Source organism: Mytilus galloprovincialis, chromosome 5, assembly GCF_965363235.1.
Source record: "Mytilus galloprovincialis chromosome 5, xbMytGall1.hap1.1, whole genome shotgun sequence".
NCBI lineage: Eukaryota > Metazoa > Mollusca > Bivalvia > Mytilida > Mytilidae > Mytilus > Mytilus galloprovincialis.
In genome coordinates this window covers 70,704,533-70,776,621 of record NC_134842.1, presented here as the reverse complement: position 1 = coordinate 70,776,621, position 72,089 = coordinate 70,704,533, and the positions used below count along the sequence as shown (strand labels likewise).

The 72,089-nt window shown below is 31.8% G+C and overlaps 2 protein-coding genes and 1 long non-coding RNA gene across 3 annotated transcripts; 1 reads left to right on the top strand and 2 right to left on the bottom strand.

Moving 5' to 3' along the window:
* Positions 1–32,526: 32,526 nt before the first annotated feature.
* Positions 32,527–35,897, bottom strand: LOC143076328 (uncharacterized). Its single transcript, XR_012978616.1, has 2 exons — positions 35,837–35,897; positions 32,527–34,264 (listed from the first exon to the last, which is right to left on the bottom strand). It is a non-coding gene; the product is annotated as an uncharacterized LOC143076328 (long non-coding RNA).
* A 15,811-nt stretch (positions 35,898–51,708) lies between these two features.
* On the top strand, positions 51,709–53,216 carry LOC143076333 (S-adenosyl-L-methionine-dependent tRNA 4-demethylwyosine synthase TYW1-like). The gene is made up of 2 exons (XM_076252052.1): positions 51,709–51,867; positions 52,919–53,216. Exons 1-2 carry the CDS (start codon positions 51,742–51,744, stop codon positions 53,129–53,131), a joined length of 339 nt encoding a protein of 112 aa, XP_076108167.1. The 5' UTR covers positions 51,709–51,741; the 3' UTR covers positions 53,132–53,216.
* A 13,220-nt stretch (positions 53,217–66,436) lies between these two features.
* Positions 66,437–71,503, bottom strand: LOC143076332 (uncharacterized). Its single transcript, XM_076252051.1, has 2 exons — positions 71,449–71,503; positions 66,437–68,525 (listed from the first exon to the last, which is right to left on the bottom strand). The coding sequence occupies exon 2, from the start codon at positions 68,520–68,522 to the stop codon at positions 66,867–66,869; it is 1,656 nt and encodes a 551-aa protein (XP_076108166.1). The 5' UTR covers positions 68,523–68,525; positions 71,449–71,503; the 3' UTR covers positions 66,437–66,866.
* Between the last annotated feature and the right edge of the window lie 586 nt (positions 71,504–72,089).

Here is a 72,089-nt window from a genome sequence, read left to right as displayed (position 1 = left end):
TGAGACTCTAGATAAATGTGATTTAAAGTAACCAAAACGTGCAGAATTCAAATTTTACCTGTTTAAATCTATTATCAATGTTTTGACACCGTCCCCAAATTTAAAGTCTAATTTGTCAACCTCAGCGTCGAAAATATACCTTTTCGTAACATGTCTGCTAGAATTTGTTTGGACAATAAACATGAACTATAATTCCTGTCAGTTTGTATTTGTCAAATCAAATCCCAGTATGTATTGAAAATCCGCCTACCTCAAAACATCCAAGCAAACATAGCAAGCAAGTCAATCAAAGTTTTTTTTGCATGCTTTTATAGAAGAGCTGTACTATATAATGCAAAGAAGCGTTTAAGTCTTTCGCAAAAAAATACTATCAATTTCTTTTTGTCCTTTATATGTAAACTTCCGTACCATTTCCTTCCATTCTTGATCATTAAATTGAACTGTAAAATATTTCTTGGTACCTTCTTAATTCTTTTATAAGTCTTATTATATACATAATTATGACAATAACTGTTGTGAGCACAAGATTTACTGCACACTTTTAAAGTTCTGCTTCATCAAACATTAAAATGTGAACTTAAGTTTTGAGACTTCTTTAATCGACACGATTGGAATTTTTGTGTATGAGAACATGGTTTATCTATTAGTTGAAAATGCGGCTTTGAACTTCCTTTCAGTACCTGCGAGCATTCGTTGTTCAATAATGTGTGTCTTTGTGTTATCATTTTATGTGATAAATTGTTGTGTTGGTAAACCACTGTAAAAATGAAGGAGGAAATGAGGAGGGTTGGTTGGGTGGAAGTGGGGAGGGGTATGCGGAGCGCTAACAAACATGTCTATGCGGCATGGGCTTTGATCATTGTTGAAGCATCAATGTAAGGGGCATTTAATATCTTAATAAAACTATTCTTATTTTAGATACTATACATTGTTATCTGATATTGGACGAAAGATGTTGCCCTTTTATGTAATTATGTAATACAAGTTACGATCATTTAAAAACACATATTAAACAGCCAAATGGATGCACATGAGCTAAAATAGGAGTCATATATCCTATTGACAACAATTATCTGCCCAATTTTATTGATTTTGTAACATTTGTTACAAATATGACCAACTTCTTATCCAAAATCACCAGCACCGTATCAGGACCCACCAGCACAATGACAGGACCCACCAGCACAGTATCAGGACATGAATAAATTTAGAAAATGCTAAATTTTAATAAATTGCAATGTTTTTTCACAAAATAGTTTTGATTGCGGTATGGAAAGCGGACTCTGTGAGCGTTTTTTTTTTATTTTTTCAGTTGTAGATTTTCTGAAAATTAGCACTTTTGTGTTACGCTTACTGAAACAGTTTAGAGGGTCAACTTTTTAATGGTTTACATATGAACCCATAAGAAACAAAATTGAAAAATCTTAACTGTTTTCTTCCATTTTTTATGAGTGAAAACGTCAAAAATCATCATTTTCGTCTTTGTTTACATTTTTTCATTGATCACCAGCACCCGTCAGGACCGAATCACCAGCACAGAACGTTCTCTTGCAGGACAACCATACCCACCGTGCATCAACTATATACATAAAGTTTGATTTTATTTCAACACTAAGTGATAAGATAACACACATCTGTTAATTTTCAATGCAATCGACCAATTATAATTGAAGTGACAGATTTATTAGAAAACTATTATTTATATTAGATTATGATTTAAAAATGATAATAACATCACATCTCTTTTATAATCCTGGTACCTTTGATATCTCTTTAAGTCATATCTAATTGTGTAGTCTATGGTGAACTCATATTTAATTTTAGATTTACATTATTGATTCATGGATATAAAGGTTGTTTTGTTTCCATTTGAACAGAAATGGTTTACTCAGTAAATCATCAAAACTTGAAATATGGGGGTTCCTGGATATGCTGATTCTAGCAATGTCCTTAGATTGGATATTGGATCATAATAGGTAAATGTTTAACTTCAAATTTTTCAGTTCTTTGAACACATTTATTTTGTGTCACAAACCCATGCTGTATCAAATATTCAATCACAATCCAAATTCAGAGCTGTTTTAAGCTTTAATATTGTGTCCATACTTGCTCAACTGTTCAGGGTTTGACGTCTGCAGGAAAATCAGATGTGCTGTCTCTCTCACAGCCTCTTGTCTTAACTTAAAACAGAGTAGCTATTTATTCTTAAAATTGCAGTGTTAAACTCAGAAGCAATGCGGCTATGAACAGGATGAATTAGTGGCTTCATATCTTAATAGGCGAACATATCACCTTTTTAACTTTTTTGGATTCGAGCGTCACTGATGAGTCTTTTGTAGACGAAACGCGCGTCTGGCGTATATACAAAATTTAGTCCTGGTATCTATGATGAGTTTATTTTTACTGTTCTCATCTGTATGACCCTTAGGACAGATAGTACTGCCTTACAAGGTTAATATGCATTACAAAACTGTACCGTTTATCGTTTTTTATTCGGTAAATATCTACATAGAGACAATATTATTTCGGACGGTTATCAATAATTTTCGATGAACCCAATGTAACAACTTTTAAAGTGATGACGGAAAGTAATAAGAAAGCACTGTTCCCTTGAATTGTTTTAAGATATTTCGTATTATTTCATGGGAAATCACCAGTATGAAGATTTTTATAGTTTTTTTCCATACAAAATGTCTTTTTATGATAAAAAAGATATACTCAATTATATAGTCATAATTTTTCTTAAAGTATCTTCTTTATTCAAACAGATGCAACGGTAAATGTTCGTTTACTTTTCAACCGATTATTCTTTGTTTTTTATTTGCACAAAAATACCAATATCTCTCTTGTAGTGACATTTGAAATAAACAGTTTAGAAAAGTCGTTACTGAATTCAAAGCCATATGGACATTTAAGTTCCTCACTTTTTGTCAAAATAGTTTTGATAGATTTATCTTCAAACGAAAACAGCTTAAATTTTGATGCTGCATATTCCATTAAATATGCATTGTTTGAGCTGTCAGTTTTAACAGCAATCACTCGACTAGTATCATCTGAGGAGATTGATACAATGGTTCCGTCTAATTTAACACAATTTAATTTCGATTCTACAACATTAGCCTGAGCATAATAAAGTTGATTTTTTTGTCCAACTGATATGGAGTGTACTTCGCTGCCTCCAACATCAAGTGTTTTCTTTAAGTCACCTGTTCTGCTCATAATGTATATTTTGCCATGACCACCAACAGCAATTTGGTCGCCAATAAGAGCAATACCATAACATTTTTCTGGTACCATGACCAGTTGACCCGTCTTCCTTGTAACTATATCTACTGTCTGAATAGACTGTTCTCCTGGTAGTGTGATCCATGCAATATTAGTGGTTTCTTCCACAGCTATCCCCCATTGCGTTCCTTCCATTTGAATTGTAACCAACTTTTGACCTTTGTCTGACACAACATATAAATTGCTACTGGCAGTATTACACAGGAACAATCTATTATCTTTTGTCACACCTATGTCGGCAATACATGCGCCAGAAACGTTGAATTTAGTATCAAGCTTGAATTGTGTTGGAACCTTTCTCTGCTGTTGCAGGTTTTGTGCTTGTTCACCCTTAAACGGCTTGTACTTGATATCAAGGGAAGCCTCTTTGATTTCCACTGAACCAAATGATTTCATGAAAGACAACAAATCGGATTCTTTAAGCAGAAGAGAATAATTTTTTTGTGACGATAGCAGTTCTTTAAAATTACTTGCCTGACAGTTCAATTCTTTTCTGATATTATTAATGAACATAAATATTTGACTTTCTGATCCATGTGTTGTGACGGATTCAAATTGTTCAGAAATAAATTGTATCTTTTTTTGTCGACCGCATATTTTTTCAAGGTCATCATTCGATTCTTTTGACAGGTTTGTATGCATTTTGTCAATTTCAGACATGAGAGCTGCTTTCATTTCTTGAATACGCTTCTGTAATTGTTTCTCCAAGTTTTTAACTTCTTGCTGAACAATCTCCTTACTGTCATTAAGACTGAGCATTCCTTTTCTCTTTTTATCTTCAAGCTCGTTAACAGCGGTATTAAGAATACGAACATCTGTTTTAATTTCCTCAAACATAGTTGAACTTTTGACTCCTTTCGCAGCTACTTCAATTGGCATTAATTTGTCACAAGAGCGATGGTCACTAGCCATACAAGACCGACAGCATAATGTATCATGGTTAGAGCAAAACAATTCTAAAACCATATCCGGATGAACTTCGCAAGATTTATTGACAATAAATGGACTTCCGTCAATCACGTTTACATTTATAACATGATGGGACGCACATGATTTAATTGTTCCGTGGACATCTAAACATTCTGGACACAGTGCATCCTCACAGTCTGTGCAGTACTTTATAGCTGTGGTGGATTTACTTCGTCTTGAACAGGTTCCACAAAACATGTTTGGGGATTTTGACGCCATTTCCTTCAAATAAAATAAAACACTTTTATTTTTTTATCAGTTTGGTGAAATTAAATTGATCAATTGTCTGCGTTCAGACCTATATTTGAAACTGAATATATTAGATCATATATGCGGAATATATGTCTGCCTGCAAACCTATATTTGAACGGAATATTTGAAAACTTACACAAACAAGTTGCAATGTATGTAAATTGATCAGTTACCTATTATTTCTTACTCTTAGTCTGAAGATTTCTGACTAAGATTTCTTAGTCTGTCTACAATAGTTGCTGATAAAGACTGCCTATGTGTCATCCCACCTTAATATGTGAGTGTATGTTTTTCCATGCCATATTTTGTTTTTAATAGTATTTGTTTTGTTTTTGTTTTGTTTTGTTGACACGGATTCCCTCGTAATAGATTTGTAATTATTATTAAAAAAATTATTTCACATTTGTATTTGTATCTTAGCTAACATTGTGATAATTATCTTAAAATATCACTGAATTAAGTAATCTCTAATTGGAGAAAAAAATATTTATAGATAATTATACGATGTAAATTCAAGCGAATTTTATGGTTTATGAGGGTTAATATACTAGTAATACATAACTTATTGTATCATCTTTAAGTCAGTGGTATCAAGATTTCAGAAAACATAAGTTTCAATTTGATATTTTTGGACACATTTACTTTTAAGGGGTCAATCTATGAATGATGTCAATTATTTGACGTATGTATTGCTAGTGTATTTAATTCTGATCATTTCAGATATGTGAAGTTTTTTTTACACTTTTTATAGTTGCAGAATCGTAGCTCTTAGATCCTTATTTTAATTTTTATTTTTACTATGGTCCGCAAATAATAAGACAATAACAACAACAAGTGCTCCGATACTGCAGCTATATCTTTTGTAGAACTCAAGATATAAGGAAACATTGTTATAATTAAAAAAACATTATCATTATAAGGATTAACTCTTATATATGTAGATATAAACTCGTCATCTGTAAGTTAACGCTCTTGCTGCCGAGTTTTTTCGTGCTTTGTTCACAGGAGTTTGAAATCCTATCAATAAGGGGGTAAAAATATACCAAAGTTGACTATCACAGTAGAGCTTCTGGTAGGTTAGTGTTATAACATTGCTAATTTATACCCTACAACGTTTCTTTCGTTTTTAGTGGTGTGGAATGCCACTTTGAGTGATTCTTGCTACACCATGGCGACCAGATTATATTGGTTTACCAAAAATATGGTTACATAAACTAATTGAAACTACACATAAGAGCAGGAGATGATAAGACTCATGAAACTAAGTCATATACAAAATGAATATACTTTTAGAATCTAACAAAAAATCTGGACCAGATGTGATCAGGCATAAAATGCAAAATTGTGTTCTTTTTTCTTGGACAAAATTCAGAATTTGCCTTAATCCTATCAAACTGAAATAATGATATACTTTTCAAATATTGAAATTTCAGATATGAATACTAAACATATCTATATGACTAGTATAATAAGTGCTTTAAAGATGCCTCCAGCAAAACCCATAGCGCATAGCTGATTGCTTATGGTAGTTTTAATATTACATTTATTAGAGGAAGCGTTAAGTTATTGATATATAAGTACTTAAGCTAAATAGATAGTTATGTTGTATTAAACACAAACATATTAATTCAAGAAGATAAAGCAATCTTGAAAAGGTTTGATATTTAAACTTGAAAGCCTTTAAATATATCTTCATTTTTTTTTTATCTTTATTAAGTTATTGACAAAACAAAATACTGCAAATTAAAACGGAATTAAAAAAAAACACCTATTAGTGTCATCAGACAGCTTTACATTGAAGTCAGTGTTATATATAGGATGAACAAAATAATGTAAAACTTATAAACATATGTGTGTACTATATGGAATAGTTTAAACATTTCGTATTTTGTTTAATTCTCTTTAAAACCTTTCCAATTGTGTTAAGAATTGAATGCTTCTTTTTGTAATTTTATTTGGGTGCGTAAAAGCGTTGACCGAAATATATTTTGTATGAAGCGCAGCGCTTCATTCTTAAAATGTGCGCACGGTCAACGCTTTTACAACCCTATGAAGTTAGAAAAAGAAGCATTCAATACTTATAATTACATTTTTTTAGTAAGAATCATGAAAACACGATTTACATCAAGTTTTTATTTAATTTACCTGTGCACTTTATTATGGGACCGCGTGTCATCATGAATGATAAGTTTATTGCGTAGTGCAATTGCCTAAGGAAAATCACATGATTTGCAGTTAGCCAATCAGAATAACGTATTCTAATGAAACATGCATCTAATTTAATTATCTACGAATATTGAGCGTGATTTATAAAAAAAATATATATAGATAATTATGGATAAGTCCCTGTTGACCAGACATGCCAAACATGCACTGACAATTTGGAAGTAAATACTAGTTCTACTATTTGTCTACGGTGAGATGAACATCTCTATCTTTAATTGGTAAACAATCAGATATAAAGATCATCGGAATAAACCGTACGGCAGTACTTTGATTTTATCGTACTTTACAAGGAAGTATGATTATAATGGATTTATCTAATTTCTTTTATCGTTCTATTTACGTCTCATTTTAAAGTATTTTCCCATGTTTTTGACATTTATTTTTATCTTTACTAATTTCTATAGTTCAGCACCATACTGCAGTTATATACTTATATAATGTTAAAGGAATATCTACCTTTCCAATGCAATAATAAAACTTCCACTGGTTGACTTGGACTAGACTCGAGCGATCAAAGGTAGATAACTTGTGTTTGTTTACTACCTGCGTTAATCGCATTGATATTGTAAAAGATCAAGCGATGGAGATTATGTATTCTTTTTAGATTCATATTTATCGTTTATTGCGATTAGAAATTAAGCAATACCGTATTCGTTGTTACATTCAATGAGGTGGTTATTAACATATAAGTCTATTTTGCTATTCATTTTGGAAGGGGGATGATAGGTGCTATCATTTTTACAAGACAAGCATTTTAAAAGAAAAAAAAACCGAGAGGGCATTTTTGGTTAACAATTTTTACATGCCAAAAATATACACCCTCAGACGAAAAACACAGTGGAAACTTTCAGACGACTAGTTGTTTATTTGTTGTTGTTGCAAGTGGCTGAAGTGTGATTCAGACATTGTTTTTTTTAACATGCTGATAAAAATAAGGATTGATAAGCTAACACTAATTGAACTTCTGATATTAATAGCCTAACATACAAATCATTTAAAAATTAACACAGCATCAAACAAAGAGAGAAGATTTGCTCTTTTGTTCGCTTATACAATTTTGTCATTTTGTTTTTGTTAAGAGAAACAAGTTTGGACACAGATGAGTGTGGATAGTATGTTTGGATGTTTGACAGTGTCTTATGACAAAAGGAGTTCTATGTTTTTCCTTTATGGTGTTATTTTTTTGTCTATCTGATGAGTTAAGCCTTTTTTAACTGATTTTTATAGTTTGTTCTTATGTTGTAGGGGTCCCAGGTTAGGGGAGGCTTGGGATCCCACTAACATGTTTAACCCCGCCACATTATTTTTGTATGTGCCTGTCCCAAGTCAGGAGCCTGTAATTCAGTGGTTGCCGTTTGTTTATGTGTTACATATTTGTTTTTCGTTCATTTTTTTACATAAATGAGGCCATTAGTTTTCTCGCTTGAATTGTTTTACATTGTCTTATCGGGGCCTTTTATAGCTGACTATATATGCGGTATGGGCTTTGCTCATTATTGAAGGCCGTACGGTGACCTATAACTGTTAATGTTTGTGTCATTTTGGTCTTTTGTGGATAGTTGTCTCATTGGCAATCATACCACATCTTCTTTTTTATATTATTAACTGTGTTGCACGGTGACAACCAATTTGAGCATTAGAACTGTTATTTATTTAATATTTTTTTTTATGTTCATGACAGGCATGGAGGAGACAGTAATAACACTAGTTACCGAATGATTATGATAGAATATGTTCTACATCTTTGATTTTGGATACATTTTGTATCTAGGAGAGCAACACATAATAGATTAATTTTTTCACACGTTTTTTTTCTATATGGGAGATGATATCTAGATTTGAGAACATGATATAAGGAGCATGTAACTCGGTGATTGTCGTTTATTTATGTGTTACATATAAGTTTTTTTTTTTTTTTTTTTTTACTAAATAAGGCCATTAGTTTTCTCGTTTGAATTGTTTTATATTGTCATTTCGGTGCCTTTTATAGCTGATTATGCGGTATTGGCTTTACCTATTGTTTATGTCCGTACAGTGACCTATAGTTGTTAACTTCTGTGTCATTTGGTCTCTTGTGGAGAACTGTCTCACTGGAAAGCATACCACATCTTTTTCATATGTATTTGCTTACTATTGGTATGGTTCACTAGATTTAGTTAAAACAAACTTAAGTTAAGACTAAATAATTCTTCAATGTTTCCATTTGTAAAAGGGCATAACCCTAGAATGATAATCAAAGTGCTTGTAATCACTGAATGGTTATTAAAGACTGCTTTAATTTATCAGTTGGTAGTAAAGTGAATTTTGCATTGTATATTGTATAAAGCATTAATTTAAGATGATTAAACTACTATTCTTGACAGAGAAAGACAACTCTAATTTTCAAAGAAGATTTCATAAAGCATTGGTTTTAGGTAATTCAACAACCATTCTGGACAATTTATGGTCTCGACTCTACAAACATGCTTGTTTTTGGCCCTCAATTCCTCGACTGTTTGCCCCAATAACCCTTAAAATATACCCCAACCTTCTACTTATGGTATTAAACATTATGGTACAATTTCAGAGCAATTGAAATACTTATACACAACTTATTGTACTGACACTAAATTAATGCTTGTTTTGGGCACCTTTGGAACCTAAACCTTATGGACTATAACCCCCAAAATCAATCCCAAGCTTCCTTTTGTGGTTATAAACATTGTGTTATAATTTTATTTATTTCTTTTTGCTTATACATGTAGTTAAGTTATTATATGGAAACCATCTGTCTTCGGACGACGACGACAGGATACCTTTTTAGGACCGCAAAAATTTCTGTGGTTGTATAAAAATTTCAAGCATGAACAATGAAATATAGTTTAAGAAATCGTTAAGCCTAGATAGAGCTTATCATTTTTTTAACATAATTGAACAAACATAATATGTTTGGTTCAAATTAAAATAGAATGCTTTTATCTCCCTAATACTTACATTGTACATAAGAGGTGATACTACTTTGACAAATCCTTGTACATGAGAGTTGTCTTTCAAATCTTTATTTTACAAAGAAAGAATTGCATAACAATGAACTGAGCTCAAAGCAAAGTAATTTAATAATACACTTAGACAAAGAGCTAAATCCAGTGATATACTTTGTACTACAGGTCCTTCGTGAACATCCATCGACCAAAACCATATCTCAAGAACATTCCATACTACATGGTTGGATTCAGAATTCCTGAAAAAGACATGATTGTTTTATCGTATTTTAAGTATATATATGCACAGGTTAAAACTTTCTTGTGGTATAATCATTCAGTATCTAGCAACTATCAATTTGCTTTATGCACATATTGGTATAGGTTTAGTGTACATCTGTTGGAAATAAGAACACACACACCTCCATCTAGTTTTAGTCAACTGACAAAATATTCATAACTATAAAATGTTATCTAAGACCATAGGTGGATCCAGGGGGGCCGCCCCCCCCTTTTATGGGAAAAATTTGGTTGATTATATAGGGAATCACTCACTGAAGCATGACTGTCCCCCCCCCCCCCCCCCCATGAAAAGTTCTGGATCCACCAGAGCTCCAGATAAGGATTCACAAATTGGGGTTTTTACCCACCATTTTCTTATATAATTGGGTGATAAAGTTTTTTTATTGCATTATCAATTCCAGTTCACCCCTCATGTTAATATCAAATTGGGTTTTTCACCACCAAGCTCCTTAATGTATTGGGTTTTTTCATCAACACAATATTGAATATTTAGGCAATATCAACCCCAGATTTTTTTCCATCTTAAATGTGTTTCTTTCTTTGTTTAGCTGTTTTATTTGGTTTAGGGTTATTTGCTAGCTGTTTTATTTGGTTTATTCACTGAGGAACAATAGTAGGTTCAATTTGTGTCCCGTTTTAAACTTTCTGCCAGTTTTGTGTTTTCTCACAAAAATGGATATGTGTATTCACAGGCACACGTCATGTACCTTTATATAATAAATTCTGAGACCAGTGACAGTGCCTGTATATGTGTATTCATAAATTAACCGTAAAATGAAATAAAAATAGTATAAGAACTCTAATTATACATGAATGTTTAAGTTTTATTCAATTTACATAAATCTACTGGTTTAGTTGTCTTTTACTAGAACTTTAGGTTTCTGGTGCTTTATCATGTTTATCATGTCATAATTGATTTGGCCTTTCACTTTTTCCAACTGTTTTTTTTTTGACGAAAACCTGATGTTTGATTGCAATGTTCTTTTTAAGGTATGCATACACGCCCGTGCGTTCGAGGACGCTTCCTAATAAAACTGGTTGGGTCTTGTTATCATCAGAACTTTCCCTCAGCTTTTCAAAAGAAGCAGAAAACATGCTTCTATTCAATATTTTTATCGGACATACATGTACACTTTTGTTTGAATTCAATGTATGTTATGATAAATCCCGAGCAATTCGAAACAAATATGACTTCATGACACATGCTAATGGATAAACGCCGAGAAGATTGAAATGTTTTAAAAAACATGTGTACTTATTAAGCAATGGAAAACTCCAACAGGGACCCATTTCAGCTACTTGATGCAGGGATTTATTTTTAGGACGAAAGGAAATTTCCAATTATGAATATTATAAAAAAAGATTTACGCAACGACTGTAAACAGATAAGGGTAAATAACGTAAACTGTAGCCAATAAAAGGGTTGAGAACTAATGTTTTTGGCATATAATTGGGTTTCCCTTTGAATTAATTGGGTTATTGAACCCAACAATGGGCAATTGCATTGGGTTTTTTATTATTTGTATAGCGGGATCACGCAAATACGCAGCTTATCTGGAGCTCTGAATCCACCATTGAAGACTTGTCAGTGTCTATTTATCATTGCCACTAAATCAGTGATATATGTACACATACATATATATATATATGTAATTATATACATGTAAGGCTAAAATTATAAAGTACATATATAAGACTAAAACTGGCATTCAGCCTTTACTACATCTTCATACCCAAATATAAAAAAGAAGATGTGGTATGATTGCCAATGAGACAACTATCCACAAAAGACCAAAATGACACAAACATTAACAATTATAGGTCACCCTACGGCCTTCAACAATGAGCAAAACCCATACCGCATATATAGTCAGCTATAAAAGGCCCCGATAAGACAATGTAAAAAAAAATGAATGAAAAACAAATATGTAACACATAAACAAACGACAACCACTGAATTACAGGCTCCTGACTTGGGACAGGCACATACATAAATAATGTGGCGGGGTTAAACATGTTAGCGGGATCCCAACCCTCCCCAAAGTCATTTTCAAATTGGACTTCATGATAAAATAAGATTCTATATCTACTACCAATGAAAATGAAATATCCCTCTAATAGACTAGCATTTAAATCACTGTTTTCTAAACTGGTAGCTAGGTCACCATGGATCTTAAATATTTCAAATGCATGTACATTTAATAATATAAATTCTCCAAAATTCACTATATTTTCCCTTTTTTTGTCTTCTGTTTGATATACCATTTTTTGAGTCTATATATATATATAATATATTGTCCTTTATATTGAGGTCATTTTTCGCAAAATAAACCCACTTAATCTGAACTTTAAATGCAAAAGACCCCTAAATGGCTAACAGACATTGCTATAAAGAATTATAGTCCATGATTCATATACATGTGATTTAAGAATTCATGAAATTTAAACTGATGCACAATACTTTTTTATGAGACCTGTTTTAACTTAAGGACGACACCAAAAGTTCAATGAAGGATAAAAAACTTAATTCACATAGTTTTTTCACTGACCCCCCTACCCCCTTCTTAACTTAATTTGGGAAAAACTTATTGACCCATATGGATATATTTTGCCGCAGTCCAACCCCCAAACTATTTGAATTAAGTTTTTTATCTTACATTGATCTTTTGATGTCGTCCCTTACCGTAAAAACTTTAAACAAAATAATTTTTTACTTCAATTTTAATTTCGAAAAAAGTGGATCATACTATATCAACATGATTAAGGAGCCTCGAGGGTATAACATTTTCAGAAAAAAAATAAACATTTGTTTTTCATTACAAATTGTATTTGTTACCTTTTGTAGTTGTTACTTTATCATATGGTACAAAAATCATTCAAAACAATAAATTTGTGTTGGCCCCAGATGACTTTTACAGGGACTAAACTTGGGAATTTCAAGCTAGGAGCCCAGACCAGATATTTCATAATTAGTTTGTATATGTTCAACTAAAATTTAACTGAAAGTTTAGGGGCCCAGCTCAAAATGTAGGAGCCATGGGCGACTGGGCCCCCTTTAAGTTTTGTCCCTGTTTTAGAATGTATTCATCATTGAAAAAGTTCCAAATGATCTCCCTTTGGTGGGTAAATGTCATTTTTTTGCTTTAAAATTGAAATATCTTTTTCAACTCATCTGTGACCTATATTTTTTAATATCATTTCCATATGTAAGCTGTACTTAAACTAAATTATTGTAAAATTTGAGCGATTTCTGTAATTAATTTCTTTTTTTATTTCGATATTAACTTTATTTCTCCTATTACTTCAACAGAAAAAAAACACTTTTACATAAATGTATGCTTCTTTGGAAGACTGATTATGAGCGCAAATGAAGGGTGACCCCACTTTTTTTATCTAATTTTTCTATTAACTATAATATAAAGTTCATTTATAGAAAAATATAGAGAAATCCTATATAAATGATTTAGACCCGCCACCCCCTTAAAGTTTCTTGATGATCGCTTTCTAAAGTTTTTACTCCCTCAGCTCTCTACTAAAAAAACTCTATTTTCAGCCACATGACCCAAACAGGGAGTTGTACATTTGACTGTCTTTCCCAGATTGGATTAAATAGCAATAAGGTGTATTTTTCGTATTTTCCGGGATTGTTGAAAACTTGCATATTCATCACTATCTGATTTTGTGGTTTTAACAATCCAGACAGACAAATGGTTCGAGACCACAATTGTTGTCCCTTGATTTTCGTTGTTCACGAATAAAGTCCCTAGTGTTAATAGTGGGTTACTTGCCATTAATTTTAATACCCCTTCCAAATTAATGTATCCATGTTTAATGCCTCAAATTGTAAGTAAGGGGGTGAAATTACACTGTAAAAAAATTTGGGTCCCGAATTTAAAAGGAAAGTAGTGATTTGTTCCAGGTGAAAAAGGTTGAAATATAGGACTTCGGAAGCTGTCAAAAGATTTCAAGACGCCCTAAAGATAAAATTGTTCTTATTTTGAGTTAGAGATGATGAAGTTTTCTACAATTTTGATATAATTTGTCCAAAAAGTAGTACAACACACTGTAAAAGTTTCATTGAGAAAGCGCAGGTGGGATTTTTTTTATTTTCATTTATGTTCTAAAAGAAATGCGCTACCAATTAATTGTGTTCGTGAAGTCTGTCAATATAGAATCTGTACTTGGGCAACTTCCTTAAATGATTTGGTGGTGTCAATTTGTCAAATAGCATGAAACTAAAGGATTCAAACTTTTATTCTATAGAATTTCTACAAAAATTACCAATTTTGGCATTTTATGGTCAAAATAGGCATTGTAAGGCTTTTTCAATATTAATGCATACATGGCATCCTGACTTTCTATCGGACAGGTTTTCATGTGTCAATACTTGTGTTTCTATGCCTTTTCATCTAGTTCCTTTACTTGTTTATGAACTCAGGATCTACAGAAAGAAGATTATCTCAGACAATATGTGCAAAATGTGTTGTATAAATGACCCTTGTCTAACGCCCTTGTTTGGATGAAGTCAAAAGTGGGGTTCTTGGTACATAAAATTTGAAGTCCACAATAAAGACCTCACTAAATTTGAACCAAAAGCACTTTACAATGTCTATTGTACCTGTTCCATTTCACATATCTTTCTTTTCTTCTGTAGGATAGCAAGTGGTTTAAATATAAGCCTGTTGACACTAAAATTGCATTCAAGTTTTTCACTAAAAAGCCAAAAATCTTTGTATCAGACCATTCTCTCTGCAAGAAAAGTTAATTGCAAGAGCCTTTTTGTGCTCAGATTTGTTGTATCATGTCACATGAGTATAGAAATGAAAAAAAAAAGACAATCGGTCATTAATGTAAATGGACTAAAAGTATGACTTTTGCGCAAATTTAAAGGGAAATGACGGGGAAGGGGCAAATTAGTGTTCAAGGGGAGCAAATGCTGTCTAAATTAGTATGCGGTTTTAAATATAGAGGGAAAGTGGATCGAGTTATCTTTTTAGACATTAGTTAAATATAACTTATGTAGACTTATAGTTACCTTCTAATTCTATAAAAAAAACCAAAAAAAAACACACAACTCAGAACTATTACTAATTCACTTGGACTATACTGATATGCAGACCTAAAAACAAAAAGAAATATATTATAAAATAGTGATTGAAAGATTCATAACACTTTGAAAATATAATTCAGACACGTGTTACACGGGGAGCATGTATGTTTACAAATAATAATGTCACGTGATCGCGCACTGACCTCCCATGTTGCATCGCCCTTACAATTCACTAATACATAACCATTTTCATGCAAACATGTAACGTGAATGTGATTGGTTATCAAACATTACAGAAATAATGCATGAACCGCTGAAGAAGAAATTATTTCATCAAATAGATGATCATAGATGCGATTTTCACTTTCGACACGAATAGGTCGGGTTGACATTTCTGTCATCGGAGATAGTATTGAGATAAATGGGATAAAACGAACCGTCAAAAAGGTCTAGAGAAGCACATCAGTAGAACCTTAACATTAATAAGTAATACTTACCAAAAATTCTCTAATTGATAAATTGGCGCGAAAAATTCTTACTCCTATTGCTTCACGTAAAAAAAAATGTATAGAATTGAATTCGACTACAGTTCAGCATAAAAAAAACGTGAATATGCAAAAGTCTGGTAATATGTTAATGAAAAAGTGTGTATAAATTTTCGTAAACGAAGTTACCTGTATACTTCACCAAGAATTACATTTGAGCGCAAAGATCTGTATGTGTGATTCGGCTTATGTAACATCGTCAATCGGAACTACTCGGCTATTCACTTCGTGCAAGCAGAAAGGCCGAGAAGTTCCGACTGGTAACAAAGTACAACATGATTAATGGAATTTTTTGCGTTGCTATTAAATCATTGAGGCCACGTGATTAAGGCCATCTATTTTTATTGCGGGTTCCACATATTTAAATCGGAATTATAGAAAAAATGGAATGTTGTGAGCAGAATCAAAACAGAAATGATGAACACTGCAACATTTCCAGCAAAATATAAATAGGATGGAGGATCTGTGTATTCACATTATTTGTAAAACTCTCCTTATTCCTGTGAAGCGTGTGCTTTACATCGAGGCTTATTATGCTAAGCACCGACGCCACAGTACTTCAACCAATCAGACAATGTTTATTTGGGGCATTCGATCTATTTTTACTCAGATTTTGGAATATTTTAATCGAAATTATAGAAAAATTGAATATTGTTAGTACATATAAAATAGAAAAAGATGAATACTTTTAGCTAGAGATAATTTGGATGGGGGTTCTGTGTATTCACATTATTTGCACAACTCTCCTTACTGATGCCATATTTTGGAATTTCCGTGACCTAAATGGTTCGCGAAAATTAATATTTTTATATATAGTATAGTAATCATAGAACGTATATATACACCTGGAAAAAAGTATTGCAACAGTGACGGTTGCATTAAAAACAATGTAAAATGACATGACTGTAGAATGTGTATAATTTTGGTTTTATTAAATACTTTAAATCCGAATATGTTTTAAATTCAATTCAATGCCTAGTTTGACACATTTTCTGTATCAGATGTTTAGTTTGCTGTAAAAATTACTTTTATTAAATGTCGGTATAAAAGACAAGACAAGACTTGAATAACTTTTTCAGTACAGCTCTAATGATGCAGCTCTCTAGTCCTAATTTTGCCCCAAAAGCAAGTTAATAACACGAATTCAATTTTCAATCATACACGGATTAACAATATTTGGTAAAACCCAAATTATACACATTCTACAATCATGTCATTTTACATTGTTTTCAATGGAAGTGTTGCAATACTTTTTTCCAGGTGTATATATTCAAGTGAACACTCAACCTGACACAACCAATCAACCATTTGCACACTTTCAAGTTTATTCCAATTTTAGTAAAGAAGTTAGTTATTTATATAAACAATAAGCGACACATTATAAATACCAAACTAGGACACGCTCGATTATACCTTCAAAATGTTATACATAATACTTTGGATTCATCATTATTCGTTGGATACCAATTTTCGTGGGTACAGGTGAACCAGGATTCCAAATGCTCAACGAATTTTCAATAGTTCTTTTATACAGAGATTGCCAAAACCACGAAATCAAATATCCAAGAATATGTAAGTTTTCACAATTCCACAAAAATTGATACCCACAAAAATAAATGAATACACAATACCACAGAATCCGGAGGGGCGATTGATCATATTGATGTCTATTCTTCAAATATATCAATAAATAAACCAAATAATTTCTTAATTGACTGTACTGTGAATTCATCGTTACATAATTTTATTCCTGTCGTGGTAACAGTTAACCGCGAATTTAAATGTTAAACAAAGTGAATTTTTCGGTAAGTTTTTAATAAACTTTGCGAAAATCATGAACTCCAATATCTCTTCAAAAACTTTAAAATAGAACAAGGATAATTTGGTTACTTGATCGGAATTGGTAATAGAGATTTAACTGTAAGATCACTTGCTGAAGCAATAAATATATCAATATGACTTTTATTTTTTCTACATCTGTTACTTTTTCTTTTGACGTTAAACGAAGTGTAAAGTCTTCCTGGTACATGTATCTACACTAATTTTCGTTGCTTTATTTACACCAATGGGTCGATGCCACTGCTGGCGGACGTCTCGACCCCGAGGGTATCACAAGCCCAGTAGTTAGCGCTTCGGTGTTGACATGACTATCAATCATTTTTATAGATTTACTGTTTGAAAAAATATAAAATTATTCGAAATACTAAGGTTTTTCTTATCCAAGGCATAGATTACCTTTGCCGTAATTATCACAACTTTTTGGAATTTTTGGACCTCAATGCTGTTCAACTTTATACTTGTTTTGGAGTTCAAACGGGGGTTCTTTCTGAGCGCCACTTATGAATCTTATGTAGACGAAATGCGCGTCTGGTGTATAAAATTATAAGCCTGGTATCTTTGATAATGATTTAATTGGTATAAAGAGATAACAGTACATTTAAGCGAAGTAGATATTTTCTATAGGATTTTGTATCAATATCACTAACTCAAACATTCTTTTGAAATTTAAAATAGAATAAGAATGTTTAACCTGGTATTTGTAATAGAGATTGAACTGTAAAATCACTAGCTGTAGCATCATATAACAAGCTGACTTTTAGTTTTTTCTACATCTGTTACTTTTAACATGTATAAAGTCTTCCTTGCAAACTTATTAGCAAGAACTTTGTCAAGATGAACGCATGCAAAATAATCGCTGTTCTGATTTTGTATTCAATACAACAATCACAGAGTGCCAATATTGCATGGCCCGTGAAATGCAAGGGTAGGAACATTTTTTAGCAACTGCTTGTTCATTAGTTTTATAAATGCATGGCAACAGGTGGTTTTAATACTTATCAACGCCAGTATTAAACTTTTGAATTGAAATAGAAAAACCACATGATAATTCAACAAATAAGGTTTTACACGTTTTATTATGCATAATGCATTGGCATTTTTCTCTCATTTATGATAAACATATCTTTACCTACCAGATTCCGACAGATACCATTGCCCAGGTCGCGAAATGACCGAAGCATAGAGATGAACCAAAATAATCATAGTTCTGTCAACATGGTCAATCTATATTTTGATTCACAAAAAAAGCATGTTTTGTAAAAGTAGTCTCCGTACTTTATTTTTATGCCTGTTGAAATTATTTAGAGTTTGATAAATAAGCATACGTCGATAATTTACAGTATGAGCAGTATTTTAAAGCAAAATTATGAGTAATCGATATCGTTAACTTTGTTCTTTTAGTGAACTTTATCTTATGCTTGATGATCTGGAGCTCTTTTTAGGACTCACACAAAGAACTTAATTTTTTTTCTGGTTGACCGACTTTTAATTGAATTGCGCAAATTAAAAAAGTTCATGAGAATTCCTCTTGAATTAGATTATTATGCCTGCATGATCTGTTTTTCTTATACAGTATGCAATAGGTCTACTATATTTGGTGTATGGAATGCTTGTAAGATGTACATGTCTAGCTGGTAGGTGTCAACTGACCTTGACCACATTTTCATGGTTCAGTGGTTAAAACAAGTTTTCTATTTTGGTCTTTTCTTCTAATACTAATTGCAATAGGTCAATTATATTTGGTGTATAGAAAGATCTTATGATCTATATGTCAGTCGCGCAGGTTTTATTTGACCTTGACCTCATTTTCACGGTTCATTGCTCAGTGTTAAGTTTTTGTGTTTTGGTGTGTTTTCCTTAAACTATAAGCAATTAGGTCAATTATATTTGTTGTATGGAAGAATTGTTAGCTGTACATACCTGTCTGGCATGGTTCATATGACCTTGACCTCATTTTGATTGCTCATTGGTCAATGTTTAGTTTTCTTGGTTAAGTTTATGTGACAGTTGTACTAAAGCTTTATATTTAGGACTATCAACATAATATCAATGATTAGTAGAGATGGCAACGAGTACTCGAGTACTCAGGTATTTGACCGGAAGGCCGAGTACTCGAGTACTGTTTTAGTACTCGGAAACTCGTTTGCTTGTTGAGACATTTCTTTTCGCATTTCCACTCGCTTTAGTTCCGTTGAAATATCTCCTTCGTAATACTAAATTAAATCAATTAACAACATAAATCTGTTTATCCTGATGATACTATGTACTATGTGTTATAGAAGCAACGTCTTCTCCTTCCGAGGGAATGTTTTCATGTGCACTACTTGTAACCAAAAATAGAAAGTCAAACAGTCTTTCGTCTGAAATTGTTGACCAGATCATATTTCTAAACTAAAACAAAATCAAAGTGTCCTGCGGTAAACCGTACGCAACTGATTAGAGATTTTTAATGGTGTTTATACACGGGTCAACTCTTTCATGGATTAATTATTAACCCATCACAAGCCGTAAAAACTTACATTTGTTTCTTAATCAAGACTTCGTTATTGGTACTAGATGTACATTAAAATTTATTTGATTAATCTGTATTTGAAACTTAACTATAAATTGAAGATAGGCGAAATAACGAGAACAACATTGAAACCCAAAAGTAGAAAATAAACCGACAATGTCATGTCTAAAAAATAAAACAAACAAACGATAGTGCAAAAAAACAAATAAAAACAGAAAAAGTAAGGCTGAGTAACACAGAAAAGCACAAGTAAATTAAAGTCCAATATTTTCGTTGGCAAGTTGATAGTCAAGTCGTATTATAAAAAATACCAAATCCACATTAACAGATGATACATATATTGTCTACTTTGTCGGAATTAATATGCAAATATTTTTTTTATTTTATTTGAATTTGGTTCATGAACACGTACACAAACAATAATTGCTTTTATGATAGGTTATATGTAGAAACGACGGTCAGTAATTCATTGTTTAATTGTCCAAAAACATGGTATCAAGCTATTTTTGTAGTACGTTTGTCTTTCGTTAATATGTTTCTGAAAGGTTATAACAAAAACACTGCATTCCACCTAAAATCTAAAGTTTTCAATAGACGTTTATGATTCATCCAAGTACTCGAGTATCATGACCAAGTATCCGAGTATTAAATTTCAGATCATTTGACATCCCTAATGATTAGTAAAGAAGGCGAGACATTTCAGTGTGTGCACTCTTGTTACATTTGATAGATGGTTTTTTTTGTGCTTCTTAATCAGATATTTGTTTGTTTTTGTTCTAATTGAGATTATTACACAGTGATGACTCATGTACCCTATTTTGACAATTTTATGTCTGTTTTGTTCGAGCATCGTTGTAGATATAATGAAACTTGATATGACTGTCATACAAGTGAGAGGTTTAGCGCTATAAAACCAGGTTCAATCTACCATTTTGTACTTAAGAAAATGCCTATACTAAGTCAGGAATATGACAGCTGTTATGCATTCGTTTGATGTGTTTTAGCTTTTGATTTTGCCATTTGATTAGGACTTATATCTAAAAATTGACTATGAGGGTCGGTTGAAAACCAAACTTTACGACAAAAGAGATGATTTCAGATTCCCAATTGTGACTTTTTCTTTTATAAACCAAGAGTTCCAAATGGTGAAGTTGAAATCATCACTTCGTAAATTTCACGGACGCCATAACGAGTTGATTTACCGTTATGGAATATCCGTTATACAGATGATATTGGAAATGTTCCTTTAATCTGCCGTAACTACAATAGCGTTCCCTTTTCATGAATGTGACCTCCCGAATTGGACTATTTATAGGCTTTGTAATAAAACAAGCAATGCAATATTTTTTGGAAAATTTACTTTTAAGGGGACAATTTATGAATACTGTCAATTATTTGACGTATTTTTAAGTTTCTAATTATCTTTTGTAAACCTCATGATAAAAGGCAACATTTTAGAAGAATTCAAAGTTTTGTAAAAAGGAAATTTTGAAAAATGACCATATAATTGACATTCATGTCAACACCGAGGTGCTGACTTCTGGGCTCGGGAACGAAACGTCCACCAGCAGTGGTAAGGACCCAATGGTGTTGATAATTATCAGATATGCGGATTATGTTTTATTCTCTTTAAAACCTTTCCAATTGTGAACGAATATTAAGCTTGATTTGTTTAGGAAACTATACAAATTTATAAAATATGTACACCCTATTTGTCTTTACATTAAATATGCATTTATAAAGATAATTATGGAAAATCTTTAACGCATTTTATGACCTTTTTGACCTTAAAGACAAGACTAAGATAACAGTACTTGGAATTGAACATATGCTATATTTGAATAGGTCAAAAATGCACTAAAAATAAGATATTAAACTTTCTATCTTTAATTCGTAAAACATCAGATATTAGGGTCATCGGAGTAAACCGTATGACAGTACTTTGATTTGATCGTACTATAAAAAGTAGTAGAATAAAAAAGATTTCCTGATTTTTTAAATCGTTCTTTTTACGCCTCTTTTTACCTTTTCCCCCGTTTTTCTGACATTTATGCTAACCTTGACTTATTTTTACTATTCAGCACCAGACTACAGTTAAACACATATAATTTAAATGGAATATTTACCTTTCCGATTCAATATTCCCACTTCCACTGTTTGACTTGGACTTTAGTCTAGCGATAAAAGATAGACAACTTGTGAATGTTTAATTCCTTTGAAGACTGTTATTTAATCGAGTTATTATAGAAAAAAAAGCAGGCGAAGGAGTTATTTATTCCTGCTTGATTTATATTTAATGTGATTAGAAATAAAGCAATATCATATCCGTTGTCATTGATGGCTATTATCATAACAGTCCTTTGACCCTTTTTTTTTGGAGGGGGGGGGGGGAGAGGACGACGATGGATGCTATTATTTTTAACAAGACAAGCACGTTTTTAAGCTTTCATTAATAATAGTTTTGGCAATTTTTTGCAGGAATTATATAAAAAAAAATGTTATCTGAACTAGTCAAATTTCGTCTTGTTTATTTTTAAATTACCTTTAAACCCATTCATATACATGTAGACTAAATTATGTTTATTCTACAAACTTGAACAGTCATGGATTTTCCTTATGGAGAATTGTCTTAAAAACACACTAGTAATATATGCCTATAATAGTTTTTTCCACATATTTTCAGGTACCCCAAAATTGATAATATTCATAAAACCATAGACATGAAAGATAATTCAACAAAATTCTGGCAGATGAAACATAAATCCCTGCCTTTTCAATGAAATTAAAAGAAAAAAAAACGAGAGGAAAATCTAGTGGTAAAAATTTATGTCATATAAAAATTCACCTTAGTGGCAAGCAGAGTGGAAACTTTCAGCAACTAGTTTAATTTGTTAACATGTTGTCGCAAGTAAAGGGAGGGATTTTAATTTGTGTTGTTTTGATTTCTTGTGGGGCAATTCGAAACAACAACATAGTGTATTGCACGAAAGGAAACAAATAGGGGTAATTTCTTTTGGCGGGGGGAGGTCAATGCCCAACAGAATAGAGTTTTGCACAAAAGCCAAAAATTGAGTATAAATTGAAATCATATAACTAATTCTAAGTTGTTTGACTACAGTTATTCTGTGTCAGAAACCTATTAAGGGTCAAATATTCAATTACAATTCAAATACGGACCGGTATCAGGCGGGAATAGTGTATCCATTTTTGCACCAACTGTTCAGGGTCATATCCAGCTGCCCTCGGCGATGCAAAGTATGTTATGATGACAAGTTACAGATCAAAATCGAATTTTGTTCCTGTCTAAAGATTTTGTGCAGAGTTAAGTTCCTTGGAAAGATAATAATGCCTTACAAGCCAAATATTCAATACGAAACTAATCTGTTTATCGTTTTGATTAATTCGGTGAGACAATATTATTTTGGGCCTGTTATCAAAATTTGTCAAGGGACAAAATGCAATAACTTAAAGAGACGACGACAAGTATCAAGGAATAACTGTTCCTTATAATTTGTTTAAGATTTCCTAGTATTTCATAGACATTGCCCACATAAACAGTTTCGTAGTATGCTTTGACAAAAACCGTCTTTATAACAAATGGAGATATCCTCAATAACTTCTTTAATCAAACATGTCAAACAGATGAAATGATACATACTTATTTTAATGTACATATTAACCATGTATTCTTTATTCTTATTCACAAAGAAATATCAAAATCTCTTTCGTATTGTAATTTGAAATTAAAAACCAATTGTTTAGAGAACAATTGAAAGTCTTTCCACATCGAAGTTATTGAGGAGAAGATAGTTCCGGTTTACTCAGAATTAAAATTGGCACCAATTATAAGTTTCGTCATACTGATGAAATAAATAGATAGTTTCTATATACTTTTGACTGAAATAAGGGATTTAACATACTTCTTCTGGTGAATTTAATGTCACTTCCGGTCTCATATGATAGCTTCTGTCACACTGATTCCAAACATAAAAAGTTTTTTTTTTATACTTTTGCTTGTAAACCAGGAGATAATTGGCCACTTTCGGTTTATTGAAAGTCACTTCTTATCTTTTTTGATAAGTTAATGTATTTAGATTACAAAATAAATGGATTCCGAGTACAATTTTCATGTTAAAAGTGCAAAAATGGCTACTTCTTGTTTTCTGAAGGTCACTTCCTGTTGTCATTTTTCAAGGTCATATGTCACCCAATCTTTTGAAAAATGTCAAACTGCAATATAATGAACCAAGTTGAAGTAATTATCAATAAAACTAATAATTAGACATTTCAGGGGCACTAACTCCTATAAGATGCCATTTGATTGTTTCAAACCAAATGTAACATATCTTTTTTACAATTCAGCAAATATTTTGCACTTATACTTTTATATATATCTTTAAGAGTGTTGGAGAAAATGCCAAAACAAGTCGAAGTCAAAATTGAGAACTTGACCTTGACTTTTGATCTTGACCTCATTTTCTTAGTAAGGACCTAGGGGCCTCAAATTAAAGCATTCCAAGGTTATATGGTTAATTGTTCATGAGTTAAAAAAACAAACCGACAAAATTATTTCGTGATGGTAGATAACTCCTATAAAATGTCATCGAATCGCTTTGTTCCAAATAAGCAAATACTCCTGCGGATGTAACGAACAATTAAGAAAAAGAATTTTGTGGATATCTTATTTTGTTATAAAGGAGATGCACACATTTAATAGACAGAGAATGGGGTTACAATTCAGCAAATATTTTGCACTTATACTTTTATATATATCTTTAAGAGTGTTGGAGAAAATGCCAAAACAAGTCGAAGTCAAAATTGAGAACTTGACCTTGACCTTTGATCTTGACCTCATTTTCTTAGTAAGGACCTAGGGGCCTCAAATAAAAGCATTCCAAGGTTATATGGTTAATTGTTCATGAGTTAAAAAAACAAACCGACAAAATTATTTCGTGATGGTAGATAACTCCTATAAAATTTCATCGAATCGCTTTGTTCCAAATAAGCAAATACTCCTGCGGATGTAACGAACAATTAAGAAAAAAAATTTTGTGGATATCTTATTTTGTTATAAAGGAGATGCACACATTTAATAGACAGAGAATGGGGAGATAACTCTTACAAAGAAAATTGCTCGGCTAGGAATGGATGAAAATAAAAAAACGCATAAACTGTATGATACTACATAACAAATATTTTAGCGACATATTGCGAAACAAAAAATTTAAGCGATTACAAAATTTGGCGGAAGTAAAAAAAAAAATAATAATGATAAATATAAAGCAATTGCTTTAAAAAAGCAATTTTAGACGGTCTTTCCCCTCTTAAACATGCTTGGTTGGTTGGTTGGGTAGTTTGTTTGTTTGTTTGTTTGTTTGTTTGTTTGTTTTTTTGTTCACTGAATGTTAAACGTCTACCAGTAAAATGTTCACATTGCAAGAAAAGAGAAAGAAAGAAAAAGACCACAGATATAGACAGAAACAGGTTAAATAGTACCCCCCTTTTTTCCTAAAGAAATAAGAGGGGAGGGATCTAAGTTCTCATTTTCATACAAGGATCCGTATCATTGTGTTGGTTAAGAGTCTATATTTAGTTTTGAAATTTTTTATTCTATTTCAGGTCCTGCGCGTATTAGTATCGCGCCAGATTGTAGTATCACGTGACGAGGCTTCATATTAGCGAAAACTTAGCATAGTTTTTTTTTCTTTTTATGTTGAGACGTTGGACAGGCAACATGTATATAGCAAGGAAATACTCACAATGTATTTCTTTCATCATTGTAGGAAATTGACTTTTCGATCACAGTTTATGAGCAGTGCATGCTTTGGATTTAATTGATCCGGTGATACTTTAAAACACGTTTAGCGATTATTTTCATACGATGTACATTTTTCAGCAGCTGTTAGTAACATAGATTTGTACTTTTATCTAGGAACAGATAATTTATTGTAGGATTTCACTGAGGTTTACGGACCTAGCAAGAGATTTTTACGGCATTGAAATTTCTTTTCTTAACAAAAATTCTTTTCAGTTAGCTGCACAACGTTGTGATAATAAGAGGAACTACATGTATACCCTGGTGGCTGTAACGTTAAATGTCGATTGGACATGTATTTTTAGTACAGTAGTGGACACAAGAACTTTGTCAATTTTTTTCGAGAAGAATTGTAATAACAATATTAAAAACCAATTGTTTAGAGAACAATTGCAGGTCTTTCCACCAAAAACCGTGTATTTAAATATGAAAGTTGTATAATAAGGTTTAAAATGTCATTTCAATTATCAAAGGATAGCTTAGTGTACGCTGATTCCCAAAATTTTAGGTTTCTATACAATATTGTTTTTTTAAATAAGGGAGATAATTTGTTACTTCCGGTTTGAAAAAGGTTACTTCCGATACTATTTGAATATTTACTTTACACTGAATCCAAAATTATCTGGTTCTTTATAGCATCAAGCTTTAATAGAATCTTTTTCTGTTGTTGCAGGTGCTGTGCTTGCTGAACATTAATTGGTTGGTATTTGATATCAATTGAAGACTTCTTTACTTCAATGGCACCAAATGATTTCACAACGGAAAAAACATCGGACTCTTTAAGCGAAAGAGAAACTTCTTTTTGGGACGATAACAGTTCTTGAAAATCATTTGCCTGACAGTTTAATTCTTTTCTGATATTATTAATGAACATAAATATTTGACTTTCTGATCCTTGTGTTGTGATGGATTCAAATTGTTCTGAAATATTTTGTATCTTTTTTCGTCGATCGCATATTTTTTCAAGGTCGTCACTAGATTCTTTTGACAGGTTTGTATGCATTTTGTCAATTTCAGACATGAGAGCTGATTCAATTTCTTGAATACGCTTCTGCAATTGTTTCTTCAAGTTTTTAAATTCTTTCTGAACAATCTTCTTACTGTCATTAAGACTGAGCATGGATTTTCTCTTTTTATCCTCCAGCTCGTTTACAGCAGTATTGAGAATACGGACATCATTGTTAATTTCTTAATACATGGTTGAACGTTTGACTCCTTTGGCAGCTACTTCAATTGACTGCAGTTTGTCACATGACCGATGGTCACTAGCCATACATGACCGACAGCACAATGTATCATGGTCAGAGCAAAAGTATTCTAAAACCATACCCGGATGAACATCGCATAATTTATTGACAATGACTGGATTTCCGTCAATCACGTTCACATCTATAACATGATGGGACGCACATGATTTAATTGTTCCGTGGACATCTAAACATTCTGAACACAGTGCATCCTCACAGTCTGTACAGTACTTAATAGCTTTGGTGGATTTACTTCGTCTTAAACAGGTTCCAGAAAACATGTTTGGGGATTTTGAGGCCAATTCCTTGAAAGAAAATATAACACTTTTATTTTTTTATCAGTTTGGTGTTATTAAATTGATCAATTTGTCTGTCTGTCTGTTTGAATATCTGTCTGCCTGTCAACTTATATTTGGAACTGAATATTCGAAAACTTACACAAACAAGTTTCGATGTATGTAAATTGATCAGTTACCTATTATTTCTTACTCTTAGTCAGATTTCTTAGTCTGTCTACCATAGTTGCTGCTCAAGACTGCCTATGTGTCATCACACCTAAATATGTGACTGTATGCTTTCCCATTCCATATTTTGTTTTTAATAGTATTTGTTTTGTTTTTGTTTTGTTGACACGGATTTCCTCGTAATAGATTTGTAATTATTATTAAAAAAATTACTTCACATTTGTATTTGTATCTTAGCTAACATTGTGATAATTATCTTAAAATATCACTGAATTAAGTAATCTATAATTGGAGAAAAAAATATTTATAGATAATTATACCATGTAAATTCAAGCGAATTTTATGCTTTATGAGGGTTAATATACTAGTTATACATAACTTACTGTATTATCTTTAAGTCAGTGAAGATTTCAAAAACATACTAGTTTCAATTTGATATTTTTGGACACATTTACTTTTAAGGGGTCAGTTTATGAATGATGTCAATTATTTGACGTATTTATTGCTAGTGTATTTAATTCTGATCATTTCAGATATGTGAAGTTTTTATACACTTTTTATAGTTGCAGAATCGTAGCTCTAAGATCCTTATTTTATTTTTATTATGGTCCGCAAATAGTAAGACAATAACATCAGGACCTAAGAGCTACGGTACTGCAGCTATATCTTTTGCAGACCTCAAGATAAAAGGAAACATTGTTATAATTCATAAAACATTATCATTACAAGGATTAACTCTTATATATGTAGATATAAACTCGTCATCTGTTTGTAAACAAAAATAGAAATTCAGATCGATGGCATTATAATTCTGGATAACACACAGAAATAGACACGAAAATGAAAACGTAAAACAGTACAGAGCAGAGATTTCATCTCAAGATAAAAATGCCAAAAAAAATAATAATTCTGGTATGTAAGTGTTATAACATTGCTAATTTATACCCTACAACGTTTCTTTCTTTTTTAGTGGTGTGGAATGCCACTTTGAGTGATTCTTGCTACACCATGGCTACCAGATTATATTGGTTTACCCAAAATATGATTACATAGACATTGAAATTACATATAAGAACAGGAGATGAGAAGACCCCTAATACTTAGTCATATATATACTTTTAGATTTTAACAAAAAATCTGGACCAGATGTGATCAAACATAAAATTCAAAATTGTGTGCTTTTTTTCTTAGACACAATTCAGAATTTGGTGTAATCATATTAAACTGAAATATGCTTATGGTAGTTTTAACATTACATTTACTCGAGGAAGCGTCAAGTTATTGATATAGAGGTACTTAAGTATAGATAGTTATATTATATTAAACACAAACATATTAATTCAAAAAGATAGAGCAATCTTGAAAAAGTTTGATATTAAAATAAAGAGCTTTGAAATTGTTCTTTTAAATTTTTATTTTCATAAAGTTGACATAACAAAATACTGCAAATAAAACAGCATGAATAAAAATGTTATGTAAGTAACCACCTATCAGTTTCATCAATCAGCATTTCAATGAAGTGAATAATACATGTAATATAGGACGAACAAAATAATGTAAAATTTATAAGCTTGTATGTGTACTATGTGGAATATCTTTAAAAATTCGGATATTGTTAAATTCTCTTTAAAACCTTCCCAATTGTGCTACGATAACAAATTAAATATTCACACCTTTCATTATGTTCATGTATTTGTCTTAACATTTGATATGCATTTATATATATAATTGTGAATATGTCCCTGTTTGCCCCGAATACAGGACAAGACAAGACAAAGGAACTTATCGAATTAAACAAATGCTTTATTTTTATATGCCAAACATGCACTAAAAATGTAAACACTAATTCTACCAGTTGTCTACGGTGAGATGAATATCTCTTTCTTTAATTCGTAAACAATCAGGTATTAAGATTATCGGAGTAAACCCGTCGACAGTACTTTTATTTTATCGAACTATTCAAGGAAGTATGGATTTACTTGATTTTATATTTATAAGGAATATTTACCTTTCCGATGCAATACCATAAAACTTCCACTGGTTGACCTGGACTTGAGTCGACCGATAAAAGGTAGATAACTTGTGTTTGTTTACTACCTGTGTTTAACCCTATTAATATTGTAAATCATTTAACGATGGAGATATGTATTTTTCAGATTTATATTTAAATTAAATGAGGTGGATATTAACATATAAGTTTATTTCGCCATTTACTTTGTATGGGGGTATGCGTGAACGGGGGGGGGGGGGGGGGGGGGGGAAGAGGGACGTTAGCTGCTATGATTTTTACAAGACAAGCATTTTGTTTTGTTCTAGCTTTCATCAAAACGAATTTAACAGTAGAACATGAAGAAGGTAGAAATTTTTCGATATATTTTGTTTTCTTGTTCATTAAAGAACAATTCGCCAAATTGTTTTAAAAAAATCGTAAATTTCGAATGGTGAAATTCGGCAAAGTTTCATTGTCAACAAATAATAATAGCTATAGCAGTTTTAAGATACTTTCAACCACGATTACAAATATAAGCATGACATTTTAAATTTACTTTTGTAGACATAAAATGGTGAATTTCAACAGAATTTCGACGGATGTTGCATCAACCCCTTCACTTTCAAGATGAATTTTAAAAAAATAAATAAACGAGAGAACATTTTCGGTAAACATTTTATTGTATGTCTTAAAAATAAACACCCTCATACGACAAACACAGTGGAAACTTTCAGACGACTGGTTGTATTTGTTGTTGTCGCAAGTGGCTAAAGTGTGATTCAGATATTGTTTTTTTAACATGTCGATGATGATATAAGCTAACATTGTTTAATTTCTGATATTAATAGCCTTCCATACAAATCATTTGAAAATCAACACACCGTAGTCAAGCAATTAGAGAGAAAATTTATTATTTTGTTGGCTTAAACAATTTCTTCTTTTTGTTTTAGTTGAGAGAAAACATAGAACGGATATATTCATGTGAATATTTTACCTGACACTTTTCAAGTTTGCTCCACTATCTCTAAGGAAGTTAGTTGTTGTGTCATTCATTAATACAATCAATAAGCGACGCATTATACGTACTAAACTAGGACATGCTCGATTCAACTTGAAAATGTAATACATAATAGATCAACATAAGCTTAGGTATACGATTCTTTTGTACAGTTTGTCTCAAAAAATTATGTATCCTTGTTTACAAACTGTCTGTTATTAATGCTTTGAAATCTAATGAATAGTTTCAATGCAATCAAATTGTAAAAACAGATAATGATAATTAAGAACAACATATAGGACCTCTTCAAAAAGAAACACAAATAGACAAACACAAGACAGACAAAACAAGGATGTGTATTTGATCTTTTACTGCTTAATAATCAACATATATGTTAATTTAATAAATGATTTTTTAATTTGCACCTTTTAGCAATAAATTTCAATATTACTACCAGAAGATATAGTATGATTGTCAGTGAAACATATGTGTACTTTAGACAATCGAATAAAGATTAAAACCATAAAAGTTCAACGTTTCGATATTTTTTCGCGCCTCTATTTTATCTATAAGATGAGTATATCAATGATGCTTGATATGAATGTATTAAAAATACGGGATCTAATCTAAATTTGCAAGATCAATATTATCGCAAATGACCACTGGCAGTCAATATATTCAATCATGCGGACAAGGATTCAGAGCTAAGCATGAGGAGGGAACTTTTCGTTCACCGAAAATAATTTTCTTAGATTTAGAAAACAACAAAGAAGATAAAACAAATTTTAAACTTTCGTGCCAGTATAAAGTACAAAAAGACTAGACTGTTTAAATTATATGTTATTCCCTAAGCACCGCTAAAGAAGAATTTGTTGCGTCCTTTTCACATCTTCCGACGAACAGCTGAAATTAGACCCGTAGACACTCAACAATTTATACCCCAGCTAGACTTTAAGAGTTTTATGTAATTATGATTGTAGTTTTAGAATACAGATTTTGTAAACTGTGTCCTCTAGAATATTGTGAAGAATGTTCCATATTTATGATAATTCCTATTTGTATTTATTTTTTTTAAGATTTCTTGATGAAGGAAAACTAAAAGTAAGTGCTTCAAATGCTTCGAATTCAAAACATGCTGTTTGAAGATGCATGGATTTGACAAAAGTCCCATCAGGGCTTTATACATGTATCTTTCACCTTTTCAAGTGCTTATGCATACTTCGGTTTCAATTGTTTAGGTTCGAGTATTGCTGACACCGCCATCGTTAAAATATTGAGATCTCCGAAAACATGTTTAACCCTGTTGCATTATTGCGCCTGTTCCAAAGCAGTAGCATCTGGCCTTTGTTAGTCTTGTATGATTTTAAATTGTAGTTTCATGTGTATATTTCGGAGTTAAGTATGATGTATATTATCACTAGTATATATTTTTGTTATGGGGACAGCTAAAGCACGCCTTCAGGTGTGGGAGTTTCTCGCTGTATAGAAGACCCATTGGTGGCCTTTGGCTGTTGTTTGCTCATTGGTCGGATTGTTGTCTCTTTGACACATTCCCCATTTCTATTCTCAATTTTATAAATTTTTCAGTACTAGTCATGATATAGTATTGTGTCTTAACCTAAGAAAGAGTAGCTATTCATGCTTGAAGTTGCGGAATTAAACACATGGAATGTGGCTATGAGCAGGATGAATTAGTGGCTTTATTTCTTAAAAGTCAAACTTATCACGTTTTACTGTTCTCATCTGTATGAGCCTTAGGACATATAGTAATGCCATACGAGCTAAATAGTCAATACAAAACTCACCTGTTGATCGTTTTTGATTCGGTAAATATATACACAAAGACAATATTATGTCGGCCAGTTATCAATGTTACTCGATGAACCCATGTAACAACTTAAGTGATTACAACAAGAAATAAGAAAGCACTGTTCGCAAGAATTGTTTTACAATAATTCATAGTATTTCATTGGAAATCACCAGTAATAAGATTCGTATAGTTTTCTCCCATACAAATGTCTTTATATTAAAACCAAACTACTTTTTTAAAATGCTATAGTTATAAAAAAAAATAAAAACTAACTTCTTTATTCAAACAGATGCAAAAGTACATGTTGATTTACTTTTGAACCGATTATTCTTTGTTTTTTTTTATGTGCACAGAAATACCAATATCTCTTTGGTAGCGAAATTTGAAATAAACAGTTTAGAAAAATCATTACTGAAAGCAAAGCCATATGGCATATTCAGTCCATCCTTTTGTGTCAAAATAGTTTTAATAGATTTATCTTCAAATGAAAACAATTTAAAATTTGCTGCTTTGTATTCCAGTAAATATGTATTCCCTGTTCTGTCGGTTTTAACATCAATTACGTGGTAAGTATTTTCAGAAGAAACAGACGTAACTGTTCCATCTAATCCTACACTTTTCAATGTAGACTTTCCTGTATAAGCCTGAGCATAGTGAAGTTGATGTTTGAGTCCAACTGATATTGAGTATATACTGTTGATTCCAACATCAAGTGTCTTCTTTATTTCACCTGTTTTACTTATAATATATATTTTGCTAGTACAACCAACAGCAATTTGATCGTCAATAAGAGCAATACCATAACATCGTTCGGGTACTTTGATCAGTTGTCCTTTCTTCATTGTAACTATATCTACTGGTTGAATAGAGTTTATTCCTGGTAGTGTGATCCATGCTAAATTTTTATCTTCTTCCATAGCTATCCCCCACTGTACTCCGTCCATTTGAATGATTGCCAACTGTTGACCTTTGTCTGACATAACAAATAGGTCGATACCAGATTGATTACACAGAAACAATCTATTGTCTTTTGTCACACCTATGCCGGCAATACCTGCACCAGATACTTTGAATTTAACATCAACTTTGAATTGTGTAAGCATCTGTCTCTGCAGATGCAGGTATTGTGCTTGCTTGACATTAAACGGTTGGTATTTGATATCAAGACAAGACTTCTTTATTTCAATGGAACCAAACGACTTCATAACGGACAACAAATCAGACTCTTTAAGCGAAAGAGAAACATCATTTTGGGACGATAGCAGTTCTTGAAAATCATTTGCATTACAGTTCAGTTCTTTTTTTATATCATAAATGAACATGAATATTTGACTTTCTGATCCTTGTGTTGTGAAGGATTCAAACTGTTCAGAAATATTTTGTATCTTTTTTCGTCGATCGCATATTTTTTCAAGGTCGTCACTTGATTCTTTTGACACGTTTGTATGCATTTCGTCAATTTCAGACATGACAGCTTCTTCCATTTCTTGAATGCGCTTCTGCAATTGTTTCTTCAAGGTTTTAACTTCTTGCTGAACATACGCCTTACTATTATTAAGACTGACCATGCCCTTTCTCTTTTTATCTTCGAGTTCGTTAACAGCATTAATTAGAATACGGACATCTGTGTTAATTTCTTCATACATGGTTGAACTTTTGACTCCTTTGGCAGCTACTTCAATTGGCAGTAGTTTGTCACAAGAGCGATGATCACTGGCAATGCATAACCGACAACACAATGTATCATGGTCAGAGCAAAAGTATTCTAAAACCATATCCGGATGAACATCGCATGATTTATTGACAATGACTGGATTTCCGTCAATCACGTTGACATCTATAACATGATGGGATGCACATATTTTAATGCTTCCGTGAAAATCTACGCAGTCTGAACATAGTCCGTCCTCGCAGTCTGTACAATATTTTACAGCTTTGGTGGATTTACTTCGTCTGCCACAGGTTCCACAGAACATGTTTGGGGATTTTGACGCCATTTCCTGAAAATAAAAGGAAACACTTATTATTTTTTTTGTGGTGTCATTAAATTTGATAAATTATTCTGTGTATAGACCTATATGTGAAACTGAATATATTTGATTTGGAATATCTGTTTGCCTTCAGACTTATATTTGAAACTGAATATTCGGAAACTTACATATATAAACTGTAACTAAAGGCGATTTATGTAAATTGATTAGTTACCCATGATTTGTTCTTATTAGTCTGTCTACAATAGTTGCTGCTCTACACTGCTAATGTGTCATCCCACCTTAATAGGCCAGGATGTGACTGTATGTTTTTCCATGTCATGTTTTGTTTATTCATAGCATTTGTTTTGTTTTTGTTTTGTTGACATGGATTCCCTGGTAATAGATTTGTAATTAGTATTAAAAAAATAATTTCACATTTGTGTATTTGGCAAACGTCTTAGCTAGCATTGTTATAAATATCTTAAAATATCATTTAATTTAGTGATCTATAATCATGATAATGGAACATATTTAAAGGTATTTATACGGTGTAAATTTATTCGAATTTCATGGTTTATGAGGGTTCATACACAAGTAGTACATAATTGATTCTATCATCTTTTAGTCCGTGGTATCAAAACCATAGTTTCAATGTGATATATTTGGAAATATTTACTTTAAAGGGGTCAGTTTATGAATGATGTCGATTATCTGACGTATTTATTGATAGTGTATTAAATTCTGATCATTTCACATTTTCCAAGTTTTCATACACTTTTTTTAGCTACAGAACCGTAGCTCTTAGGTCCTTATCTTATTTGTATGGTTCGCAAATAGTAACAAAAATAACATCAGTATCTACGCGCTACGGTTCCGCAGCTATATATTTTTGTAATTCAAAAAGATGAAGAAATCTTGGAAATGTTTGATATTTTAACTTAAAAGCCTTTAAATCGATCTTAAAAATTTGGATTTTTACGAAGTTGTTGACAGAACAAAATACTGCAAACAAAAAGTAAAGGCTAGTTACCACCTATCAGTTTCATTAATCAACAATACAATGCATTTGGTGTAATATAGGACAAACAATAAAATTATATGTATGTGTACTATCATTTGACTGTGTGAAATATTTGGATATTGTTTAATTCTTTTTAAAATCTTCCCAATTGTGCTACGAATATTAAGCGTGATTTATAAAAAAATTATAATAGTATGTAATTATGAAACAGTTTCTATTGATTCCGAAGACAAGACAAGACAACAGAACTTATCGAATTGAACAAATCTTATACTTTTATAGGCGAAACATTCACTGAAAGTTGAAATAATACTATTATTTGTCTACGGTGAGATGAACATCTCTATCTTTAATTCGTAAACAATCAGATAGTAATTAGATTATCGGAGTTGACCGTATTACAGTACCTTGATTTTATCGTACTATACAAGGAAGTATGATTTATAATGTATTTACCTGATTTTTTATATTGTCATTTACACCTCATTTGTCTATGTTTCTGATATTCATGCTTACCTTTACTAATTTTCACACCATACTGCAGTTATACATTTATATAATTTTAAAGGAATATTTACCTTTCCGATGCAATAACAAAACTTCCACTGGTTGACTTGGACATGAGTCGATCGATAAAAGGTAGATAACTTGTGTTTGTTTACTACATTTAACCGCATTATTATTTTAAAAAAGATTAAACGATGGTAATATGTATTCCTTTCAGATTCATATTTATTGCGATTAGAAATTAAGCAATACCACATTGTTGTTTTTCAATGAGGTGGTTATTAACATATATAAGTTTATTTTGGAAGGGGGTATGCGTGAAGGGGGCGGGGGAAAAGGGACAGTAGTTGCTATGGTTTTTACAAGACAAACATTTTTTTTAATAGCTTTCATTAAAACCAAATTTACGGTAGAAAGTTTGGTATAAAAAACTGATTTTTTTCGACATATTTTCTTTTGATATTCTTGTGTCAGAAAACCAAAATATTTGAAAATTTCGTTAATCATGTTAATTTCAGATGTTCAACATGTTCAAATTCGACAACGTTTGTTATTTTCATGGTCAATAAACTATAATAGCTTTGGCAGTTTTTCTGCAGGAATTACACGATACTTTCAACCATTTATATACCTTCAGACTACAAATATTAGCATGACATTTCAAATTTACTTTTTAGACATGTATGTTTATACTTCAAATGTTGACATTCATAAATATTCCGAATGGGACAAGTCTTATATACACACATTACTATATGCATACATGTATATTAGTGTTTTTGACGTTTTTTTTGGTACTCAAAAATTGGTAATTATCTATATACTACAGACACAAAATGATGAATATCAACAAGGTTTTGGCAGATGATGCATCAAACCCTTCCCTCTCAATGATGAATTTAAAAGAAAAAGAAACAACAGGACATTTTTGGTTAACAATTTTTGCATGCCATAAAATTACGCACATGACATTTTTGGTTAAGAAATTTTGCAGAAAACACAGATGAAACTTTCGGAAGACTAGTTGTATATTTGTTCTTATCGCAATTGACTGAATTGTGATTCAGATATTGATTTTAAGCTCACCTGGCCAGAAGGGCGAAGGACCAGGTGAACTTTTCTCATTACTTGGCGTCCGTCGTCTGTAGTCTGTAAACTATTTAAAAAATCTTCTACTCTGAAACTACTGAGCCAAATTCAACCGAAATTTTCCACAATCATCATTGGGGTGTCTAGTTTAAAAAAATTGTTCGATGACCAACAAAGATTGCTACCATGTCTTAAATAGAACATAGGGGGTAAAATGTAAGTTGTTGCTTTTCGAGCAAATCTGACATGGGGTAAAATTGTTTTTCAGGTGAAGATCTATCTGTCCTTAAATTTTCAGATGAGTCTGACAGCCCGTTGTTAGCTTCTGAATTGGTAATTCTAAGGTAATGTTGCCGTTTTTTTGTTATTATCTTGAATATTCTTATAGATAGAGATAAACTGTGAACATTTATAATGTTTAACGAAGTAAGATCTACAAATAAGTCAACATGACCAAAATGTTCAGTTGACTCATTAAGGAATTATTGCCCTTTATGATTATTTTTTAACAATTTTTCATAAATGTTTGTAATCTTTTACAAAAATCTTCTACTCTGAAACTACTAAGACAAATCTAACCAAACTTGTCCATAATCATCATTAGGGTATCTAGTTTAAAATATGTGTTATATGACCCTGCTTGGGAACCAAGATGGCCGACATGGCTAAAAATAGGAAATAGGGTAAAATACAGTTTTTTGCTCATATCTCTGTGACTAAAGCATTAAGAGCAAACCTGACAGAATTAAATTGTTCATTAGTTCAAGATCTATCTGCCCTGAAATTTTCAGACCAATCAGGCAACCTGTTGTTGGGTTGCTGCCCCTGAATTGGTAATTTTAAGAACATTTTGCAGCTTTTGGTTATTATCTTGAATAGTATTATAGATAAAGATAAACTGTAAACAGCAATAATGTTCAGCAAAGTAAGAACTGCAAATAAGTCAAATGATCAAGATGGCCAATTGACCCCTTAAGGAGTAATAGTCCCTTATAGTCAATTGTTAACAATTTACATAAATTTTGTGAATTATTGTAAATTTTCACAAAATATTTTCCACTGTAACTACTTGGCTATGTTCATTTAAGATGGATATAATTGTAGGCAGCAAGAATGTTCAGTAAAGAAAGATCTACATACACATCACCATCACCGAAACACAATTTTGTCATGAATCTATTTGTGTCCTTGGTTGACATGTAAATAGACCAAAGTGAGCAACACAGGCTCTTTTGAGCCTCTAGTTTAATAATGCTGATCGAATAAGGATTAATAAGCTAACATTGATTAAACTTCTGATATCAATAGCCTAACATACAAATCATTTAAAAATCAACACACCATCAAACAAAGAGAGAAGATTTTCTATTTTGTTGGCTTAAACAATTTTGTCTTTTTGTTCTTGTTTAAAGAAAACATAGAACTTATAAATATATTCAAGTGAACATTTAACCTGACACAAACAATCAACCATTCAACCCTTTCCTAGTGTTAGGAAGTTAGTTGCTGTGTCATTCATTAATACAATCAATACACAAAATACATAATACTGTGGATTCATCATTATTCGTTAGATATCAATTTTCGTGGGTTCCGGTGAATTCAAAGGCTCAACGAATAACATATTTCCAATGCGCCTTTTATACAGAGATTGCCAAAACCACGAAATCAAATTTCCACGAATATGCAAGTTTTCAGCATTCCACAAAAATTGATACCCACGAAAATAAATGAATCCACAGTACCACAGAATCCGGGGGGCGATTGATCATATTGATTTCTATTTCTTCAAACATATAAATAAATAAACGAAATAATTTCTTAATTGACTGTACTGTGATTTCATCGTTACATATTTTGATTCCTGTCGTGGTAACAGTTAAACGAAGTAGAATTTTTCTATAAGGTTTTAATAAACTTTGCGAATATCATGAACTCCATTGCCAATATCTCTTCAAAAACATTAGAATAGAATAAGGATAATTTGGTTATTTGATCGGAATTTGTCATAGAGATTGAAGTGTAAAATCAATAGCTAAAGCAATATGACTTTTAGTTTTTTCTACATCTGTTACTTTTTCTTTTGACGTTAAACGAAGTGTAAAGTCTACCTGGTACATTTATTGACACTAATTGTCGTTGCTTTATTTACACCACTGGGTTGATGCCACTGCTGGCGGACATTTCGACCCCGAGAGTATCACAAGCTCAGTAGTCAGCACTTCGGTGTACAAATGAATATCAATTATATGGTCACTTTTATACATTTACTGTTTGAAAAAATATAAATTATCCGAAATACTAAAGATTTTCTTATCCTATGCATAAATTACCTTAATCGTAATTGGCACAAATTTTTGGAATGTTTGGTCCAATCTCCGGCGCAGTACTTACTTCGTATCACTACACTAAATATGTATTGTAGTGTACTAAGTATACGGAAAGTAAACGAGCGCTGTACGGAGATTGCGTTTGGTCCTCCATGCTCTTAAACTTTGTACTTGTCTTGCATTTCAGACTTTTTTTATCAAAGCGTCACTGATGAGTCTTATGTAGACGAAAAGCCGGTCTGGCGTATTAAATTATAAGCCTGGTACCTTTGATAAATATTTAATGGGTATAAAGAGATAACAATGAATTAAAACATATCAAATGTTGAACGAAGTAGACATTTTCTATTGGATTTTATAACAATGTCACTAACTCAAACATTCTTTTAAAATCTAAAATAGAATAAGAATAATTGACCTAGTATTTGTGATAGAGATTGTACTGTAAAATCACTTGCTGAAGCAATCAATAAAGCAATTTGACGTTTAGTTTTTTCCACATCTGTTGCTTTTGACATGCAACGAAGTATAAAGTCTTCCTTGTAAATTTATTAACAAGAATTTTGTCAAGATGAACACATGCAAAATAATCGCTGTTCTGATTTTGTATTCAATACAACAATCACACAGTGCCAATATTGGATGGCCTGTGAAATGCAAAGGTAGGATCATTTTTTAACATCTGTTATTTCATTAGTTTAAAATTGCATGACAAAAATTGGTTTTAATACTTACCAACATCATTGTTTAAGTTTTAAATTGAAATAGCAGAAACCACATAATAATTCAACAAAGAAAGTTTTACACGTTTTATTAAGCATTGTGCATTGGCGTTTTTCCTCATTTATGATTAACATATCTCTACCTACCAGATTCCGACAGATACCATTACCAAGGTCACGAAATGACCGAAGCATAGAGATGTACAAAATTATCCTAGTCCCGTCAATCTGTATTTCCATCCACAATAAAGGTGATCTTCGGACTTCATCGTTATGCCTACAGAAATGAGTCTAATTTTGGTACATAAACATACGTCAAAGATTTAAAGTATGACTTATGCTTTCTCATCGAATTCTGATTCCTATGCAGAATTATGGCCCTCAAGAATTATCACAGTTAAAAAAAAAAATTTTAAGCAAAATAATGAATTAATGGTATCAACTCTTTTAACTTTGTACTTTTAGTGAACTTTATCTTATGCTTGATGATCTGGAGCTGATTTCAATACATCATTGTAAGATAATGAGATTTTTTCTTGTTGACTGACTTTTCATTGAATTGCGCACATTGATTAAGAAAGTTCACGAGAAATCCTCTTGTATTGACAAATTTGCTTGCGTGTCTTAATTGTTAGATTATCAATGTATAACATTAATGAATTGATAAATTCACTGTGTCCCGACCCGATGTTAGTAATAAAATTGACGGAACAATTGAACCATACGCGGATATTGTTTATTCAGTGATGTTCTGGGCAAAAATATGTGAAAAACAAAAGCTTATTTTAAACCAAAGAGTAGAACGGTTAACACATTCGGTCAAGCTGTCTGAGCTTTACATTAGCGGGATATTACTGATGATATACCAATATATTCATATCATGCCAATTTCAAAGCACAGGATACTTTAATGGTGATAATCTCGAGGACTAACTGTCAACCAGTAAAGATTTTCGACCCAGTAAAAATAATAACATTCATTCAACAATAACAATTTACACCTCCAGTTGTGCATTTTGACAATATGTCAGTGATGCTCAAGGCCAAAATGTAAAAAAAAACAACAAAAAAACACAATTCTTCTCATTCTTATCATGAAAAGCTAATTATGAACAAAAAGGGACAAAATTATAGCCAAAGACGGACAATGATTTGGAACTTTTCCCAAGAACGATAAATCCTGCATGCCTTATGTCACAGACAGACAGTTTGTTTTTTTATCTAAACAAATCAAATTTAAGAATAAATACCGCTTTATTATTAAATATCAAGTCCAACTATTTCGTTGCATCCTTGTTTAAGGTCCATATGTATACACACAGGATAAACCCAAAATAAAATACAGCTAAGTTTTGTATTTGATACATCTTCAAATAAATTGATTGACGGATAATTATATCTAAATCGATCACTATAGAAATATGACCCTATGTTTACAATTTTCATTTTTCTCGATTGTTAAAAATCCATTTTTCGGTAAGCGAGTACATAATTTTCAGAAAGCCTTTTTCAAACTAATAAGTATTCATAATTAATCTCGACGAAAAACAAAATTCTATTTTGTCATTGTATTTTCGTTTTATATCAATACACAAACCGTGAAAACAAATATAAAGAATTTTTACAATTGAAATATGATTTTTTTAGCATGTAGAATATCTATGTAAACAATAAATATAAAAATATGACTGTTATTTTTTTTCTACATCTGTCACGATACCTTTTGATGTGAAACGAAGTATTAAGATATCCTGGTTCGTTTTTTTGCAGAGATTTTGTCAAGATGTGCGCATACGATTTTTTTTCATGTAATTCTATATTCAATTCAATTCAACCATTAAGAGTAAAAAACTGTTGAAACGTGAATGTAATTTGCCACGATAGAATTAGTTAAAAAATTTAATTTACAATTTTCTAATATGGCAGTAAATCAAATATGTATGGTTTTCTAACCTTTTTTCAAATTTTCTGATGTCCTGTATATGAAAGGAAAAATGAAATATAAAGACCAATCTTTCTGCAATTTTTCTGAAGGTATTTAGAAAAAAAATGTCCTTGTCTTTTATTTAACGCCTCCTTTGTATAAGTATATATATATTGTGTAGGATGTTCAGGATGTTGCGCGTCCAATACCTTACCTTTTTATTTTCTATTTTGAGAATTGTGAGCTGTTGGCAGATCTTAGTTTGTGTCTGTTAAATTTAAACATCGAAAACTGGGGATTACTTTGGGGTTGATATACTATATATCCCTATGTGTATTGTTAAATACTTCTTTGCTGTTGTTGTGTTGATGTATACTCCACATCTCATTTTAATCCTACTTATCAATTTACAGATATTACCACTTATCTTCTTACTTACTTTTCATACTTATCTTTTAACAATGTACAAAACCATTATCACAGAGATTTCACACAGAACATATACTTTATGCTATGTATACAAATGTACCTAATTGACATTTTTCAGGCGCAATGGATTGTGATGTTTGTCCTCCACCTGGCATTGGTTTATGTGTAGAACTTGGTGGTTGTCCAAGCGGACAACTACTATGTTTTAACGGATGTGGACATACATGTTTCAATCCTGTAAAGGGTAAGTATAGAATTCTTAACCATTTAAAACAATTCCCAAATATTTCCATAATTCACAAGGAGTTAAAGCACAAGAGGAAAATTTTAACATCGTAGTAAATGAGACAACAATAAGATAACAAGAGTACAATACCTAGCAAGATGTTAAAACTTGTTCACATACAGTTAAGTCTGTAGCTATAAATTATGGAAACAATTATAACATAACAAAAAGGGAAATGATCAAAACCCATATGATGTTGGCTTATCGTGAAAGTACTTTACAGATGACCTGAGATCAAAGTTACTAAACAAATAGAAATGTCGAAAACGGTATACAAAAGATAAATAGTAATACAATTTCTTGATTTTCTTAAATATCTCAAAATCAATACGAAATCTGTGCAAGAAACTAAGATGATGGGTGAATAAAAAATGAATTTCTGAATACAATTATTCAATGCCTTGTGAAAACTATTATTCTCGAAACTACGTTAACCGTACTGCCAAACCATAAATTGTAAATTTTAAAAATTTGTTTTGATTTCAAATCCTTTTATATTCACTTGATAGTAGCAACTTGGGTAAATACAATATTTCGAGTTGTATATTCAACAAGGAAGAAGAAACTTACATAGCCTTACTTCTTTGTATTTTCTCAGTACAGCTTATTTAAACAGTTTGATATTTTTCAGGTTGTTGTGATAAATAGTGTGATGATGGATATGAAGAATTAATTGTAGAAATATTACATACGATTACAGACATCAGAGATTAAAAAAATAATAAATTAAATATCAATTTCTTCCTTTTGAATCTTATTTGATATTTCCATTAACAAACATATTCACCAAGTCATTTGATTTCAATTTTCCAGTTTGAAATAAATTTAACCAGAAATATCTTGTCCCAGATCAAGTATTGCATTTCATCATCATACAAAATAATTGTATACACAAATGACCCTTGTCAACAACTATTTTTTCAAAATCTTCAGTGTTTCGATACAATAAAAAATGCAACCAGGGCTAATTCATGATTTCTTATATTTGATCATTTCTGCATCTCAACCTGAATTTGATGATCTTTTCAAATTAATTTATAAAGGAAATTTTCGGTTTATTAGGAAAGCACTGTATGTAATATGTCATAAAATTGAGAATGGAAATGGGAAATGTTTCAAAGAAACAACTTAACAGAAGAGCAAAAAACCCACCAAAGGCCAGCAATTGGTCTTCAACACAGCGAGAAAATCTAGTAGACGGTGGTAGGATCCAGCTTCAAGTATTTTTGGTTCCGTCTGATATATTCAACATTACTTTAGTGAGTTGTTCCAGAAGAGTAAGCAGTTCATGCTCCAGTAGTGATACCCGTCTTGTTTCTCCTATACTGGTACTATATATTGTTAGATGTAATTTACATCAGCGATCACATAAAACATATAAGCATTTGACTCTTGTCTAACCATATGTCATCACCAAAAACAAGGAGAGTTTCTTATACGTGAACTGCAAGACATCAAATATATTTGAATAAAATAATCATTGTTTGGCGTACATGTTTGTTTGTCAATATTTTTTCTATCAGTGGTCATTGCTGAGTTAAAACCCGTTTATCAATATCTTGTATAAACGTAGCTGATGTGAACTACTAATAACATATTATTCCGTCAAAATCTTTACCTGTTCATACTGATTCGTTGCTGGTTAAGCTTAAAAGAGGGACGAAAGATACCAAAGGGACAGTCAAACTCATAAATCTAAAACAAACTGACAACGCCATGGCTAAAAATGAAAAAGACAAACAGAAAAACAATAGTACACATGACACAACATGGAAAACTAAAGAATAAACAACACGAACCCCACCAAAAACTAGGGGTGATCTCAGGTGCTCCGGAAGGGTAAGCAAATCCTGCTCCACATGTGGCACCCGTCGTGTTGCTTATGTGATTACAAATCCGGTAAATAGTCTTATTCAGTAGGTCACATTCATGAAAGGGAAGGGGATTGTAGTTACGACGTAAGGAACATATCCGATATCATTTGTGAAACGGTTATTCCATAACGGTCAACCAACTCGTGATGGCGTCCGTAAAATTTACGAAGGGATGATTTAAACTTCACCATTTGGAACTCTTGGTTTAATAGCTTCCTTGTGAGCAGTAACCCTCTATCAAGAACATCATGATAGGAAATGCAAGCACGGGAATATCGTATCAATTGGGAGATATATATCCCGTATGCAGGTGCTGCTGGAATGTTGCTACTTAGAAAAGGAAAGTTCACAATTGGAAAGCTGAAATCATCTCTTTTGTCGTAAAGTTTTGTTTTCAACCGACCCTCATTGTCAATTTCTAGATAATAACTTTTTAGTTGACCTCTTTTTCACACTGATATGTTATAGTTGATCGCTTGTGCTTTTCATAACAATTCAATTTGATATGATTAACACATCTGTTGCACATTAAGAGTTTTAAATATACCATAATATATCATCATTTTAAGGCAATTAAGTATAAGTAAGATCAATCAGCACGTTTGATTATCAACAAAGTTATCTTAACATAGATGTTTAATCATTCAAGTCTTCTTTACATTTTCATCTAATATAATTACCACATATGTTGCACATTTCGTTTTAATAATAGACCATACTACACCAAATTAAAATATTGTTTGTTTGCAGTTTACCGACCGACCCTTGAAAATCCTCCCGACTGTGAAAATTTTATTGCTTTAAATTTGAAGAATTTTTTTTTAATACTTCTATTGACGCGATCCGGAACTTTGGGTTCTTTCCGGAAATGATTTAAAGTCTGGGTCAATTACGCATTTCAAGTTCGGTTTGTCTTAGCTTCCCGTCAAGCGTTCATGTGACCATTTAATGATAAAGCACATGGAAATTGTTTACAGGTATCCATGAAGTCACGGAGGAGTACTTTACACTGTCGTCTCGTGTCAATTTTAAGACAAATAACAAACAAAAAAGTTTATTAATAAACTGTTTATACAGATTCAGGCACATGTAATGATGTGTGATGATATCATTGACGATGATGCAGCGGATATTCATAACTGACACGATAACCATTCTGTCTCAAACAAATCGGGTACAGAATCTGTGGAGCCTGACTTTATGGAACCAATTTCAGTGGTTAAATAATTCGACAGCAGCTTGAAGTATGGCATATTTTCTACAAATCGTTGTGAAGACGACAAAGATGAAACCACTCCTCCGTGACTTACATCTTCATGGATATATGTAAACACGCCTGTACGGAGGAAGGGCTCATTTGAAATGTTAATGGATATAGATCATGCCAAATCAATAAGAAGCAACCCTAACTACACAAAGATGTAGAGAAAATGAATGGTTAGCTTGAAAAATAAATATACTCTCTCTATATTAAATCTATCTTCGATTGCAATGAGTATGCTCCTTTAGGATAAGGGGGGCTGCCCCACTCATTGCAATTATTCTCTTTCTTACAATATTAAATATACTCAAACTGTGTGGCCTGTGTGAATTCAATTAAAACATGTCCTTAGGAGCTATGCTGCCAATTTTTTTATGCATTAAAAACATTTCAGTACAGACCATTTACTTTTAATGGGGTGCTATGGATTTCACCCCAAACTTTAGATTTCTTTGGTTTTCGTTAAAGCCTGGCAAAAATATAACCTTATCACATATAATTAAATATTGTTAGAAATATGAAAACAGTCGAATGTCTTAATACTTTTTTTTCAAGTTGCCTTTTTTTCAATTGAGGAAGATTCAATGGTTATTTTTTTTTTTTATTAAAAATACACTCTTTAATACATTGCCTTATAAAATATCTACATTTTTCTGATGAAAATACTCTACTCATGAACACATTCTAGTCAAGAAGCATACATGTCTGAAAATATTTCTTTAAAACAGTTCTAGTCATAATGACATTCCTTGTTTATAAGTGTTCCAGTATTTGATAATTATACCATATTGTATGTCATAAATTGGATAATGACACTATGTTAAAGTTTCAGTTTTGGTTAAAAAGTTTTTTTATCTGAAAATGCCTGTTCATTTGATGTTGGTTTTCAGCATGTCCAGTGTTTGTTGTTTTAAAATGTTTTTTTTTCTTCACAAGAAACTTGGTTTAGTGTAACTGCTTATTTAAACTGTATTTTGGCTGATAAAATAAAATATTTTTCCTACCTACCGACCCTTCAGTCTGAAGATACAGTCGGAAAACTGCAAACAAACTTATTTTTAAGGTTGGCCTAATATGACCACAAAAGGAAGGTTGGGATTGATTTTGGGAGTTTTGGTTTCAACAGTTTAGGAATTAGGGGCCAAAAAAGGGCCCAAATAAGCATTATTCTTGGTTTTCGCACAATAACTTTAGTATAAGTGAATAGAAATCAATGAAATTTAAACACAAGGTTTATGACCACAAAAGGAAGGTTGGGATTGATTTTGGGAGTTGAGGTCCCAACAGTTTAGGGATTAGGGGCCAAAAAGGGGCCCAAATAAGCATTTTTCTTGGTTTTCGCACCATAACTTTACTATAAGTAAATAGAAATCTATGAAATTTAAACACAAAGTTAAGGACCACAAAAGGAAGGTTGGGATTGATTTTGGGAGTTGAGGTCCCAACAGTTTAGGAATTAGGGGCCAAAAAGGGGCCCAAATAAGCATTTTTCTTGGTTTTCGCACCATAACTTTACTATAAGTAAATAGAAATCTATGAAATTTAAACACAAGGTTTATGACCATAAAAAGAAGGTTGGGATTGATTTTGGAAGTTTTGGTCCCAACAGTTTAGAAATAAGGGGCCCAAAGGGTCTAAAATTAAACTTTGTTTGATTTCGTCAAAAATTGAATACTTGGGGTTCCTTGATATGCTGAATCTAACTGTGTATGTAGATTCTTAATTTTTGGTCCCGTTTTAAAATTGGTCTACATTAAGGTCCAAAGGGTCCAAAATTAAACTTAGTTTGATTTTAACAAAAATTGAATCCCGTAAATCCTTGGGGTTCTTTGATATGCTGAATCTAAAAATGTACTTAGATTTTTGATTATTGGCCCAGTTTTCAAGTTGGTCCAAATCGGGGTCCAAAATTAAACTTTGTTTGATTTCATCAAAAATTGAATAATTGGGGTTCTTTGATATGCCGGATCTAACTGTGTATGTAGATTCTTAATTTTTGGTCCCGTTTTCCAATTGGTCTACATTAAGGTCCAAAGGGTCCAAAATTAAACTTAGTTTGATTTTAACAAAAATTGAATCCTTGGGGTTCTTTGATATGCTGCATCTTAAAATGTACTTAGATTTTTGATTATTGGCCCAGTTTTCAAGTTGGTCCAAATCGGGGTCCAAAATTAACTTTTGTTTGATTTCATCAAAAATTGAATAATTGGGGTTCTTTGATATGCCAAATCTAACTGTGTATGTAGATTCTTAATTTTTAGTCCCGTTTTCAAATTGGTCTACATTAAATACCAAAGGGTCCAAAATTAAACTAAGTTTGATTTTAATAAAAATTGAATTCTTTGGCTTTTTTTATATGCTGAATTTAATCATGTACTTAGATTTTTGATTATGGGCCCAGTTTTCAAGTTGGTTCAAATCAGGATCCAAAATTATTATATTAAGTATTGTGCAATAGCAAGATATTTTCAATTGCACAGTATTCAGGAATAGCAAGAAATCTTCAATTGCACAGTATTGTGCAATAGCAAGAAATTTTCAATTGCACAGTATTGTGCAATAGCAAATATTTTCAATTGCACAGTATTGTGCAATAGCAAGAAATATCTAATTGCACAATATTGTGCAATAGCAAGAAATTTTCCATTGATTGGAGTTATCTTTCTTTGTCCAGAATAGTAGTTGAATCAACTTAAATCATTGTTTTATACAATACACAATGTATATTCACTTTTACTACCAACTGATAAATTAAAACAATCTTTACCATTCAGTGATAACAAGCACTTTTTGTTACATTTTAATATTTTATGATGTATTTAAATGAGTAGTTATTGTTGCAAACTCCATTAGAAATTTGAATTGAGATCAGTTTTGAAAAAAGGGAAAAGGGGATGTGAAAAAAAAATGGTGGGGAGGGGGTTAAATTTTTCTCATTTCAGATTTCATAAATAAAAAGAAAATTTCTTCAAACATTTTTTTGAGAGGATTAATATTCAACAGCATAGTGATTGCTCAAGGACAAAAAAAAATATTTTAAGTTCATTAGACCACATTCATTCTGTGTCCAAAACCTATGCTGTGTCAACTATTTAATCACAATCCAAATTTAGAGCTGAATCCAGCTTGAATGTTGTGTCCATACTTGCCCCAATCGTTCAGGGTTCAACCTCTGCGGTCGTATAAAGCTGAGCCCTGCGGAGCATCTGGTTGATTATTGGTCCAGTTTTCAAGTTGGTCCAAATTGTGGTCCAAAATTAAACTTTGTTTGATTTCATCAAAAATTGAATAATTGGGGTTCTTTGATATGCCAAATCTAACTGTGTATGTAGATTCTTAATTTTTGGTCCCGTTTTCAAATTTGTCTACATTAAAGTCCAAAGGGTCCAAAATTAAGCTAAGTTTGATTTTTACAAAAAATGAATTCTTGGGCTTTTTTGATATGCTGAATCTAAACATGTACTTAGATTTTTGATTATGGACCCAGTTTTCAAGTTGGTTCAAATCAGGATCCAAAATTATTATATTAAGTATTGTGCAATAGCAAGAAATTTTCTATTGCACAGTATTCAGCAATAGCAAGAAATCTTCAATTGCACAGTATTGTGCAATAGCAAGAAATTTTCATTTGCACAGTATTGCGCAATAGCAAGAAATCTTCAATTGCACAGTATTGTGCAATAGCAAATATTTTCTATTGCACAGTAATCAGCAATAGCAAGAAATATCTAATTGCATAATATTGTGCAATAGCAAGAAATTTTCAATTGGAGTTATCTTTCTTTGTTCAGAATAGTAGTTGAATCAACTAAAATCATTGTTTTATACAATATACAATGTATATTCACTTTTACTACCAACCAATCTTTACCATTCAGTGATAACAAGCATTTTATTTTACATTTTAATATTTTATGATGTATTTAAGAGTAGTTATTGTTGCAAACTCCATTAGAAATTTGAATTGATATCAGTTTTGGAAAAAGGGAAAGGGGGATGTGAAAAAAAAGGGGGGGTTAAATTTTTCTCATTTCAGATTTCATAAATAAAAAGAAAATTTCTTCAAACATTTTTTTGAGAGGATTAAAAATCAACAGCATAGTGAATTGCTCAAAGGCAAAATAAAATATTTAAAGTTCATTAGACCACATTCATTCTGTGTCGGAAACCTATGCTGTGTCAACTATTTAATTTTATATTAAAATAAGTTTGAAGAAAAAATCTTTAATTGATTTGTAAAATCTTGACATTTGTTTTGTGTAAAAAAAAACATATAATGTCAAAAATTTGATCACAATCCAAATTCAGAGCTGTATCACGCTTGAATGTTTTGTCCATACTTGCCCCAACTGTTCAGGGTTCGAACTCAATTGGCAGCAGTTTGTCACATGACCGATGGTCACTAACCATGCATGACCGACAGCACAATGTATCATGGTCAGAGCAAAAGTATTCTAAAACCATACTCGGATGAACATCGCATAATTTATTGACAATGACTGGATTTCCGTCAATCACGTTGACATCTATAACATGATGGGACGCACATGATTTAATTGTTCCATGGACATCTAAACATTCTGAACACAGTGCATCCTCACAGTCTGTACTGTACTTTGTAGCTTTGGTGGATTTACTTCGTCTTGAACAGGTTCCACAAAACATGTTTGGGGATTTTGACGCCATTTCCTTAAAATAAAATATAACACTTTTATTTTTTATCAGTTTGGTGTTATTAAATTGATCAATTTGTCTGCGTTCAAACCTATATTTGAAACTGAATATATTTGATGCGGAATATCTGTCTGCCTGTAAACTTATATTTGAAACTGAATATTCGAAAACTTTTTCACAATCCAAATTCAGAGCTGTATTACGCTTGAATGTTTTGTCCATCTTGCCCCAACTGTTCAGGGTTCGAACTCTGCGGTCGTATAAAGCTGTGCCCTGCGGAGCACCTGGTTTCACATAAATAAGGCCGTTAGTTTTCTCGTTTGAATTGTTTTACATTGTCTTATTGGGGCCTTTTATAGCTGACTATGCGGTATGGGCTTTGCTCATTGTTGAAGGCCGTACGGTGACCTATAGTTGTTAATGTCTGTGTCTTTTTGGTCTTTTGTGGATAGTTGTCTCATTGGCAATCATACCACATCTTCTTTTTTATATTATCTCCCCTTATTTGTTAATATCTAGTGCATTTCAACCAAATTGTATTTTCTATTACCAGAACAGAAAATGGAAATGAATGTTATTTGTGTGCATAACTACATATTATGAACTGAAATCAATGTCAAATAGGGTGGGGTTTTTTGGTCATGTTTTCACCACTGCCTGATACTTAGGCAGACTGGCACTTAAGTGTCATAATGAGGCCTCAGTGGGTGGCAGATTGTTCTAACTACTGCATCACTAGTCTGATAATAGTGAGGTTATGAGTTAGAACCACACATGTGGCAGGAGTCCTCATCTTCAATCAAAATTGGCAAGGATTGTCAGTTTTATCCTGCTAATGGTCATGGTGCTTTTCAGACACTCTAGCTTCCTCCACCAATTTAAATTGACTGTCATGAAGTAGCCATTAGTACTGAAAATGGTGTTAAACACTCATCAATCAATCAATCAATCAATCAACCAATTATGTGTCAAGTTCAAATTATAGATAAAGAGAGTAAATTTGATGTAGATTTACAAATTGTAGTAGCAAGCATTGATACAGAAAAAAATAGGTGGGTCCAACCTGGTACCTTGTAAATTCTTTTCTTGATTCACATAAAATGTATGATTAATTTTGGATTGTTTTGACTGCATGTATAGATTATCCGGTTACATTTTAATTATTAGTCTGATTGCAGATAGATTCAGAATAAAAAGAGGTAAACATGTATTCACTCGGTGTGTTAAAACTCACCACAAAATCATCTGATATTCATAAAGTAGACTGGCTTAAATGTTAATAGCTGTTAATAGCTGCTTCATGAACCACTACAATTAAACCAAAAACGATTTTGTTTTTTCACAGGGTGTAACTTACTGTGGAGAATCCAAAGCCTCAAGCTGGACAATGCAAAATGTCCCCTGGCATGAGGAAGTAGTACACTTTGTCAAACAGCTGACAGATAGATTAGATGAATACGAGATAGAGTCTGAGCATGAACATTCTAACTGTATGCTTATTGCTAATACTAAGGTGAGTTCTATTACAAGAATCCTAAATTTCAAGTTTTTCCAACTAAAAATAAATCCTTTATTTACATGTGAAATTGTTTGCATCACAATAGAAAATATTTGAAAGAAAAGTGATTGTTTTTGAATGTTTAGGAGGTTTGTCTCCAAGCTTACGATTGTCTGAAGTACTATATATTAATTAATAGGTTGTTTTAATAACTTAATAACTTAATAACTTTTATAACTTCATATATATATATATATATAGCAATTGCTTTAATTAGAGTAGCTTACTTGATTTAACCCCAAATAAAGTTCTGTAGCTGGTTCCTTCACACCACTCAAACACTCTCACTAAGTATTACAACATGCATCACTTCATCCAACTCACTTCACTCAAAAAAAGATATAACATACTTGAAGAAATGTGTTGAATCATTAGATTGTTTTCTTCTTCTCAAAGTAAATCCCTCCTCTCCAAGAGCACCTGTGTCACATAGAGACAGAACATCTTAACACTCCAAAAAAAGTATTAAAAACTCACACCACTAAAGAAATGTTTAAATCAGCAGAGAGTAATAGATTATCTTCACTTAGTTATTTTCTTCATTCTTGGAGCACCCATATATCTCAGAGACAGAACTTGACTCACACCTTTCAAAAAAAGATAATTCTACAAACTATCACTGCTGATAAATGTTTTGATCATCAGTGTTTTAGGTTGTCCTCTTTTCTGAGTTATTTCTTCAGTTCCAGGAGTACCTGTGTAACACTGAGACAGAAACTACTGATTAAACATTCAAACTTCTATGCAAAAACAACTGACAAAATAATCAAAACTATCAACATAATGCACCAGTGCATAAAAACAGTTTGAGAAACCCAAACCAAAGATGTGTTTCACCATAAACATTTCAAGTAGTCTTAAAGAGACCCTTGAGCTTGTTTTTTCTAGTTGTTAATATAATTCAAAAGGAATTTCAAAGTTTGCATCAAAATTGATTGTTAAGTAAATCAAAGTCCAATTAAAATCTTTACATCTGTAAGGAATATATTTTTTTCTTTAATTACAGTTTAAAGTGGATGGTGAATGGTGGACGTGGATAGACTACCCCAAATTTCATCAGTTAATTAAGGGCTTTAATGAATCACAAAAGACATTCTCTGCTGAAGATTACATGGCTAAGACTCCACCATGGGCTGTGTTTGGAGCAAAGGAACAAGGCTTTGACCCTGTGGAGACCAGATTCTTCAGAAAAAAACAGAAAGATATTGGAGGATGCTGATATATGCACATGTTTTTTACCTGCTGTGATTTTTTAATTATTGTCATGATATTGTTATGAAGGATATTAAAATATGTAGTATAAACATGTCTAGAGTTTTTGATAATTCTAATGTTGTTTGTTATGATTATTTCATTGGAGAGTGTTGGGTAACCAAAATGTTATTCATATTTACATCTGTTTTATGAAAAAAGGTGTAAAGGTGTAAAGTTTAATTAGTGTTGACGAAATCTTTTATCTCTGAATATGTGAACTTGATTTTGAACTGTACATAATAAAGGCTCGGTCTTGTCATCACATAGTTGAGTGCAATAAACTTTTTATTTCAGTTTGGAATCAGTGAGAATGAATGAGAAGTTCAATGAACATGTCCATTAGCCCCTTCATTATATCCTATATCACCATAATAAATCATATTTATCCATCACATGTTCTTCGTCATTTATGTTTTATTTTGAACTTATATAAAGGTTATTTATGAAACAGGTGTTGCACCAACTGACATTTTTATCTGTTTTTTCTACTTGTTTTATGGTTGGGCAATATTTTTGCTTCATTAATCCTATTCTCTTTATTACAGCATATTAAGATAAACTGAATGAATAAAAGCTCTTCTTAATGAATATGAGAGATTTTTTTACAGATTCAATGCAAAGGTTTCTTTTCTATTTGTTCATTGTATTGTTAATTTTTAATTGCACGTTTTTGTCAAGCCTGCAACTTCTGTTGCAAAAAGCTCGACATAGGGATAGTGATCCGGTGGCAACATTAACAAACTTCTTAGAAGCTTTATATTTCATAAGGTAGAAGACCTGAATCCTTTGTATTTAGATGCCTTATGATGCAAAGTTTCTGTCTGTCATATGTCCATTGTCCTTCACCTCATTTTCATGCACAGTTCAGTGACTACTTGAAAAAAAGTAAAAAATTTTAGTAATCTTCATTTCTCTCATATTATGAGGTACTGTGATAGTACTTTAATTCGTAGGTATCAATTTTCGGTTTGAGCAATATTTACACGTTCGTGGGTTTTTTAATTCATGGATTTTAGTTTTCAAAAAAAAAAATGAAATGAAGGAAATTGCAAAGAGAACATTGACCTGTGTAAATCGTATCGATCACACTAACCCGAGAAGAGTGATCAACAGATTAAAGATCATCAAAGGTGTTAATTAGGCCATAAACATGTTACCCAAAGAAAACATTTACATAAACAATTGCTGTAAACGTATCTTGAATTGTAAAACAAAAAAATCTGACTTTCAACGATCAAAAATATCTTTTTTATGACTGAGAATTAAAGATCAAAGGTTGTCCAGTTTAGGTTTTTAAAGAATAAATAGGTATAATCCTGCTTGCAGTTGTAGTTCATAGTGCGTTTGCCCTGTGACTACAGTTATAGTATTCTCAAATTTGGCGATATTCAATGTATTATCTAGATCATATCAGTAGTTAAACTTACATTGGGATTTTTCGATGTCTTGATTTGGACAACAGTTATTTCATTTTGGATAAAGTCATCCACGAAAACCACGAAAATTGGTTCCCCACGAATAAAAGTACTTTTAAAGTAAAGGATAACCATATTTGGTATGTCAGTACCTTTCAAGGTCCTCATACTTGTTTTCACTTGACCTCAACCTCATTTCATGGTTGAGTAAATCAGATTAAGTTTTCGTGGTCAAGTCCATGTCTAAGGTACTATAAGTAATAGGTTTACTATATTTGGTGTATCAAATGATTGTAAGTTGTACATGTCCGTCTAACAGGTGTCATTTGACCTTGACTTGATATTCATGGTTACCATTTAAGGGTTGTAGTTCATGACCAATATCTGCAATTCCTAATTTCCGTGGCACGTAGTGTAATGGGAATTAATTGTCTTCTCACGTAGTAGTTCGAAGGCGTATGAATTTTTTGATCGAGAAAAATTATTGTGTTAAATGATAGGTGTATATATGGTAATTTCTAGCTCTGCCTTACTTGAGTGAACATCAATTTTTTTTCTGAGTGCCATGATGGATCCGGACATCGAGAATAGTGTTAGCGGATTGTCGGGGCGAAAAGTCGAATATCACAGAATGATCTATTGTTACAAATGGAAGGGATGTTTTCAATAAAACTAACAAGAATTCGATCATCAACAGAAGGAGAGATCCGAATTTCAAATGAACAGGTTACAAATGAACTTTCGTGAACGATGTCTATAAAATTCAAAGAAAGTCGTGTGAAATGGAAAGTGGTACAGGAATATACAGCGAATCCCCTCTCATATGATTCCGAGGACGATCGTAAAATTCTGAGAGCGCAGACACGAGCGGAAAGGAAAACAAAAGCAGAGAAAGCTAAGAAGAAAAGACCAACGCCGTATTGCAGGCCAACTTTAACTGCTACTTCTAGTGATACAAATGGAAAAGCAAGTGGGAGGCCCGGAGTTTGCTATAACTGCTACAAGCCTAGTCACTAGAAATTTGAATGTCCAGAGAAAAAAACGAAAGTTAAGTACTAATTTATTTAATGTTAATAAATTAAGTAGCATTTGCTCAGATTTACTATATGATAATAGTTTTCAGGTGAATACGAATCACCTAACTGATAAGTCTTTAAAATATTTCATGAATGATGATAGTATTTGTTTACTGGAGCGTGAACGTATCGAACAGGTGTCTAGCCAGTTAACGGTAAATTCAAGTTTACTCACACCTGTAGTTAAATTGAAAAATCAATACACAAGTGGAGAGATATAGGCACAAGCATGTATATTGTAAGTGTTATAGAAAAGGGATACGGTATTTCATTCAAAGAACTACCAGAAAATATTATATTGAGAAATGATAAATCTGCTAGGGATAACGGGGAATTCGTTATTGGCGAGATTTTAAAATTGACAGAAAAAGGTTGCATTTCAGAAGTTAAAGAGATACTTTTTGTGGTTAATCCTTTAACAGTAGCTTTTAGTAGATCTAAGAAGCCCCGTTTAGTTTTGGACTGTAGGCATATCAACTAATGTATACACTAGTTTAGGTTTAAATTTGAAGATGGTACAGTTGCAAGAGAATTGTTTGAAAAAGGCAATTTTTTTATTTAGATATGACCTTAAAAGTGCATATCATTTGGAAATATTAGAGGAACATAGAACTTATTGAGTTTCAGTCGGGATTTCAATGGTATAACAAAGTACTTGTATTTAATGTTCTTCCTTTTGGTCTGGTCAGTGTGGGTCATATTTTTCCCAAAGTTCTTAAGGAAGTGATAAAATACTGAAGAAATCAGGGGTTGAAGATAATAATGTATCTTGATGATGGGCTTGGTGGTGCAAATGATTTTCAATCAGCTGAAAGAACTAGCTCGTACATAATATCTAGTTTGTCTGAATTTGTTTTTTCAATAGCTGAAGAAAAATGTGTTTGGTATCCACAGCAAAATCTGACCTGGATAGGTTTGGAATGGGATATGGAGTTCGGGAAACTTAGAGTTTCCAGTGAACGTATAGACAGATTAGTTGATGTTATCAGTAAAATACTTTTCTGTGTCGGAAAAAAATTTGCACAGTGCAAAGTTTGTTGCCGGAATTGTTGGTCAGATTATATCAATGCAGGCTGTGTTTAATAGGTTATTTAGTTAGGCTTAGAACTAGAGAATTGTATAACTGTATACTTTTAAGGGCAAGTTGGAAGTCACTTGTTGCTCTGACAGCTCCAGTTGTCGAGGAGCTCAGATACTGGTTAAATTCAGTAACGCAGTTAAATGAGCAAGGTAATGATCTGCATGAGTCAGATATATGTGATTTGGTGGCGTTCACTGATGCCTCAGAAGTAGTTTTTAGGGGCTATATTGTGCCAGCAGTTGATGGCATATGTGCCGAGTCGGTCTGTGACTCGTTAGAAATTCTGACTGACTGTGGCCTAGAATTACCAGGTAACAGTTTGAATACTGTAGTAGGAAGTTGGACAGTATTGGAAAGTGGTAAAAGTTCAACATGGCGTGAGCCTGAAGCAGTAAGCAGAACAGTGAAAAGTTTGTTAAGATGTTTAGAAAACCATTGTTTAAATTTGAATACAGACAATAAGAATGTAACTAGTATAGTTAAAAATGGTAACAAAAAATCGTAACTGCAAAATATTGCTTGTGAGCTAAATTATTTATGTTCAGAGAACAATATTAAAATTAATCAACATTGGATTCCAAGAGAATAAAATAAAATTGCTGATGGTCTGAGTAGATATTCAGATTGCGACGACGGGGATATTAAAGAATCTGTATTTCAAATGTTAGATAAGTTATGGGGTAGACATGCAATAAACAGATTTGCTACAGATTACAAGGCTAAATGTTCGAGATTTAATTTAAATGTTGGTGTAAGAATACAGAAGCAATTGATGCTTTCTCACAAAACTGGTTTGGTGAAAACAATTGTTTAGTACCACCACCAAATGTTGTTTGTAAGGTTATAAGAAAACTTTGCAGTGATTAGGCAAATTATACATTGGTGGTTCCATTGTGGTATTCTTCACCTTATTGGTTGATGTTACGTGATATTTTTGGCAATTTGAAACATTTCATAACAGACAAGCATCATATAATGAGCAATAGCCCTGTTGCTCTCGGAAGGAGAAATAATGGTGTATTTGGGAAATATATGAAATTTTCCTTGATTGCATTTAAGATCAGATTTGATTGGTTTTATTTTGTATTTTTGTACAGAGTTAACGCTTGGACGTTTTGTAACAGAAGCCGTGGAGGATAGTAGTATCGGAGAGGATCATCCTTTACATGATTTGATGGATAGTTTTTCGTCGAGACTGCTTGATGCCAGAAGTGACAGTGCTGTTAGAAAATATAATTATGCTTTTAAATAATGGAAAACGTTCTTGCATGAACATAATTTGACTTATTTGCCAGCCTCACCGATTCATGTTTCTTTATATTTAGTTCATTTGCTTGATTCATGTGCTGCATACAGTACAATCAATAGTGTTTTTTATTCCATTAAATGGGCTTATGACATGTCAGGTCAGTTAGATCCTACAGAGAATGCTTTGTAAAAAATATAGTTGAGTCGTCTAAACGTACTGCTAAAGCTCCAGTTGTAAAGAAAGATCCTGTGTTTCAATGATAATTTGATAAGTTTATGTTCTATGTTTCAAGGGTCGAATGATTTAAACGTTGTTAGGGATCTGGCTATGATTTTACTGAGTTATAGCGCCTTTCTTGGATTTAGTGAGTTGAGTAATCTGAAGTGTAACGACATTATTTTTAAAGAATGTTGGTATGGCGCATTTAGATATTTTTTTCAGACAAGTATTTATTTCGTCCATTGTACAAATCTAAGAATAAGTCTGGTTTAATTCAGGTTAATAAACTGATCAGCTATAGCACAGCTAGAGAATGCATACTGAAGCGTTTGAAATTAGTTGCTCCAGAGTTGAATCTTGGTTTGCACTCTTTGAGGTCTGGTGGTGCCACTGCGGCGGCTAATTCGGACGTTAACGAAAGGTGCTGGAAGCGCCAGGGTAGATGGAAAAGCGATTCTAGTAAAGATGGTTATGTGGCTGATTCTATTGAAAACAGACTAAAAGTGTCGAATCCATTAGGTTTATGATTTATGAATCGCAAGTTTGGTGTTTATAAGTTTTTGTTTAATTTGAAATTATTTGTTTATACAGTCAGCTAGACTGTATAAACAAATAATTTCTTTGTTGTTTTCTATATACACAAGCAGCAAGCTAGTCGACAAACATACGTTTGTGTTTTAGTTGTTTATTGGTAGAACTTAGTGTTGCTATGTTATGAACATAAAGTATAAAGAAGACTTGCTAATTTCCGTGGCACGTAGTGTAACGGGAATTAATTGTCTTCTCACGTAGTAGTTTCAAGGCGTATGATTTTTTTTGGGCGGGAAAAATATTGTGTTAGATGATAGGTGTATATATGGTCATTTCTAGCTCTGCCTTACTTGAGTGAACATCAAATTTTTTCACTTTCACGTTAAGAAACGTTTTTTAAATATTAAGTATATAAGTATGTTCAAATTAGCATTAAAAGTTCAAACTTTTTTATATATATAGGTGGTAGGGCTATACAAACGTAATCGGATTTGGTTATTTCAGACTCATTTCTGTCTTCAAATTATTTTCATTTAGCCGCAGTCTTTTGACTGATAGCAGATTATTTGCATTTAACATTTTAAATGTTTTCTTGAATGTTTTTTTAACATTCTTATATCAAGTGCGGTCCAACACTTGGGGTTTCACTTGGCATTGGCAAAAGGACACAGGTTTCTAAAAGTAGATTTTCCTGGACGGCCACGAAACAATTAGATATTAGTAGAAGGTATTAGAAGGTATTATGATTGCCAGAACTTTTAATGTGTATTGATGTGACATGTTTGTACATATTTGTTTGATAAAACCGGCAGCTCAGAAAATACACAAGCAGCAAGCTAGTCGACAAACATACGTTTGTGTTTTAGTTGTTTATTGGTAGAAGTGTTGCTATGTTAGGAACATAAAGTATAGAGAAGACTCTATATTCACTACATTGTAAGTAAAATAACTTTGAAGATAAAAAACAGCAACATTTTTGTGGCATTATTTTATCATTTCAAGTTCCAAGAATCTTAAACAGCATTAAAATTTTAGGTTTCAAATTTAAAAGTTGCTTTATTTGAAAACAAAAGAAATTACTGTAGATAATGCATTTAAGCTATATAACAACTAATTTGACTTGATTTAAGGTAGGACAATACAAAGATTTTTTTACTTCCAATCTCCAACCTTTAAAATGCTGTTACTTTCTTAAAACTGCATATAAATTAATGAAAGAGGTATATATAGATAGATAAAAGATTAATCGTTTAAATGAATGAAATATTTTTGTTATGCAATCATTATGTAATCAATTATTATGCAATTAATTGCAAAATCTTGGCCAGTTCACTTGAATGAATTTAGCTCTTTCATCTCTATAAAATTGAGAATGGAAATGGGGAATGTGCCAAAGAGACAACAACCCGACCATAGAAAAAAACAACAGCAGTAGGTCACCAACAGGTCTTTAATGTAGCGAGAAATTCACGCACCCGGAGGCGTCCTTCTGGCCCCTAAACAAATATATACTAGTTCAGTGATAATGAACGCCATACTAATTTCCAAATTGTACACAAGAAACTAAAATTAAAATAATACAAGACTAACAAAGGCCAGATGCTCCTAACTTGGGACAGGCGCAAACATGCGGCGGGGTTAAACATGTTTGTGAGATCTCAACCCTCCCCCTATACCTCTAATGTAGAAAAGTAAACACATAACAATCCGCACATTAAAATTCAGTTCAAGAGAATTCCGAGTCTGATGTCAGAAGATTTAACCAAAGAAAATAAACAAAATGACAATAATACATAAATAACAACAGACTACTAGCAGTTAACTGACATGCCAGCTCCAGACTTCAATTAAACTGACTAAGATTATGATTTCATCATATGAACATCAGGCACAATCCTTCCCGTTAGGGGTTTAGTATCATACCATCATAACATATATGAGAAGAACATAACCCGTGTCATGCCAACAACTGGTTTTGAATAAATGTGTTTAGTTTCGATGCAAAGACCCTATAAATGAATCAATATTGACGCCAAAATATGCAATCTTTAATGACCTGACAACAGTATCGTAACTATGCTACGTCATCCCAGAATAGATTATGGTTAAAGCTTGATAAGTATTTCTTTGGACTTAAACAAGATTTATATCTTTGTGCTGTTTATATCCCCCCTTTTTCATCAGCACACTATGATATGACTTGGAAAATCTTGAAAATGAAATTAGTTCATTTTCTATATTGAAGGACAAATTATTTTAATAGGGGATTTTGATTCTAGAACTGCAATGAAAGCAGACTATATAGAAAATGACTCAGATGAAATAAATAACTTTGATGGTATTGACCTTCTTCCAGAGAGCTATATAACTGATATTGAAATCAGAGGAGTAAACCAAGATAGCACTTTGAATACATTGGGGAATAAATTACTTGAATTATGTTCGTCCTCAAGGCTACGTATACTCAATGGTCGTTTATTGGGAGATTCCCTGGGATATTTTACTTATATGTGTAATACTGGGTTCAGTATAGTTGATTATGCTATTGCAAGTGAGAGTCTCCTGCCTGAGGTAAAATACTTTAAAACAAATGACTTTACATATTTATCAGATCATGTTCAAATAAACTTATATATGAATTGTTCTATTATATCAGATACATGTATGAAGAAATGTTTAGATGAAAAGAGATGGCATTTGATAAAATCATACAAATGGACAGAATTGTCATCTTCAAAATTAATTGATGTTCTATCAACAGAAGATGTTAAAAAGGAAATTTTAGATTTAGAGATGCAACATTTTGATAGCAATAAACTAGGCGTTGATGGTGCAACTGAAAAACTTACCAAAATTATACAAACTATTGCAGAAAACACATGTAAAGCCATAGCTAAACCAACAAAAAAGAAAAAGATAAAAATTAAACAAGTATGGTCAGATAATGTAGTATATGAAACAAAAAGACAAATAAACTTTTTAGGAAATAAAATCAAGAATAACTTAAATGACAAAAGTTTAAAACCTAAATATTTTGAATTATGCATGTTATGTAAAAAACTAAAAAAAAAATGATTAAACAGAAAAAATTTGAATATCACCAAAAACTTTATAAATCACTTTCAGATAATTTTAAAAATAATCCAAAAGAATACTGGAATATTCTAAAGGCAATAAAAAAGAAACCAAATATTGAAGAAGATATTCATGAAAATAAAATCATAAAACATTTTCAGCCTCATATGATAAATCCTTTGTAAATAAACTGGAATGTGAACTAAACATTCTAGAAGATAATATTGAATTGAATATGGAAACTGATGCACCAATTACATTTGCTGAGGTAAAATTGGTCATTTCAAACCTTAAAGTAAACAAATCAGCAGGCCCAGATAGAATTGTGAATGAAATACTCAAACAATCACAACCTGTGATAATTAATTCTATTGTAAAAGTTTTTAATTTGATTTTAAAGACAGGTAATTATCCAGATTCTTGGAAATTATCTTTCATGATCCCTTTACATAAAAAAGGTGACAAGTTAGACCCTAATAATTATAGAGGAATTTCTCTTATAAGTAATCTACCAAAAAATTTTAATGCCATATTGAATAATAGACTAATCAAGATTGTTGACAAACAATTAAGTGATTGTCAGTTTGGTTTTAGAGAAAATCACAGAACAGCTGATAGCATCTTTTTATTAAAGTCCTTGATAAATAAATATTTACATAAAGAGAAAAAAAAGATTTATGCCTGCTTCATAGATCTGAAAAAGGCTTTTGATTCAGTATGGAGAACTGCTTTACTTTATAAATTATGTAAAATGGGAGTTGGCAGGTCTTTTTATAGAGTTTTAAAACAACAATACTTAAATACTAAATCATCTTTAAAATATAAAAATTATGTATGACTATCAGAATATTTTAATATTGCTAAAGGGGTTAAACAAGGAGACACACTAAGCCCCACTTTATTTAATGTCTTTATAAATGATATCGTAAACATTTTTGAGAGAAATGATTCAAGTCCCCTTAAGCTTATAAATAGTAAGGTGGGATGCCTCCTTTTTGCAGATGATCTTTTAATCCTGTCAGAATCAAAAGAGGGTCTTCAAAACAGTTTAAATAATGTTAAATTATATTGGAACAAATGGCAACTCTCTTTGAATACAAACAAAACTAAATCCATGATTTTTAGTCAGTCAAAACATAATAGTGAAACATCACATATTTACTATGAGAATAAAGCCATAGAGAGTGTAACAGAATATTCATTTTTGGGAATGTTGATAAAATGTAATGGAAATTTATCACAAAGAACTTTAGAGTTGACAAAAAAGGCAAAAAAAGTATGTTTTGCAATAAAATCCTATACTAAATCATTGAATAATCTACCTATAAAAGTAGCAAATAATCTTTTTGATTCTTTAGTAAAACCAATTATGACCTATAATTCAGAAGTAACATATTTGGATACATATATTTCTTTTCATCGAGCCTTATCTTCAGGAAAAGAAATTAATCAACTCGATTTTATAGACAAAACCCCCATTGAAAATATGCATCTTAAATTTTGTAAATCTACTCTAGGAATAAGAAAAAATGCATCCAATTTAGGAGCAAGAGCTGAATTAGGGAGATTGCCTACCGAATGTTTTATTAAAACACAAACCCTTTTATATTTAGCTAGACTATATAATAATAATATTAATCCATTGATAAAGGAAGCTTTTTCTCTAGCACAGTCTCTAGATTTGACAGGAACTTACTCATGGTATACATATGCAAAAAATATTGTTAAAGAGACTAATGTTGACCTTAATATTCTTTCTAATTGTAAGGACATAAAAGATGTAAATAAAATAAAAAACGATATAAAGTTAAAAATGAAAAATAGATATGAAGATTTAATTCAAAATAAATTTCAAAACATTTATGATAAAAGTAAATTTTTTCTTTATAAAAAAATCAAAAAAGATTACAAACTAGAATCTTATCTTAATACATCTAATTTTCAGATAAGGAGATTAATCACTAAATTTAGAATAAGTGATCACTCCCTTTTGATTGAAAAGGGGAGATATTTTAAAATCCCAAGAGAGGAACGACGTTGCCATAAATGTAAAATACTAGAGGATGAGAAACATTTTTTACTCTATTGTGAGTATAATAAAACTCTAAGAAATGATTTTTTTCCTCACATATGTACTGAAAATAATAACTTTAATAATTTAAATGAAGAAGAAAAAATTCAATATTTACTAAATCCATCATCGCCTTTACAAACAAATAAGTTAGGCATGTGTTAGGATCCTTCTTGAAAAAGTCATTAGAACTTAGGGCAGGGGACTCTTAACAACTTGTTTGTTGTTAAAAAAAAAAAATTGATGCTGTTGTTATTGTGTATGTTTAACATGTATGTTTATTGTGTTTATTGTGTTAATATATGTTGGTCACAAACTGTAAAGTTTATATGACAATAAAAAAATATTTGATTTGATTTGATATATCTATATATATAAGTCTATTCAAAGGTTTTGTTAGTTTTTGAGGTGAATACTGACACCTTTGTGCTTTATAAAGAATATTTCCATAAAAAATTGGTCTACACAAGAAATTTCAACGTTATCTTAATCAACACATCAGGAGCTACTAAAGGGTGTCTCAAATTATTGCTATCGTATTCCATTCTCTCATAAATTTGTAATTAGTGTAAACATCCTTGCCACATAAAAGTAGATAATGTTTGATTAGGTGTAAAATTTGATCTATACATTTTTTTTCGAAAACTGAGACACCCTTTGGTAGATAATGGCTCTAGGAACAACATATAATAAAATCAACCCTCTCGTAGACAAAGTTATCATTATGGTTGATAACATAATTCTTGTATGATACAAACATTGCATTAAATTGAAAGAGTGATCTTTTAGCTATCCATAGATACCACTATTATAAATTTTCAAGCATTATTAAGAAGGTTACAGCATTTTAAAACTGGGGAATTGGAGGTATAAAATCTTTGTCTTGTGCTACCTTAAATAATATATACATAAATAGGGTTTGCACATTTTGTCTTGTTGTCCAGATCAGAAGTACTTGTTTCTGTACTACCAATCTTCTGGGAACTAGTGCGCTCGAATATGCAACTGAAAGTATGTTTAATTTTTCAGCACTTGTAAGGATATAGTATAGTTTTGGTACATTGTTTGACACACAACGACTGCCAATTTTTTAACCGGATTTTCGAATTAAATATCGATTATTAATTTGGGGATGTACGGCGGACGGTTGGGCAGGCAGGTGTCTGCCAAACAGTGTCTGCACCATAACATGAAAACACTTTGACAAATTTTTTTTCAAATTTGAATATGTTGTTTACTGTGACTAAATAAAGGTCTTGTTCAATTTTCAAGATTTTCATCTTTCTCTTTTTGAGTGATCACCATTTTTGATATCCAAAAGTGGTATTTTTTAATATTTTATCTTGTCATATTATGACTGTGGTAAAGTATATGGTAAATGTCTTATCCCACAATTATAATTGGAGTGACAGATTTATTTGAAAATTTTCTATTTCGTAAATGGTGATAATTATAAGCTATATATAGTATTAAACATTTTGAAGTTAATTACACTACTAATAATTTTATGGTGTGTATGTTTTTCTGTAAAAACTAATTTTCTGAGTGATAGCTAGTTTTATAAATGTTTTTTTTTGTGTCTGTTAATTTTAATTTTTACTTGATCCTGTTTGGGGTTCCAGATATGAAAATGCATCAGATAATAATCTATTATTTATAAGTTAAAAAGTTAAAATTAAGATAAGATAAGTTGCAGATCTATATAAGTATGTTACAAATGAAAGAGTAATATTGGGAACCATCAACTATATACATAAAGTTTGATTTTGATTTCAACACTAAGTGATAAGATAACACACATCTGTTAATTTTCAATGCAATCGACCAATTATAATTGAAGTGACAGATTTATTAGAAAACTATTATTTATATTAGATTGTGATTTAAAAATGATTATAACATCACATCTCTTTTATAATCCTGGTACCTTTGATATCTCTTTAAGTCATATCTAATTGTGTAGTCTATGGTGAACTCATATTTAATTTTAGATTTACATTATTGAATCATGGATATAAAGGTTGTTTTGTTTCCATTTGAACAGAAATGGTTTACTCAGTATATCATCAAAACTTGAAATATGGGGGTTCCTGGATATGCTGATTCTAGCAATGTCCTTAGATTGGATATTGGATCATAATAGGTAAATGTTTAACTTCAAATTTTTCAGTTCTTTGAACACATTTATTTTGTGTCACAAACACATGCTGTATCAAATATTCAATCACAATCCCAATTCAGAGCTGTTAAGCTTAAATATTGTGTCCATACTTGCTCAACTGTTCAGGGTTTGACCTCTGCAGGAAAATCAGATTTGCTATCTCTCTGACAGCCTCTTGTCTTAACTTAAAAAAAAGTAGCTTTTTATTCTTAAAATTGCAGTGTTAAACACAGAAGCAATGCGGCTATGAACAGGATGAATTAGTGGCTTCATATCTTAATAGGTGAACATATCACCTTTTTAACTTTTTTTTATTCGTGCGTCACTGATGAGTCTTTTGTAAACGAAACGCGCGTCTGGCATATATACAAAATTTAGTCCTGGTATCTATGATGAGTTTATTTTTTACTGTTTCCATCTGTATGACCCTTAGGACAGATAGTACTGCCTTACAAGGTTAATATGCATTACAAAACTCTACCGTTTATCGTTTTTTATTCGGTAAATATCTACACAGAGACAATATTATTTCGGACGGTTATCAATAATTCTCGATGAACCCAATGTAACAACTTTAAAAGTGATGACGGAAAGTAATAAGAAAGCACTGTTCCCTTGAATTTTTTAAAGATATTTCGTACTATTTCATGGGAAATCACCAGTATGAAGATTTGTATAGTTTTCTTCCATACAAAATGTCTTTTTATGATAAAAAAGATATACTCAATTATATAGTCATATTTTTTTTTAAAGTATCTTCTTTATTCAAACAGATGCAAAGGTAAATGTTCGTTTACTTTTCAACCGATTATTCTTTGTTTTTTATTTGCACAAAAATACCAATATCTCTTTTGTAGTGAAATTTGAAATAAACAGTTTAGAAAAGTCGTTACTGAATTCAAAGCCATATGGACATTTAAATTCCTCACTTTTTGTCAAAATAGTTTTGATAGATTTATCTTCAAACGAAAACAGCTTAAACTTTGCTGGTCCATATTCCATTAAATATGCATTGTTTGAGCTGTCGGTTTTAACAGCCATCACTCGACTAGTATCATCTGAGGACATTGATACAATGGTTCCGTCTAATTTAACACAATTTAATTTCGATTTTACAACATTAGCTTGAGCATAATAAAGTTGAGTTTTTGGTCCAATTGATAGGGAGTGTACTAAGCTGCCTCCAACATCAAGTGTTCTCTTTAAGTCACCGGTTTTGCTTACAATGTATATTTTGCCGGAACTACCTACAGCAATTTGATCGTCAATAAGTGTAATACCATGACATCGTCCTGGTGATTTGATCGTTTTTCCTTTCTTCATTGTAACTATATCTACTGGTTGAATAGAGTTTATTGTTGGAAGTGTAATCCATGCTAAATTCTTTTCTTCTTCCATAGCTATCCCCCACTGAATTCCGTCCATTTGAATTGTTGCCAACTGTTGACCTTTGTCTGACATAACATATAAATTGCTACCGGTATAATTACACAGAAATAATCTATTGTCTTTTGTCACACCTATACCGGCAATAAGTGCACCAGCTGCTTTGAATTTGACATCAAGTTTAAATTGTGTTGGCATCTTTCTCTGCTGCTGTAGGGCTTGTGCTTGTTGAACATTAAATGGTTGGTATTTGATATCAAACGAAGACTTCTTTATTTCAATGGAACCAAATGATTTTATAACGGACAACAAATCGGATTCTTTAAGCGAAAGAGAAACATCTTTTTGGCAAGACAGAAGTTGTTGAAAATCCTTGGCTTGACCTTTTAATTCTGCTTTGATATTATGTAGTAACATAAATATTTGACTTTCTGAGCCATATTTTGTGACAGATTCAAACTGTTCGGATATATTTTGTATCTTTGTTCTGCGATCGCATATTTTTTCAAGATCGTCACTAGATTGTTTTGACAGGTTTGTATGTATTTTGTCAATTTCAGACATGATAGCTGCTTCCATTTCTTGAATACGCTTCTTCAATTGTTTCTCCAAGGTTTTAACTTCTTGCTGAACATTCTCTTTACTGTCATTAAGACTGATCATGCCTTTTCTCTTTTTATCTTCCAGCTCGTTAACAGCGGTATTAAGAATATGGACATCCGTGTTAATTTCTTCATACATGGTTGAACGTTTGACTCCTTTGGCAGCTACTTCAATTGGCAGTAACTTTTCACAAGATCGATGATCATTAGCCATGCATGACTGACAGCACAATGTATCGTGGTCACAGCAAAAGTATTCTAAAAGCATATTCGGATGAACATCGCATGATTTATTGACAACGACTGGATTTCCGTCAATTACGTTGACATCAATAACATGATGGGATGCACATGATTTAATGCTTCCGTGAACATCTAAACATTCGGAACACAGTGCATCCTCGCAGTCTGTGCAATACTTTATAGCTTTGGTGGATTCACTTCGTCTTGAACAGGTTCCACAAAACATGTTTGGGGATTTTGACGCCATTTCCTGAAAAAAAATTTAAACACTTTAATTTTGTATTTTTATGCGTAGAATATAGATGAAATTTGAATATATTTGATGCGGAATATCTGACTGTCTTCATACTTATATTTGAAACTATATATTCGAAAACTTACATATACAAACTGTAACTAAAGTCAACGTATGTTATTTGATTTGTTACCTATTATTTCTTATTATTAGTCGTCTACAATAGTTGTTGCTTAAGACTACTTATGTGTCATCACTCCTATATTAGTTTGTATGTGACTGAATGTGTTCCCATGCCATGTTTTGTTTATTAGTAGCATTTTTTGTTTTTTGTTGTTTTGTTGACACGGATTCCCTGATCATAAGTTTGTAATTATTATCAAGAAATTAATTTCACATTTGGTAAACCTCTTAGCGTTGTGATAATTATCTTTAAAGACCACTACATAAAGTGATCTATAATTAGAGAATTCAAAATAAATATTTAGGCATATATACGGTGTATATTATTCTAAATTTCATGTTTTTGTGGGTTCATATACTAGTAATACATAATGATTATGTCATATTTAAGTCAGTGGTATAAAGTTTTCAAAAACATAGTTTCAATATGATATGTTTCGGCAAATTTGAATTTAAGGGGTCAATTTATGAATGATGACTATTATTTGACGTATGTATTTATTGGTAGTGTATTTAAGGCTGGTTATTTCAGACATTAAAAGTTTCTATATATAATACCTATAAGGATTTACTCTTATATATGTACAGATAAACTCGTTATTTGTAATGTTTGAAAACAAGAATAAAAATGCAGATCGATGGCATTATGATTGCATGTGGAAATCACACAGATCTATGAAAACGTAAAGCAGTTCACAGCAGAGATGTTATCTAAAGATGAAAATGCCAAACAATCTTCTGGTATGTTAGTCTAATAACATTGCTAATGTACACTCTGCTACGTTTGTTTAGTTTAAAAAAAGTGTGAAATGCTATTATCAGCGCGACAAGTTCATATTGGTTTACCCAAAATATGGTAACATTGACTAATTGAAATAACATAAAAGAGCAGGAGATGAGAAAACTCCTAAAACTAATTTGAGTATAATTTTGGGAAAACATTTTTAACTCACTAAACTAGAAGCAAAAAATAGGATAAATATATTTTTTTGATTGAACAACAAAAATGGAATCAGATGTGATCAGGCATAAAATGATAAATTGTTTGCTTCCTTCCTGGACACAATTCAGAATTTGCATTAATTCTATTAAACTGATATTATTAGTTACATAGTGTGCTAGTGACCTAATACGGTTATATGGGGTCAGTAAATTCCACAGTGAGTGAGAGCGAAGCTCGAATCCCCATATGGAATTTACTGACCCCATATATACCGTATTACGTCACTGGCACACTATGTAACGAATTTATCTTACCGACTATCTTAACGTGTAAAATTTAGACCAGTGACCTATCAAAATAAGCAAGTTTTCATTACAGTTAGCCTTAACATGATTAAGAAACTACTCCATTGATCCTACAAAAACAGATGCCAACAATGACAACTTGTTAGATTTTTAGTGTTTTATGAATTTATTTCAATCTTAATCATCAATTTCTTCGTCTGTTGAAACCTTTACTGAGATTTTTTCTCAGTACTGTTTTGTTTTTCTAAAGGGACGTAACGCCACTACTAACTGTGTATCAAATAAGCCCCGCCTCCCTACTACCTTATATGGAATATAAAGGGACGTATACTCCACTACTAACCGTGTATTAAATAAGCCCCGCCTCCCTACTAACCTAATATCAAATATACACGGTTTCCACAAGGACGCTTTTAACCAATCATATTCCTAGAAATGTATAGGAGGTAAGATAAAATGATATCCTTTTCCAAATATTGGAATTTCAGACCTAAATACTAAACATATCCATACAGTATGACTGGTATAATAAATGCATTAAAGTTACCCCCAGCAAAATCCATAGCGCATAGCTGATTACTTTTGGTAGTTTTAACATCACATTATTTTGGGAAGCGTCTAGTTATTGACATAGATGTACTGAAGTATAAATGGTTATATCTAGTTGAAAATAATAGTACTTCAAAAAGATAAAGCAATCTTGAAAAAAATTATATTAACATAAAAATGATATTAACATAAAAAGCTTTAAAATCGTTCTTTTAAATTTAAATTTTTATAAAGTTGACACAACGAAAAACTGCAAATCAAAACAGCATGAATAAAAATGTAATGTAAGTAACCACCTATCAGTGTCATCAATCAGCATTTCAATGAAGTCAGTGAATAATATAGGACGAACAAAATAATGTAAAATTTATAAACTTGTATGTGTACTATCTTACAAATTTCGTATATTGTTTAATTCTCTTTAAGACCATTAAAATCGTGCAAGGAATATTAAGTGTGATTTATAACTATTTTGTGTTTTATACAAAACAAATTAAATATTCACACCCTATTTGTCTTTACATTTAATATGCATTTATATAGATAATTATATATGGATCAGTCCCTGTTGACCCCGAAGACAAGACAAGATAAGACAAAGGAACTTATCGAATTAAACAAATGCTTTATTTATATATGCAAAACATGCATTGAAAATGTGGAAGTAAATACTAAATCTAGCAGTTGTTTAAGGTGAGATGAACATCTCTGTCTTTAATTCGTAAACAATCAGATATTAAGATCATCGGAGTAAACCGTACGACAGTACTTTGATTTTATCGTACTATACAAGGAAGTATGATTATAATGGATTTACCTGATTTTTATACCGTTCTATTTACACCCCATTTTAAGTATTTTCCCATGTTTCTGAAATTTATGCTTACCTTTACTGTTTTTTGACAGTTCAGCACAATACTGCAGTTATATATTTATATTATTTTAAAGGAATATTTACCTTTCCGATGCAATAATAAAACTTCCACTGGGTGACTTGGACTTGAGTCGACCGATAAAAGGTAGATAACTTGTGTTTGTTTACTACCTGTGTTTTAACCGCATTATAATTGGATACTCTAAAATTGGTTATTATCTATATAGATATAGACAGACATAAAATGTTGAATTTGAACAAGGTTTTGGCAGAAGATGCATCAACCCCTTCCCTGTCAATAATGAATTTTAAAGAAAAGGAAACGAGCGGACATTTTTGGTAAACAATTTTTGCATGCCATATAAAAGATATACAACCTCAGACGAAAGTGGAAACTTTCAAAAGACTTGTTGTATACTTCGACTGTCATTGTCTTTTATTAAACGCCTCGTTTGTCTAAGTTGATATGGTGTAAGAAGTTCAGAATGTTGCGCGTCCAATACCTTTTCGGGACAAACCAAATACAAAAATGTATCGAAAATATAATTTATATCCTTTTTTTTGAGAATTGTGAGCTGTTGGCAGATCTTTGTTTGTGTCTGTTAAATTTAAAAATCTAAAACTTGGGATTATTTTGAGGTTAATATACTATATAGCTCTATGTGTATTGTTAAATACTCCTTTGTTGTTGTTTTGCTGATGTATACTCCACATCTCATTTCTTG

Coding starts and splice junctions, on each gene's coding strand:
- LOC143076333 (XM_076252052.1), top strand. CDS start 51,742: ATGCAAAATGTCCCCTGGCATGAGGAAGTAGTACACTTTGTCAAACAG. Junction 51,868..52,918: donor TGCTTATTGCTAATACTAAG/GTGAGTTCTATT, acceptor CTTTAATTACAG/TTTAAAGTGGATGGTGAATG.
- LOC143076332 (XM_076252051.1), bottom strand. CDS start 68,522: ATGGCGTCAAAATCCCCAAACATGTTTTGTGGAACCTGTTCAAGACGA.